General features: G+C 36.0%; 4 protein-coding genes and 2 long non-coding RNA genes across 8 annotated transcripts; 1 reads left to right on the top strand and 5 right to left on the bottom strand.

Moving 5' to 3' along the window:
• Positions 1–3,408: 3,408 nt before the first annotated feature.
• LOC125222734 (uncharacterized) lies at positions 3,409–6,453 on the bottom strand. Its single transcript, XM_048125507.2, has 4 exons — positions 5,956–6,453; positions 5,438–5,633; positions 4,140–4,271; positions 3,409–3,944 (listed from the first exon to the last, which is right to left on the bottom strand). The coding sequence occupies exons 1-4, from the start codon at positions 6,255–6,257 to the stop codon at positions 3,828–3,830; spliced, it is 747 nt and encodes a 248-aa protein (XP_047981464.1). The 5' UTR covers positions 6,258–6,453; the 3' UTR covers positions 3,409–3,827.
• A 249-nt stretch (positions 6,454–6,702) lies between these two features.
• On the bottom strand, positions 6,703–9,019 carry LOC125222736 (cold-regulated protein 27-like). 3 transcript variants are annotated; one of them, XM_048125509.2, is made up of 4 exons: positions 8,863–9,019; positions 7,703–7,891; positions 7,324–7,561; positions 6,703–7,220 (listed from the first exon to the last, which is right to left on the bottom strand). In XM_048125509.2, the coding sequence occupies exons 1-4, from the start codon at positions 8,923–8,925 to the stop codon at positions 7,132–7,134; spliced, it is 579 nt and encodes a 192-aa protein (XP_047981466.1). In that variant the 5' UTR covers positions 8,926–9,019; the 3' UTR covers positions 6,703–7,131. The 3 variants fall into 3 exon arrangements, with proteins under 3 accessions (XP_047981466.1, XP_047981465.1, XP_047981467.1); XM_048125508.2 differs by having other exon boundaries at positions 7,703–7,897; positions 8,863–9,017; XM_048125510.2 differs by having other exon boundaries at positions 7,703–7,906; positions 8,863–8,998.
• Positions 9,020–9,865: 846 nt separating this feature from the next.
• On the bottom strand, positions 9,866–14,266 carry LOC125223851 (uncharacterized). The gene is made up of 13 exons (XM_048127152.2): positions 14,037–14,266; positions 13,704–13,918; positions 13,331–13,505; positions 12,631–12,714; positions 12,297–12,538; positions 11,940–12,168; positions 11,655–11,819; positions 11,307–11,441; positions 11,071–11,184; positions 10,846–10,893; positions 10,546–10,624; positions 10,283–10,339; positions 9,866–10,203 (listed from the first exon to the last, which is right to left on the bottom strand). Exons 2-13 carry the CDS (start codon positions 13,892–13,894, stop codon positions 10,145–10,147), a joined length of 1,578 nt encoding a protein of 525 aa, XP_047983109.2. The 5' UTR covers positions 13,895–13,918; positions 14,037–14,266; the 3' UTR covers positions 9,866–10,144.
• A 3,844-nt stretch (positions 14,267–18,110) lies between these two features.
• Positions 18,111–21,305, top strand: LOC125218787 (protein DETOXIFICATION 33-like). The gene is made up of 9 exons (XM_048120554.2): positions 18,111–18,451; positions 18,985–19,180; positions 19,256–19,601; positions 19,691–19,777; positions 19,995–20,051; positions 20,117–20,355; positions 20,464–20,582; positions 20,832–20,918; positions 21,011–21,305. The coding sequence occupies exons 1-9, from the start codon at positions 18,209–18,211 to the stop codon at positions 21,068–21,070; spliced, it is 1,434 nt and encodes a 477-aa protein (XP_047976511.1). The 5' UTR covers positions 18,111–18,208; the 3' UTR covers positions 21,071–21,305.
• Positions 21,306–25,029: 3,724 nt separating this feature from the next.
• LOC148933670 (uncharacterized) lies at positions 25,030–27,484 on the bottom strand. Its single transcript, XR_016130497.1, has 2 exons — positions 26,640–27,484; positions 25,030–25,345 (listed from the first exon to the last, which is right to left on the bottom strand). It is a non-coding gene; the product is annotated as an uncharacterized LOC148933670 (long non-coding RNA).
• A 14,312-nt stretch (positions 27,485–41,796) lies between these two features.
• On the bottom strand, positions 41,797–43,961 carry LOC148933669 (uncharacterized). The gene is made up of 2 exons (XR_016134974.1): positions 43,740–43,961; positions 41,797–42,247 (listed from the first exon to the last, which is right to left on the bottom strand). It is a non-coding gene; the product is annotated as an uncharacterized LOC148933669 (long non-coding RNA).
• Between the last annotated feature and the right edge of the window lie 19,011 nt (positions 43,962–62,972).

Genomic DNA, 62,972 nt, shown 5'->3' with positions numbered 1-62,972 from the left:
ATAACCGTACCCACCAAATTCGTCCACGTACACAACTTGCTCCTCAACCGCACCAATATGGCGGTTTTGGTTTTGCTTATGATGACCCCGATGCTCAATCACAATTAGCCGACTTATACGGCTACGGCACAGGCTCAAGCTCAAGGCCCACCTCAATGGGATCGGTAAGCGGGTTAGATTTTTATTTGGAAGCACGCCACCATACTTTTAGTGATGAAGGTCCTACACCCGCCCAAATCGACGTCCTAGAGTGGTGGGGAACACATGAGAAAGATTATCCCATACTTGCGTCAATGGCTAAGGAGATCTTTGCAGTCCCGGCTTCCACCGTAGCCGTCGAGTCCGCTTTCAGTAGTGGAGCACGTGTCTTGGACGTGAGAAGATGAAAACTCTCCGCGAGAAATATGGAAGCTGTGGTGTTAATTGATGATTGGGGAAAAGCTGCAAAGAGAGCGCAAGAATCAGATTGTGATGCTCGTGAAGAGAGTGAGGAAACCTTCACCGACACCGAGGATGAAGGTGAAGAATGAAGGCCAACCGTCGTCAACCGCCAACCAAAAGGTAAGCAAGGTAAGAGAACTACGTGGACTTTGATTCCTCAATGCAATTGAGCATTAAGGATACGTAGGCACCTCAACTTAAATTTTAAATTTAAGTTAAGCTCAAGTACTTTTCCTTTTATTTCTTTTTTTTTTCTAATTGTTTCAACTTTACTTTTAATATGTTTTTTGTAAATTGTAATTTTTTATTTAAATTTTAAATTCAAGTGTATAGTTGTATTGTTGTATTTTGTAACTTGTAATTGTATTGTACTAGAAATTTACATTCAAAGTATCAAATCAATAAAATTGCAATTCTTTATCGTTATCAATTCTCTTTGGATTTTACTATAGAATTGCAATAAAAGTTATAACTCTAAGATTTAAATAAAAAAAAAAAGAACCGGAACCGGTGAAAAACCGGCGGTTAGTAACCGGAACCGGCGGTTAAACCAGAACCGGATAACCGATATCCGGGCCGGTTAAGGTTCAAGCTTTCGACGAACCGGAACCGGCGGTTTTCGAACCGTGGCCACCTCTAATCTCATCCCTTAACTATTCATTCAATTTCATTTTTTATTTTATTTCCAACAAATTCAATTAATAAAAACACACTTCATTAAATAAAATAAAAATTACAATTTAAAGGCCTAAAAATAAAAAAAAATACATAATTAAAATCCTAAAAAAAAATTAAAAATACATAATTAAAAATACAATAATTAAAATACTCTAAATTAAATTATAAAAACTACTCCGCTGGTGAATCATCCCTCGAAGTCGGCGGTGCACCCAAGTTAGATCGACCCTGAATACCAAGTTGAGCTTTCATATGCTCAATTCCGTCTATGTGGGCTTCAAATTGGCGAGGACTCATTTTTGAAGTGTCAGTCATCATGGCGAGCAGGTACATGGACATTAGGGTGTTTGAGCCCGTGCCGGAGCCCGAGCCCGCCTGGCTTGATTCGCCACGGCCCCTCCCCCTCGCTCTAGCCGCCTTCGTCGCCTTGGTCCCTTGGGGCCGACGTCGTGAACCGGAAGACCCCCTGCATCATCAGTTGGCGTGCCCTCTTGTGAGGTGTTGCCTTCGCCGCCATCACTAGACGAGTAGTGGCCACGCGCCGTGTGCTTCGTGCGTTTCGAGCCCGAGCCCGACTCGACACCGCCAGCCCACCTTTCAAGGTGGTGGACGTGGGACTAAACTTCGACATACTTGAAGACGTCATCTTTGAAGACCCGCAACGCCGCTCTCAGAATGTCGGCTCCACTAGCTCCGCTTTGGTAATTCGCCTCTTCTGCCCTGTATATCGCGCAAAAATTTTGACATCTTTGTCGCATCGGTCCCAATGACTGCGGAGCATCTTCACGTTGCGGGCAAAGGTCTTCTTCGGCCTTCGTGCATTGTAAACTTCGGTGACTTTTTTCCAGAAACACAAGTGGGTTTGTTGATTCCCGACGACAGGATCGTACGAGACGATGATCCAAGCGTCGTACAGAGCCAACGTCTCCTTTTGGCTGTATGGATGACGGCCGCCGTCCCCCACGACCTCGTGGTCGCCCTCTTCCTCCTCGGCATTGACGCCGATCCTGGCGGAGCCTCCACCTATCGGCCGGTATTCCAAAGTGCGTTCATCCGAAAAATTCTCCGGAATTTGGGATAATCCCGACGATTGCCCGTACCTTTGGAGGGGAGGGACGATAGTATGCATCCACATCAAAATGTGGTGTTTGGTACGCCGGCGGAGTCGTCGAGCCTTGGGTGCCCGGCGACGAACCGGGAGTACCCAAAACATTGTACATGCTTGCCCAATCGCCAAACGAGTTCAAGTCGAACCCGCCGGAGCGCCACGAGCCGCCACCGCCGCTAGAGTTTCCATTGCCGGACATTTTTTCAACAATTGGAGAGAAAAGAATAGATGAGTGTAGTGTTTGTGTGTAAAATGGAGAATGGAAGAGGAATGGAGTATTTATAGAATAATAAAAGAAAAAACAAAATTTGAAAAATTCGACCGTTTGCAATGGTCAAATGACAGTGTAAATTTATTTTTATTTTTTTTCAAAATTTTGATTTTTTTTAAAAAAAAATTATGACGTCATAATTCGACGCCCACTCGCGGGCCGGCGAGTGGGCGTCACGCCATACGCCAGCGCGCGCCACGTGGCCTGCGCGCATGGCGAGGCAGCTCGAGGCCGACCCCTTCCGCGCGCGATGCGCGACGAGATGTCTCATCTTGTCGAGATGAGTTCTCTCTTGCAACGCGGTCTCGCCGCCGTCTCGTCTCGCCGAGACGAGACCGAGACGGTGGCAAGCCGCGCTGCGGATGCTCTTATGAAAACAAAATATGTAAGAGTGAGTAAATAAGAGAGGAGAGAAAAATGTGTAGAGTCTGAGAAATAGTTTTTATTTTTAAAATAAGCCTATATTTTGATGGTCACTCTAAAATAACAAAATGAAACTATATTTATGGATAAATGAATAATATACTTATTATAAAACATAAAATTAATTAGAGTGGAAAGGCTTAGGTATAGCATTTAATTTTTTCGATTGATGAACTAGTTTCACAATATTCTATAAGAGATTAAAAATATTAATTTCTATTTAAAGATAAGAGTTATTGAATTATCAATAACTTTGGGACATCGTAAAAGAAAATATTCTATCGAATTTAATTTGAGATGAAAACAGGAGTACTAGTTTTTGAAATGTATGATTAATTTCATTGCATTTTCTTTACTCTCTTTAAGTATTAGTACTATAAAATTAATTTTGAATTAATTTACTAATTAATTTCTTTTGAATGCAAATCGTGTTAGGATTTTAATATCGTAGGTAGGATTTTTGTTCGGCATGAAAAGTTCCTTAACATATTATATAACAAGTTTAATATTAACATATTGGATTATAATCAGATCAACTCAATAACAATTCAATCCACTTAAACTCTAAGTATAAAGTTCCTATTTTATTTTCTCAAATACATATGGCCTATGGGCCTTAACCTAAGGTAAAAAAGAACTAGAAAAATACATGTTTCTACAAGGTAATGAAGCCTAATATCCCCTTTCACCATATACATGAATCATTTCACCTCTTCTCTCCATCGCCCGAAGAAAACAAAACGACATCGTTTCAAGAAATAGATCGAGACGACGTATCAGAAGAAAAAAATTTCAGGCAAGGGAGGGGTTGGTACCTTTCTCAGCATTTCAATAGTAAATGAGAGAACTCAGCTTATGTAAAAGACAGGGTTTTGACAAGATGATCAAAATGACTTTCTCTTATGTTCAGTGATTATAGCTATTTTCAAGAACTTGAACCCCAGGTCCATATATTAGTCTACATCGATCGTTGAACGAACCAACAAGCCGAGAAACCACTTCTTTGAAGAACATATTGGCAACCTGCAATACAATCATAAAGATTTACATTAAATCATAAAGATTTATAGAAATAACTAACAAATAATATTCGTGCTTGGTGTTTGGTGGTTCTTTTTTCCCTATGCAAGAAGTATCAAGAAATCATGCTATCTTTTAAGTTTCCAAAACAGGAACTCGTTCTAAAATTACAGTGTTAAAAGTACTGAGGAGGCTTACTTGTCGATAAAGTGGCGATTGAAACTTGAAGTCCACCATGAAATAGAGGCTGCAACTTCCAGGAACGGGTCCAGGGGAAAATTCCCAGACATTAATCAAATGTTCAAAAAGACTAGTTTGGGATGAAGTCGTCTGCAACAAAACAGACCTAATAAATGTTTTATAATAAGGAAAACTTCATTGGCGCATTACTTGCTGGAAGGAAAACAATAATGGCAACCTTACAGATTGAACTGTTGACTAAAGCTGGGCTTAACCAACCATACATCTACTTTCCATAAGATCATGGGTAAAACAAAAAAGCCAAAACTGAACATATTGGAGTTGCACTGGTATCAGTAATCAGATACGAAGGTGCAGTGTTATTATTTTTAGGCTCCTTGCCATCTGACAATCGGGAAATTATGATATACTGAGTACATTTTCGAGCAAACACTAGACGTGTGATGCCACATTCCTTTAGGCTTTAGTTAAGACTCCATTTCCTATTCTAAATTGTTTTCTTCATAATAAGACAACAAATATGAGAAGAAATGATAAAAATAAAATAAAAATTAGATAAACAGAAAGGTCCTCTGAATAAGATCAATGTTGAGGATAAGTTTCATTGACAATCTTCTTTTTTCCAAAGACAAGACTAAGATTGTTTGTTAAGTTATTGACATAAAAGAAAATAAGGAGAATAAAAAATACAGAATATAATATGGTCTAAGAAGTAAAAACATATGTGACGGCATCCAAAATAGATCAATCAACATTCTAAAATCCACCTCCAATGGAGGAGATTAAGATAGAGACATTTAGGTCTTGTTGAAACTCATTAACAACTCAACTTTACGAAATCTGAATAGAGTGTAGCAGTAACAAGTGAATCACTTTGGAGGAAACGAACTCATAGTAACAACTATAATTACCTTATATTATCACTACGTTTAGCAAACGACATATATAATTAGCCAAAATATTCATCTCTAATCCTAAAAACAGCTCCTTATTTCAAGCCTTGTATTTATAGCATTAAAACTCAGCACAATGTCTATATAAAGTCAATCAGTTTGATCCGGAAACAACCACAACCTTATATCTCTACCCTAACCCCAACATAAATTAACAGTTCAGTCCCAAAAATCTCTTTGGAGAAGCCATTCCTAATTTTAAGCAAATGATGAAGTGCTAGGTTAATATTAATAACAAGTGGAGTAGTAGTGATTGTGAATCCTATACTCCAACCAACCAGCAAAACAAGGAACAAACGAATATGACTATATGGATGGGGGACCAAGTTGCGTGATCTTCACCTTAATGGATTTTGGTTTTGTTAACTCCACATGCGATGTATAACTTTCAACAAGAAATTTAAAGCCAATTTCTAACTCCGCATCAAAACTTCCATCAGGGTTCTGGCATATTATCTGTGAGCGCTGACACCAAGGAAGAAAATCTTCATACATGTCAACCGCAGCAACCACATTGAACAACTGTTCAGGTGAATATCTAACATGAAAAAGATAAATCAGCAAATTGCAGATTTGTTAAGTTGTTAACTGAATCAAAAGCCACACTACTTTCTCCAAATAAATCACATTGACTGATCATTAGTTCAATACACAAATAGTTCGATATTGATAACGGAGTAAATTAATTCATGCTATCAGATATTCGCAGCAATTTTCACTAATTATCCATTTTTTTCATCATAATACTTCATTTTAACCTAGATCACATAATCCATCCCCAATTTCAAAATCTACACTTTCCACGCAGAGCCACAAAGAATCAAAACAGAAATTCGAAACAATAGCGAAACAAAGATTACCCCAACACACGCTTTTCCTGGTGCACTTTTGATAGCATACCGCCCTCTTCGCCATCACCGCATCCCAAAAACCCTCTCTTTTGTTGAACAAAATTACAAATACGCGACGAATTTGCAGAGCCTAGGAAACCATATTTCCCGTGACGCCGATTTTCCTCTGGAGAAAATGCATTGTTGCCAGCGATATTACTCGAAGGCCGAACCTGGCTGAAGCTAGGATAATCTCTCGTGCGCCGCCGCGACGGATTACGGAGCGCTACCAAACGCGCCAGCGCCCTCGGTGCGGAATTGAACGGAGGCATTTGTAGCAAAAAAAGATTAGGATTTTGAACTGTTGTCCGATTGAAACCTACCGAATTTGCCTGATGAGATCTTGAGATATGATTCTGCTGCGAATTTGAGGCCAAAATTATGGCTGATTTGCAAAAAGTTGCAATTTTCAATGCCCCAATTTCTTGTTTAGGAGTAGTTATACATCCAAAACCAGTAAAACAAAAATTATATTAAAAATAAATTAAATTAAATAGGATTTTTTTAAGCGGTGGAATATGTGATTATAATATATATCGTCCATTTTTATTTACAGGTATGCTTATTATCATTGAATGGTCACACAAATTGAATGTTCAACAGAAATTGCAATTGGGAGTATCTTACTAGCATATGTAAGCAGTACTAGTAACTATAAAGGGATGTTATGAGGCACAGTTTGGAGAAGTGTTTATGCTCAAAATACAATTTTGAGAGGGCCTAGAATGTTGTTTTCAATATAACAATAAGAAAATTTTGGAATTCTAATAATAAAGAATAAAATCTGGGATTGTTTCTAAACCCAAGTAATGGGATAGCTGCAGTCTGCCACTGCTTTGACAGCTTACAAAAATAATCTACTCCACATAACTAGTGCAGATTCCGGCACCCTTCTCCACATGTCAACTCTTTTTTCATGGAGTCATAGGTTTTAATTGTTTCAATCAGAATACTAGGATCCTCTGGTTTTGGGTCTATCTAAACTACATCAGCATTCTAGTCTTCGAGAGGTTTGTGCGGATGGCCTTCCACGATGTTGTTAGCTCGAATGGTAGTGCCATTGGGAACAACTAGAGGGAATGATTTGGAATTTGTGTTGCCAGAGTGTGTTTTATGCAGATGATAGGAGAGCAAGTAATTACTTGATCATGGCTTCTCATTGTCTTCGTATTCGACTATCTTGGCAGACAGCTCTTCTGTAACAGCTTCATCGTTGAAGTTCTGATCTGACATCTCTGTTAGAAAAGATATGAGTATGTTAAAGAAATCATCACAGGTTTTCCGGGAGCAAATGTGATGGTAGTGCACAAAAATATGTCCAAATGGGATGGAAAATACCTATATTATCGCCATTGTCATTTTCACGTGAAGGTGACAAGTTGCTCGTATGTGTTGTTGCTGAAGGAGCCTTAGCAGACGAAGATGGACACCTTTTGGTTGCCTGTATTTTTGAGTTCCGATAGCGCTGGATCCAGGGACTTGACAATGGAACTTTACCTTCCTCTCTTTGGTCATGTTCAGATTCATCCTTTTGGAAGTCGACTTTAGACCAAAATCCATCTCGGTGAACCTTAAACTACATTGGCGGAAGAGGTTGCAAATAGCACACAGTAACGTTTAGGGATGGTTTCTGAATTTGGAAACTTATACAGATAGCATAACAGTATAACACTACAAAAATTACTACTTGATGGACAAAGGTAATTAGAGGTTAAACCTGTCCAGTAGTTCGGGTGCTCGTCTGCTTTTGCTTGAGAGGTTTTGATCGCGATGAAGAGCTTGTATGAGACTGCAAGCCAAACATCTCTATTGACTTGTATAGCTGGCTGACAAATGTTGATTCCATAGATTTGAGAAACAAGCAGTGTTTCTCGTCTGTCCATTCCTTTGCCATCAGCTCTCTTTCCTGACACTACAAGAACTAAATTGAATAAACTAAAACCAGGAAATCCATATAATTGCAAGAACCAACATACGGTTCAGTGCATATCAAAGAACGAGCATCAATGCACGAGGGTAAGGAATGTCTGTCCTCTAGATTCACAACCCAGGGACATTCAGCATTCAGGCAAGATGGAATCCTTATACAACCCTAACTCAGTCTATGGTTTAAGATACCAACTTTCAGTAACAAATTATAAATAGATTCAAGAAGATTAGTAGTAATTCAAGAACCAGCAAACATCATCATTGCAGGGCGCAAGGACGACTATATATACACTAAATTCAATTGATACTAAATTCCTCAACACAGGCAGAGGCAATCAGGAAAAATTAAATGATTTATACAACCTTATAACCATTCCATCAAGCAAATATTAGCATTTTCCTTAATGGGAAAAACAAACAAATGTAGTTCAAAGTTTGAGCGAACTCTAAGACGATCCATTAAACACGGTGAAATCCATCAAAGAAATGTTGGGAAACAAATTGAGATGCTCAAAGCTAATTCACTCTGCTACTCAGATTCATCTCTTTCTTCATAACACAGCCAACTAAATCTTCAAAATTGAAACAGTATTGTCATAAATCAGCTGTGTACTCCAAAAATTTGTAAACTTCAGCCACTTTTCAACAATAACACATGATACAGAAGAAGGCAATTCTTCTCATCATCTCATCAACAAACAAACAGTGAAATCGGGGGAAGAAGATATTCCTATTAAGATCAGCACATCACATAATTCTCCTCTTTCGATTGAACAACTATCAAATATCTCAAACAGTTGCTCTTTCGTGATGCAAATTTCTGCACAATTTTGCACGAATCACGGCATAATTATAAAAAAAATGTCAGCTAAAAACAAAAATTCATCAAAACTACTCCTTTTCCCAACTATAAACCATAATTATTTGAGAGGGATAACAGCGATTTACCACTAATTTGGAAGTCTCTTCTTGCTCGACAGAATTTCTCGAGGGTAACTCAGATGAATCCATACAATTTCTCCTTTTCCTTTGTCCAAAACCTCGAATCCAGAGAAAAAATTGAGAATTTTAGTGAAGTTAAGAGATTAAATTTCGATATTGTAATTGGTTGAGATATTTGTTTGGGGTAACCCTTGTGGTGTGGCAAAATAGTAAAAAGTTCATGCCACGTGGTCTACTTTACACGTGTTTGCCATAAACGATATTTTCATACTTTTTCCGTAGTTTTAAGTTTGCACTATATGAATTGTAAAAATAATTATTTAATTAGGTTTTATTCTAACCAATATAACTAAATATTAATAGTAATATGGAGTATAAATATTAGCCTAGAAATACCTAAGATAATGTGCTGTTGTCATTTTTATAATAATTAAATGTAAACGTTGCTGTCAAAAAAATATCTGTTTAATGTTTATTTCTTTATACATTAATTTCATGAAGAGCCAGTATGAAATAAGTATTGACTGACGTCATGATTTGTTGCAAAAGCTTAAACTGACAGAGAAATGTCAGATACTCCATTTAATTGAGACTCCAACAAAAAAATCTATTCATTCAATGTATCCTACAAAATATCTATTTGGCTACTGTCGCAAGTTGAGTCATAAGATAAATATAGAAGTGTACTTATTTTTTAATTTTTTTTTATTTTTATAATATTGCTCTTTCTGCTTAATCCAATTAGCATCAAACTAAGATGAAATATCCAGATAATACTTACTAAATCTAATTTCTCAGTAGACTTACAATTTATATTCTATTGTCAAATTCACGCTTGATTGATATATTATCGAGTTAAATTTAATATAATAAATTTAAAAATTTGGAAGAACTCAAATTAATTCAAGTATTCATCATTCCTTTTAGTACAAAATCATTTTCTTTTTAGCATAATCTTGTCAAACTAATAAGATCAATTGGATATAGTATATAATTAAAAAGAAAATGATTTAGGGAGAAAATGCAGATATATTCAGCACCAAATTCGTTGCACAACAGCACAAACATTTAAATAATTTACATAAATGTTGTTATTTCCTGCAGATATTAACATTACTCCACCAACGTAGAAACAACAGATTTAGACAAAGAAGCAAAGAAAGAATTGAAAAATTATGCCCAAAATTGTTATCCAGAGTGATCTTGAGTTCTCTTCATATACATAAAGAACAAGCCGCTTACGCGCATTGAATCCGAATACGAGCATTGGTTTAAGCTTCAAACAACATCAAGCTTGGGGCTTTGGGTCGTCCTCAGCTATCACCGAGTCTTCTAGCCCTACGTGACCTGCATTAGGAGTCAAGTTCGCCTTTTCAGTCGAGTAGAAATAACGATGCCTCATTGTGTAGTCGAAGATTTAACATACCAAATAATGACACCAGAGAAGGAGGCCTTGAAGATGGATTTGAGCTCACATCTATACCTGCGCAACAACAACATATATAGGTTAATAGACTTCAAGAAAGGGCAAAGGGACGTCTTAAGTTTGGTATTCGAGTTCTATATCCGACAAAATCTTAGTTGCACGTAAGCATTAATATAATGCTACTCCCTATATTGCTTGAAGCATATGTTAAGCTGAGACCAATCGAAGCAATAACTGTCCGTGATCTTAGTGAAGGGCGATACCTGCGGTTCCAGCTGACTTAAGAAGATCTGATTTCTTGAAAGTGTACCCGATAAAATTTGCATCTTTCGATGTTAACATCTGTCATGCAAGAAAATCGACATGTTAGATCATCAGCAACTCGCCATGTGGTATCTAATCATCACAAGTAACAATTTTACAAAGAATTCCTTTCTTGAAAGCAAAAATTATCAACTTTATTAAATCAAAAACATGTATTTAACATTTCTTGTTTCTTGTTCAATATGCTCAAGTAAATGGCCTAATATTTAACCGAATTTGCAATCCTCTTCACAAGTTACCTTCCGCCATGGCCCTACTCTTGGTGTGCTAGATGGTGGATTTTCTCCCTGAGAAAGAGAGGCGAAAACATTAGAGAACATCGTCAAATGCTGCAAAATGGTATCGGTATAGTCTTACTCGATTATAAGAGAAAGAATTGATGGAAGATAATAGATGGAATGTCATACTTGCCTAGACTAACAAACATATTAAAACTAGTTTGAGACATATTAAAATGAACTCACTTCATCAAACTTTTCGAAATTCTGTGTATCCAAATCTCCATTCACGACGGGTTTGTAGGCAGCTTTCATTTCGTAGAGGCATTCCCATTTAACACCTCTAAACCATGGATGTCCCTGAAATCGAAATAAACTTAGAAATTATCAAATGATAGAAGAGGGAGAAAATCAGCCCTTCTCCGATACATGAAAATCAGCATTTTCAAATACATCCTTGAATAATGCAACATTTTACATACCTTTATTTCGTCCACGCCTCCTCTGGTCCCTAATCTCTTCTCAACGTCACATAACAAATGACAAATAAGATCCCTCGCCTCATCTGAGATTTTTGGTTCTTCGGGAAACTTTAGGCATGTTTTCCAATTTATTATCTGGTACAAAAGGAAAGATAGTTCAACGACAAAAGGTCACAGGAAAATTCAATACAATTAAATGCCAACGAAGTCTATATCAGAAAAGCTTCTAATGAAAAATGATCCAATAATTGTACAAATAAGAACCAGCTACAAAGAATTGATTTTTGGAAAGGTTAGCGAATAAAATTTTTAAGGTGGCATATTTGAGAGTCGATCGAGACTGTGTACCTTCCGACATGTCATTCTGGGATCATCAGAACAAAATGGAGGATAACCGATAAGCATTTCGTACATTATGGCACCTAAAGACCACCAGTCGCATTCCATCCCATATCCTTTCTTCAATAAGACCTCAGGTGCCATATAATCGAGAGTTCCAACAGTAGAGTACGCCTACAAGTAAGATTGTTGAGTGCATAACACTTTATATGTTATAGACATAATAGAGAAGAGAAAACAAAAGGAGACCTATGAACAAATTCATATAAAACCAAAGGAAAAAAGGAAATATACCAGGGCGCGACGGTTCCTTTTCCATTGTAGTAACTGCTCCTTTGCCATTAACCAGGGAGCAGTCAATTCATCAGCATTACCTTCAACGTCGGTTTTAGAATCTTGAGCCAAAAAATCGTCATCTTCCAACAATATTGACGAGTATTTCTCCAGTGTCTTACACAAGCCAAAATCAGAAAGTTTTAAATGTCCATTTTTGTCCAATATGAGGTTATCCGGTTTGATATCCCTACAGATTGCAAATTCGAACAAATGCCATATTCAATAAATCGATATTTAAAGGAACTTTATATTATATATGCACATGCTACATCATTTATATTAAAATGATACATAGAAGGATGAATATATATAAACCTATGTACATAGCCATGCTGGTGGATCGAGCTGATAGCTAGAATACTTTCCCCCATGTAAAACCGGGCAACGTCTTCAGAGAGGATATCCTCCCTCATCAATAAAGTCATGATATCACCACCAGGTAAATACTCCATGATGAGGTATAAAAAGTCAGAATCTTGGAAGGAATAAAAGAGCTTCACTATGCACCGACTATCAACCTCGACCATCAGGTTCCTCTCGGAACGAACATGCTCAACCTATAAGGAATCATCTCATCCAGTGAGTTTCAACAACAAAGTACATGGAAATATATTTTGTATCTTTCATTTTTCTATTTATATTTTCTCACCTGCCCACGGCTAAGCATATCCGACTTCTTCAATTTCTTCATGGCATATATTTCTCCTGTGCCTTTAGCTCGACATAGTCTAACCTGTATCACTTAACTAAGTCACGAACGAATCATAATAATCTACGTTTTCCATTTCTGGCCACACATAAGTACAAGTGAACGATAAATTTGCATTTGCTTCGGACCATATCACCCGCAGTAATTATTTTTGGATGACAAGGACAGGCTAAGATATAATGCCGTAGCATATCCAAGAATCATTTATACTTAATGAACTAACAATTCGGCCTAGTCACATTTAGTAGGAATTAGAGCAAATCCCTCTCTAAATTTATTAGGTAAATCGAGCAAATAGATCAGCTGAACTTGAGTTCACAAATACTAATGCCATATATATCTTCAATCAAGTGGCTCTTTATAGCACCAATCAAGACTTTTCCTTATAACCTTCTAAATAGATGAATCACATGATTCAAGTTAAGCTAGTCAACTGTGAAGTCTACTCTAGCTTAACTTTGGTAAATGATTCTAATAAACTCCTACAACTGATGAATCAAAGAGTGCCATCTCGTCGTTTCATCAATACTAAACCTATGAGAGTTCTTCTGCAAATCAGCTCATTGAACCAACAAGTAATCAGATCAAACAAATGCAAGTACAATGTGTGAAATCTAAAGCTGCAAACAAACCAACATACCTCACCAAATGCTCCTTTACCAATAATAGTCAATTGCTCGAAATCATCAATCCCTACTTTGTGCCTCTGCAACCTCATATACTCAGTCTCCCTCTTCTCCAAATTCCTCATCATCATCTCCTCCTCCTCGCTCGACACCTGAGCCTCCTGCGCCCTCCGCTGCAACGTCCTCCTCCTAATTAAACAAACCCCAAAAATAAAAACTTAAATCTCCAACAAAATGCACATGGATTCACCTAATTCATTCACATTTCTAGAATCCACACTAGTAAAATTCAAGTCAAATCCAATCAGCATCCCTTCAAAAGCAAAAACACAACAACTACAGATTCATCAAATCAAATTAAATCCAAAAGGCAATCAAGATTTTCACCTCTCCATGCGATCTTCCAACCCCTGCAGGTAATTCTTGTAGTGATTCTCAATAAACTGCTTCGCCGCCGCCGCCTTCTGCCGCGTCACCGGCGAAGAAACCGCCTCATCAGGCTCCAAGGTGAAGGCCCGATGGGCCTGCAGCTTCATCTGCGGGCTCTCCATTCTCACCGCGCTCCCTTCTCCCTCCATCAGACCCAGATCAAGAAACGGCAGCTACAGCAGCAAAAGGAGACAACAATTAGAAGCTTCCTCAATAAAGGTGCAGACTTTGATGTGAAATTCGACAGCTGAACCGTCTGCAGTGAGAATTACGAGGTGGAAAGCGAAGTACCTGAAAAAAGGGAGCAGGAAATGATGAAAAGAGACGAAGAAGCTGCTCGCAACCAACTCTTGTTTTGTTAACTTGTTGGGAGTTTCGATGCGAGATCGATCAATCATAAATTGCTTTTAAAATTGGTGGTGGGGTGTGTGCAAGCAGATTATTAGCTGTAATTTGTTCGGATTTTGAGTTAATCTAATTGGATTCGATGGATTGGAGATGTGGCAACGTGAATTTTTGGAAAGAACGAATTTTGTTATACTGTTAATTGAGGTTTCTTTTTTTAATAGGAAGAAACAGAGAAGCATAGTGTCAAAGAGTGGTGTCTTTTTGTGTTTTTCCTTTTTTTTTCTAAATTTGAGTTTATTATGGTTTAATTGCTAATTTTTTTTATAGTATATGACACGTTTTCTAAATTGTTAGTACAATAATAAAATTATAATATTGGCGCAACCTTCTATGCCTTTTATCGAATTATATGCGATATTTCAATTATTAATGTGGTACATAATATTATAGGATGTCTCAAACTAAAAATTGCCAATAGAATTTAAACATTTTGACTGTGTCGTCATGTATTTCACTGTCCTCTCAAAAAAAGTTCTATTTACAAACATTTTTAAGTGAAAATTTTGATTAAGATGACCTCACAAAAACAGCAAAAGGATGAAACGAAAACGCAATATTATCCCTTTTTTCTCATTTAAAATGAGGCATATTAAAACATAAATGAAAACATGAATTATATATAACTATGAATTTTAGGAGCGACAAAAAATTATTTTTGCAAATCGATACATGGGAAGTAATAAATTTAATACGAATGGTACCATAATTAAATAGGTGGGCATGTAATTTTGGACCCCATAACCCATATTATATATAGGTCTACAGATATAGATTTTTTCCAAAAAAATACTGTAATATATATGCAATAAAGAACTACAGTATATAGAAGAAGCCTCTAAATTGACAGAACACCAACTAATTATTTTACTTTTCTTTATGTTATTTAAAATTTAGATATATTTATATATAACTTATTTTACTTTTCATTAAATTTCGAATACACCCTCAAGTTACCAAGTACAGTATGTTGTAGTAGTAATTTTTTGTAAATGTGATTATTTTAATTAGGCGCCTTTGTCCCATTAATATAAATTGAGAGGATACTTTATTAATTAGTACATCGAAAAGACGTTTTAGAGTCTCATGTTCCTGTATTTATTAATTAATGTTAAAGCTCATTTGCCTGAAATATTTTGTTACGTCGGTGCCAAAATATTAGACCTAATTATTAATATTCTATTTTTAGTACACTAGCATTAGACAAAATTTGAGATAATTGTGGATAGTGGAAATTAAAAATGGCTGTCAAAATCATTTGTATAAATTTTGACCAAATTTCTGAAATTCGAACAAAATTGCGTTACAGTGAATTTAATCAGTTTGACCATGTTACCAGTTTGATCACATTTCGCACCATTATATTAACTCAAGAAAAATATTTTTGTATTGGTATTTTTGGATAAAAAATTAATTAGCATGTGTGATGTGTTGCATATTCTACTAATTCAGCTTTTCAACAAAAATGAGATAAATATATAGTAGTATTAAGGATAAAACTGTCATTTTACAATTTAATTTTAAAAATAATTTAGCTTATCAAACACATCTTACTAAAATTATTTTATTTTTAATCTTATATACCAAACATCAACATAAAAATCAATGTCATTTAAAATTTCATTTCATCTTTTAGGTTTGGTCTTATAGTCTTGGTCTTACAATGCTTTTTTTGACAAATTTATCATGGACTGGGCTCCGAGTTTACATTCAATAAAATTGGCCCAATCACAATTTTTTAAAAGTCGCTCAAAATTTGCTTCAAGAAGCCCAAGTTGGAATTTTTTTGATTATGATAATGTAACATAAAAAAAGATTGAAATGTAAAAAAAGAAAAGGCTTCCTTTGGGTTCATAATCTATATCTTAGTCTTGCTTCGTTTGTTTAATTAATTTTGTTCTGGCATATTTATACATATGAAATTCATGAATTGCCTATAAATATAGGAAATATACGATTTAAGGGTGTGTTATGGGTGATTTTGATACTGATGATCTCAATTCCCAACCTATTTCTTCACAGTTGGTGAGCTCATTAATCATGGAATTAGCTCCCGATTTAGGATGGTGATGCAGGAAAATATGTCGATTTCAATTCTATTTTAGAATATTGGTATAGGAAATTGTATGAGCTCATTAATCATATGTCTAGAATTGAAGGTCAAATTGCTTATAATATCTTCAATGAAGAATCCATGAACGAAATTCCGGAGGACTTTAATGAGCTATGTCTTGATCATATTTTTTATTTAGTAAAGTACTATCTATCGATTGTAGCTTTCTAGTGTTGTCTATTTATGTTGGGTTTTGGTCACTCAAAAAACATAGAAATTCATTGCCACGACCTCTAATTTTAAATTTTATAGTTGAAATTTGAATTTCACACCACCAAGTATCGCTTTTCAATAGTATATTGAATTTCACATCTGAATCTAAAAAATTAAGTTATTGGCCAATGCAATTTGGACTAATGCCAAATTACTAAAAACTGAAAATTCGATTATAAAATAGAGTTAGTTATAAACCAAACTTGGAAATCTCTTCTATATTTATAGGAAATTAATACGTAAAAATAGGACTTTTTAGACATTTCCAAAAGAAATTTATCTTGTGAGTTTAACGTATATTTTGATTTCAAGAGAAACTTTATAAAAAAAGCTACTCCTACTTCATGAAATAGCTTCTCGTGTCTATCTTATTTTTCTTCAATTGTCCTTTCTAATCTCTGACACTATACTATAGTCTTCCACTATTTTCTGCAATTGCCAATTTGGACTAATGCCAAAGTACTCAAAATTTGATAAAAATTTAGAGTTAGTTATAAATCAAAGCTGGATATCTCTTCTATAAAAGTAAGACTTCTAGACATCCTCAATGAATTTGACACGAGTTAGTTATACAGCTATAATATTAAAACTACAAGTTGTAAAAAAATTATGTCGTTTTCGTAAGGAATTAATTTTATGTTTATCCCAACTCCAAAAAAAAGCAATAAATTTGTTTATATATATTTGAATCACGGGTTGTTAAGCCATTGGAGATTATTCCATCCTATTTTCAGCGACGTCATTTTTATTTTGCAAAAGTATATTTAAACACTCATTAGAGATATCAAAATTACTCTGTCTATATATATTTCATTTCATATGCCCCATTTATTTTACACGGTTGATTGCGGATAAGACTGTTAAAAGATTAATCGATTATCGAAACAAATAAAAATATTTCCATGCACTTAAAAACATAGAAAAAAAAAACAACTAAATCATAGGAATAAATTGTTGTAGTCGACAATTTTTGACGAGAAAATTTAAAAGCGAATTTTTTTTAACTAATTTACTAGAGCAATGACTAAGAGCAAAGTTTCTTAAGTACTTGATGGTGTGAAGATTATACAGAACAAATCTCCGATATAAAGGTATGGGCAGGTGGTTCATATGCCACTCTCAAATTTCTCCACATTCATTCATTAATCTATAAATAAATGCTCCTTCTCAAATCTTTCACACTTTGTTCTACCATGTACAAAAAATAGTGATCATTTTGTACCAATTAGTGAAGCCGTATTCCATTTCAGTTGTTCTAAATAAATAAATTATTTTTTATGACAAAAAACAATACTTCATACATCTTAATTTTTAAAATTTAGTAGGAGTATCTTTTATCTTTCCTACCCTACTCATTTTGTCTCACAATCAAGAATATGTACTCTTTCTTTTTTAGTCCGTCCCCATAAGAATATACATTTTCTAATTTTAGAAATTCTCATCTCTTATAAGGTGGGACTCATTTTCCATTAATAATACTTTAATTATTTTTTTCTTTATAAATTTTTATTTTATTAAATTTGCATTAAAACTCGTGTCAAATTCATTGAGGATGTATTATTTTATTCTAATTTATTTTCTCATTGGTCAGTAGTACTAAATGAAAGCATAAATATAGCATAGTTGATCCCTGATCCCTCCTTCACAATCACTGCTGTAGTAGTAATATCAGGTCACATTTGTAACGACCTGTTTCAAACTCACTACTCCCATCCCATCGAATATTCCGGCCATGGACGGCGCCGGAAAGCAGCCGCTTCTCGAGAAGCGCGTTGGCGGCGGCGGATTCTTGGAGAATTTCGGCGTGGAGTCGAAGACGCTGTGGGGGATTTCTGGGCCGGCGATATTCACCTACATCTGTCAGTACTCGCTCGGCGCCCTCACGCAGATCTTCGCCGGCCAACTCGGTGAGCTCGAGCTCGCCGCCGTCTCCGTCGAGAACTCTGTCATTGCAAATCTTGTTTTTGGCGCCATGGTAAAAATTCAATCTTGCTTCTTCTTTTCTCCTTTTCTTTTTGTGTTTTTATGAAGAATCGTGGTGTGGTTTTTTTTTGTGGGTTTTTATTTATTTCATGTTCTAATTCGATTTTGGAAATGAGAAGGTGGTGTGTACTGTGTAGATATGATGTAACACTGTGTTTCATTGCATATTTGGAAAATGGGAAAGATGCAATTTTTAATGCTTGTGTGTGTGTGTGTGTGTGGATATTTGATCAAACAGACTGTTAATTTTTTGAAAGAGCTTACTTTAATGAAAAACAGGGGAAATGGAAATTTTTTCACCTTTAATGATGTTGGAAGATGCAATTTGATATGAATGTTTTATTGGAAAGTAAGGAAGATACTGTGTGTGTGTTGATATCTTATCATTAAATATTTGTAAAGAGTTCAATTCATATTAATGTATGTTGGTTTATGATTAAGAAAACACCTAAGTTTCTAGAAATGTAAGATATGAACAAGGCATTTTGCTGTGAAATGTAACAAGAAATATGGTGTTGATTGCAGTTGGGAATGGGAAGTGCTTTAGAGACATTGTGTGGGCAAGCTTTTGGTGCAGGGCAGATCAGGATGCTTGGTGTTTATATGCAAAGATCATGGATCATCTTGCTCGCCACGTCGTTCTTGCTCCTTCCCATCTACCTCTTTGCTGCTCCTATCCTCACATTCTTCGGGGAGTCTGATGAGATCTCTCAAGCTGCAGGTTCATTTCATTCAATCTTTGAATATAAAACTTTAATGTAGTTTGGTGTTTGAACAAAGTATGTTTTTGGTGCAGGTAGGTTTGCGATTTTGATGATACCACAGATGTTTGCGTATGCGGTGAATTTCCCTATACAGAAGTTCTTGCAATCGCAGAGGAAGCTCATGGTAATGGCATGGATCTCCCTCTTCGTTCTGATTCTGCACACGTTCTTCAGCTGGTATCTAATCACGTACCTCGGGTGGGGGCTCGCTGGAGCTGCAATCACTCTCAACGTGTCGTGGTGGCTCATTGTGATCTTGCAGTTGGTGTACATCTTCTACACCAAGTCTGATGGCGCGTGGAGTGGCTTCTCTTGGCTGGCCTTTCGTGACTTGTATGACTTTGTGAAGCTCTCTCTGGCCTCTGCTGTCATGTTATGGTAAAATGATTTTGTCGTTTACGCCTTTTTCCTATTGAGGTTTGCATGGATCTTGGTTGATGTTGGTGTGACTTTGCTTCGATGTGCAGCTTGGAGGTATGGTATTTGATGGGGTTGCTAGTGATAGCAGGGTATTTGGACAACCCTGTGATACCGGTCGACGCCCTTTCAATTTGGTACGTGGCTCGTCTCGTTGCACTGTCCTTTTCTTCTTTTTCATGTCTTGATTGAGAGGAAACAAGATTCTTAATCTAGTTAGGTTTTGACAAGATTCTTGATATTGATCATGGATGGATGGCTACATAATTGAGAAAACAAGATTCTTGATTTTGTATTTTGATGATGGCTACATTGAGTTAGGATTTAAGACCTTGTGTAAATGTGTGTTTGCAGCATGAATATCAATGGATGGGATGCAATGATCTCAGTTGGATTCAATGCTGCCATAAGGTGCTCCTTCTTTCACTCGTTTATAAACGGAAATCCAACTCGTCTAAAACCCACGTTCGTTGCAGTGTGAGAGTCGCCAACGAGCTCGGGGCAGGCAATGCAAGGGCTGCAAAGTTCTCGGTGGTGGTGGTGTCGATCACCACCATCTTGATCGGGGTGGTTTGTATGGTTACTGTGTTAGCCACGAAGGATTTCTTCCCTTACCTCTTCACAAATAGTGATGCGGTGGCAAAGGAGACGACAAGGCTATCTACTCTCCTCGCACTCACTGTCTTACTCAACGGCCTTCAGCCCGTCTTATCCGGTACTACCTAGCCTATAATGCCAACGAGAGTGCACATAATTTCATCAATTTCGTAATTTCGACATTACTTTTGAAACATTGCAATAATGACTCGTGGTGGCTTGTTAGGGGTTGCCGTGGGAGCTGGATGGCAATCGATTGTGGCATACATCAACATTGGGTGTTATTACCTTGTGGGACTACCACTCGGGATACTCTTAGGCTTTATTTTCGACTTTGGCTCTGTGGTAAGAAATTCCTCATCTTACAATTTCATTATAGTTGTGCTATTTATTATGTTAAATTCGCTTATTTTTTTTGGTTTATTCCAATAAAGATAATATATGTATTATATGTACCGTTGATATTTTGAGATATCTACACAATTTTAACAATGAAAATACCTATTATCTATTTTATTTTTTTCATTAACACTCTAAATAAAATTTTATTCCGAAAAAGAAATATGTTCTGAACCACATGGTGAATATGTGCAGGGAATTTGGGGTGGAATGATTGGAGGAATTTGTCTGCAGACTGTGATCTTGATAGGCATCGTATCAACTAGAAATTGGGAAAAAGAGGTTTGTTTGTTCATTTATAATGGTGATAAATCGATAATGATGAAGTGTGTGGAAGAGTTTGATTCAAATTTCTCAACTTGTGTTATATATAGGCCAATGAGGCAGAGAGCCGTGTCAAGAAATGGGGTGGAAATCATGCCAACCAATACTGATGATGCAGTTTTTTTCTTCAGATTTTCAATTTTTAAAAAATATTTGGAAAATTTTGGGATTTTCTGTTATGATTGGGATTTAATTATAAAATTTTGGATTTCCAAAGTCAGTTTTTATATAATTTTAGTTGGTGTGTATTAATACCTATCAAATTTTCAGAATTTCATATCGGTCCAAACACTCATATATGTAAATTTCAACTATAGCTTATTTATTTATGTTTTTGTATGAGAATAGTAATGTAATGCTATGGTGCATGATATTAAAATTATTTGATAATTATAAATATCAAATGGTGCATGGTAGACGAACTAATTAGGCTAATAAAACTCATTTTATTTATTGGGTTTGTACATATTTAATGCTACTACTATGTATTGTAGTCCGGAAGGGTCTTAAAATCATTTTTGGAAAAAGTTATTATGGCCTGGGCTTAGAGTTTAGTTTGTTGAATATATCCAATATTCATACTTAGTTGAGTTCTTCAAGCTTTAAGCAGATTTCAAATAAATTGGCCCAATCGCAATTTTTTGAAAAGTCACTCAAAAATTTCATTTTAGAATTGCATATGTCAAGAAGCTCAAGTTCGAATTTTGTTGATTATGAAATTTTGTTGATTATGGAATAAGTTGGCCCAATCATAATTTTTAAAAAAGTCACTCAAAAATTTCATTTTAGAATTGCATGTCCACAAGCCCAAGTTGGAATTTTGTTGATTATGAAATGCTGCACGATCCAAAAGCAAGGCTTTATTTGGGTTATCATAATATAATTCTCAATCTTGCTTCATTTGTTTATTTAATTTTGTTCAGTCATACTTATATGAATTAATAGCCTATAAATATAGGAAATAAATAATTTAGGGGTGTGTTTATGGGTGGTTTTAATGTTATTCATCTTAATCCCTACCTATTTCTTCACTCTTTGTGGATTTCAAAATAAGTAATGAAAAATGGACGAGGAAAGAGTGGTCAATTTAACTTCTTTATTTAGATTGGTTCGATGAAGATTTTGTATAGGAAATTGTATGAGCACATAGAAATTTATGTGAGCTCATCAATCATGAAATTATCACCTTATTTGTTGGGACAACTCGATATAAAAAAGTTGATTATTTGAGATGGGATATCGTCTAAGAGTTTTTGAAAAACTAAGTTAGTAACTGTTACAACCGCACTTTGCTAAGGATAGCAAACACAGTTTATAGCGACTAGGGGAGGATTAAAGAAGCGGGGAAGAAAAGGGAATCTCGGCAAAACTGATATGAATGAAATTAAATTGGAATAACTGGCATGATACAAAGGAACAAAAGTTCGTTATTTACATTCCGGCGGAAGAGTCAAGAGAAAATGACACCGTGTATGGAGACACGATGCATCCAAGCATTTATCAAACTGAAACACATTCGCCATCTCTGCTACATCGCTCCTCGTCGTCAAGAGAAAATGACAACGTGTATGGAGACACGATGCATCCAAGTATTTATCAAGCTGAAACACATTCGCCATCTCTGCTCAACATTGCCCCTCCTCGTCACCGCTTAACTTGCATATTTAGAAATATATGCAGGGCTGAAGACAAGGTACTTAGTGAACACATTGCAGAAAATACACATATACATTTGAAAATATTGTCAAGCCATCATCACAGTAACACTCAGAGGTTTTATTGAAAAGACCTGAGCTTACTAAAAATATTCACATTAGGCTGCAGCCCCTTTTTCCTGTACTTGGCCCTTGGCCATATCTAAACATCTTGTGTCGTAGAGATGGTGTTCTCTACGGTCACCTTCTCTGCCAAATATGTCAGATATTAGGGCTGGCAAATCGTGCGGATTAGGTCGTTATCGGGTCAACCCGATAACGACCCAACCCAATAAGGCCAAACCCGAACCCAACCTGTTAAGGAAACCCCAAATCCGAACACGAACCCAACCCGCCACCTTCAAACCCGGACACGACCTGGACACGACCCGAACACGATAACAACACGAACCACTTTGGGTTGACCCGACACGATAAGAACACGATATCGACCTGGACACGATAAGAACACGATATCGACCTGAACACGATACCAACACGAACCACTTTGGGTTGACCCGACACGATAACAACACGACAACAACCTAAGCACGATAACAACACGATTACATATTGCTTCAAAAAATGATCAAGACTTTAAAAAGCCATATAGCATGAAGATGTTCCATTTTAAACAACAAAACTCCAACAAAATCCAAAAAAACCCAACAAAATACATAACTTTTGTTCCAAATACATAACTTTTGTTCCAAAACCCAACAAAAAAATTTGAAACAAGATAAAAGAACTAAAGAAGTAAAAAGAACAAAACAAAAAAGAGTGAAAATACTAAAAATTAAATTAAATTTATTGAATCAAAATAAAAAGAATATAATAGTAAAATAAATTATATTATAAAATTATTTGTTGATTAGTTTTGCTAGTACATAATATCTGAATTAACGTTTTGTATCTATAAGTATAAACTTATTTTTCATAAATTTATTCAAATTATCCTTTTATTCTAAACACTAATTGATTTATTTTTATTTTTCACTTGGATCTCTCACGTACATTGTATTATTTCATTTCTTTCGACTACTTTAATTTTTGTAATTTGAAATATAATTTGAAGCTTGTAATTTCAAATATTTTCTATATATTATAACACATGAAGAAATATGCAAAGTAGGGTCATTACATGGTCATTTAATATTATTATCCAAAATCACATGAATGAAGACATAATTATATATTTTGAATGTATTAACTAATATACTTGAAGTGTCACACGCCTAGACGTTGATAGCAACAACCTTCTATCGTCGAACTAGCTCTTATGTATCATTTGATGCACTATAATATATAACAGATTATTAATCATAAATTAATTTTATAATATGAGTCTAAAATTTGTTGTGGTTTATCATAATATTTAAATATATCAATTTACATAGCAGTCATATAATTAAAGGATATGTTACAACTTACATGTTGGGTTCCACATGTTATCATCATACCATCTCTATTATGATATTATTACGCACTATGAAAATAATTATAAAAGTAATATTAAAATAATTCAGTAAATGAAATATTGAAAATATTGTGATTTATCAATTTTTGGAGCAAGTGCTATACATTTGAGCAAGTGCTATACAATAATACTAATAATTTTTCATGATCTTATCAATTTTTGGAGCAAGTGCTATACATTTGAATGTTGTATTACTATTATATGTGTTGAGTCCAACAATGTCTCATCATTGAATGACCCATATTATAATGTTAATAATTTTAGATAGAATAATCAACCAATATGTATAATATTATTTTCAAAATTAAAAATTAGAAATTAATGATAAAATATCAATGGTTTCAAAAATAATATGAGAGAATTTCCTAACAAAAGAGTGTTTTCCTAATTTATACTTTGTAAAAAAAAGCAATTTATTTATCTTTATATCATTGTGATAGTTTAAATAAAATGAATAAAAAATTATTCCATTATTATTCCATTAAAATACTATGGATGGTTATTCTCTCTAAAATTTTATCTTTTAATAAGGGTCTTGGTACATATTGTACAACAATACAAATGAAAAATTATAAATAAGGTCAAATTAGTCACAAAAATATGTAATTAATGATGCTATCTAATCAAAATAAATTAATATTATCCTTTTTAAAATTTGAAGGGCATTTTGTGTATACAATTTTTGCAAATTTATCTTTACTCAAAATAAAAATAATAATATTAATTTTTAACGGGTTACCCGACCCGACCCGCATCCAACCCGCATCCGACCCGTTTTTTTCGTGTTCTTAGTGGGTCGACCCAATAATGACCCGCATCCAATAAGACTTGATCCAAACCCAATAATTTCGTGCGGATTCGTGTCGGATTATCGTGTCGTGTCAAAAATTGCCAGCCCTCAGAAAATATACATATACATTTGAAAATATTGTCAAGCCATCATCACAGTAACACTCAGGGGTTTTATTGAAAAGACCTGAGCTTACTAAAAATATTCACATTAGGCTGCATCCCCTTTTTCCTGTACTTGGCCCTTGGCCATATCTAAACATCTTGTGTCGTAGAGATGGTGTTCTCTACGGTCACCTTCTCTGCCAAATATGTCAGATATATCCTTGTGCCGGGAAGGTGGCCACCTTCCACGGCCACCTTCTATGCCGTTCACGGTCAGAGATATCACGTGTACACTAGTCCGAGCGGGGACACCACCCTCACTGAGATCCGAATTCAACTTATATATCATCATTCATAATTCACTTGGCCTTAGCCAACAGATAGGCATCATACACAAAACATTTATGGCAAGACAACATCTTTAAAAATCACGAACATGTGTTCGAGTTTTCATAAAATATAATTTGTATTTTTAGTATAAGAAAGCTCACCTTGATCATTTAGTTCCTTTAACTTGAACCTTTCGTTCCGACTTTACTTGCGAATGTACCATTTTGAAAATATCACAATAGAAAAGTACTAATTTATTTTTGGGATATTGACATCTAATATCACGAAACTTTCAAAAAGTTGGGTTTTTCCCAAGAACTTTAAAATTGACAAATAATATCACAAACTTTACCCCGGGTTTATTTTTTCCCACGAATGAAAAAATTCATGTTATTTTAATAGATTAAAGAACAATTTTGGAGGGTGTGCTTTTAGAAAAACTATCATCAAAAATTGAAAAACTTAAAACTTTCAAAATTGTTGTCGAGATAATTCGAAAAAAAATCGGTATCATAATATTATTTGTGGGAATTTTTTCATTCGTGGGAAAAAACAAACATGGGGTAAAGTTCGTGATATTATTTGCTAATTTTAAAGTTCGTGGGAAAAACCCAACTTTTTAAAAGTTTCGTGATATTAGATGCCAATATCCCTTAATTTTTTAACAAAAGTTAATCTAATTAAATTAGAAGGAATGTCTCAAGCTTAAACCCTATTATTAATATTATAACTGTTATAATTATCATTACTATTATTATTGTCCATAAGAATTTTTCTTAAAAAAAAGCTTATGTTATTTAAAACCACTTCCTTTGCTATTCTCGTGCTCCAACAGAATTGGTATTCTATACCTTACTAAAATTTTCATAAAACTATAGCAATTTATTTATCTTACTAAATCATTTACTTCCACTATGCAGTGCAGCCCCAAATGTTTAGTTGGGTTCGAGTTTAGTGTTTACATAGCCCAAATAATTTATTCATGAGCCCAACTAAAAGACCCACAATCAAATACCCTAACTTTATCTTCCTCCCTCATTTCACCTAAAACAAAATGAACTCCCCACCATCACACCGCCGCCGCCTCCGACGGCATCCCCCCCCTTCCTTATCTTCTCTTTCTCGTTCTTCTAATTTTCCCCAATTTCAAAAATAGCTCTCCAGCATATTCATACTTGTAATCTAGATAAGTCCTAGTATCTCGTGAAGAAGTTGTTATTTCATGTTTTTGGATTGTTATGTGTACTATGTTAATTGAGAAAGAGAGGTGTGTTTGGAAATTACCTCTATGATGTGAAAAGAGCGTTGTCGGATTGTGTGACTTGTAATTATCTGCAGATCCTCCTCCTTCCTTTGTTGGAATTTTTGTTGAGTATGTTGTGTGGGTCTTATGTGGGGTGTGTGACAGTTTAAGGATTGTATGTATATGTTGAAAAAGGCAAGTGGTCCTGATACTATACTCAAATATTCTGTCACACTTTTGATTATTTTATTTATTTTATTAATATAATTATTTTTGTATTTATTTGGTGCAGGTAAAACCCAGTTTAAGATCGTGGCTTGGTTTAGAGAAGCTTCAAGTATTTCCAGATGATAAGACTTGAGATGGTTGGTCACAAATGGGTTTAAAAAGAATAGGAAAAGCAAAAAATTGTTATTTGCAACAACAGTGTGATAGATGTTGTCAACAAAATTTTCAAAGTTTATAAAATTAACTCATCGAAGGAAACAAGAGGAAACTAGTCAAAAGAGAAGCAAATTACTTGCCTTAAATATGGAGATGCAGGCTCATATCAAGAGACAATTATCATATAGGAATTTAAGAGGTGGGAGTACTTATATAGAATAAAGAGCTTGTTAAAAGGTATGTCAAGAAACATAAAGGGTCAAATTAAAAAGTTTAACGTCTCACCAGATGGTTGTTCCAATATAGTAAGACTAGAAATGATAGGTGAATTTGAGAAAGAAGAATAACAAGGAATTGTCGATTTGATCAATAACATCATGATACAAGGTCACGTTAACGAATACACAAGGTTTATAAGCAATTCAAGGAAACTAACTAATAGTGAATAATTGAGAGGACAAGCATAGCAAATTAGTTCGGGGGGAAAGCAAATTGCTAGCTTTAGACTTGGAGTTGCGGAAGAGGTCAAAGCATGATGCAATGATTATAGTGGAATTAAGAAGAGGAGACTACTTGCATAAAATAAAGAGCTTGTCAGCAAACACTTTTGAAAACACGAAAGGTTTGCTAATGATATTTGAAGAATATATTATTATTGAAAAGACAATTGCTTAAGAAACATGATCATTCTAAATATCATAACTAAAACAACTTCGAACATAAGAGTTTGGTGGAGCGAATTTAGAGAGTTGAAATATTGCGTTCATACAGAACGAGCAAAAAAGGATTGTGGTCACTAAAGGTTATTTGAAAACACGAGAGAGTAGGCTCATTTTATGTAAACTGAAAGTGGTTCCTAACTTTGATGTAGAAGACAAGAAATAGAGGCACATTAAAAAGTAGTCATTTAAGGCCTTAATCCAATAAAATAATATTTGATCAAGGAGGGCTTCGAGAAAAATGAATTTCATGGAACCCAGGTAAGTGTTGCTGATGAATTTTCCTGGTCAACTATAATGATGATACTTTTTCGTTTAACTCTTTACATGGAATGGTAAATGAATTATCGAAAACGTTGGTCCCATCTTACAATTTAAACCTAGTTGTGTTATTCATTATTAAAATAACTCTTCTATCTGAACGAAAATAACATACTTTCATTTTTGGTTTATTACAACGAAGATACCACATTTTTTAAAACAAAAACACTAATATATCTACTTAATAAAAATTAGTGTATAAAATATTTTGTATTATTGGTAAGGAGCAATGGCGGATCCAGAAAATGAAATTCGTGGGGTCGAATATAGTAAAAAATATTTTTGTTATTTTTCGACTGTGATGGTATCCTTTTTTCCTTGACTTTGACCCTTTTTGCTGCTTCCTCCTCCGTCGTCATCTTCATAAATCTTACTCCACTAAAGTAATCATATTTACAAATACATGGATTAGAAATAGCACCTCGCTTTCCATAACATTTGTATTCTTTTTTTAGTTCATTGTTAATGTAAAATCATAAACTTGATAAGAAGACTTTTGAATAAAGAGTAGTATGTTGTCTTTCATAACTAATTAAAATTTTATGAAATTATTAAACATAACCTTTAAATATAATGAAATCTAGTATTTTATTGTTTTTAATAAATGAGATACATATGTATAAATAATTATCAATCCATTATATGAAAAATAGTGGTAGTAATTAAATTTTCGTGGTATTAGTTAGATTCTAGAGGCCATCACAGTTAATTAATTAGTAATAAAACGTTAATTAGAGTGAATTATTTGAAATATTAAAACTATTTTGTTAATATTGAATACGTTAATTCACATTTAACAAAAGAGATAAAAGTGCCTTATTAACAAGTCTGGTCCCACAATGAGTATTTTCCTTTTCATCGTATTCTTTCCCAATTCTCACCATTTCCGTCTTCTCACCAGTAACTCCATTTTCACGGTGCAACTCAATTTTTAAAAATTCGTCTCAAATTATTCAAATAACTCCTCTATGTCTATGAGTATCTCGTCTCACACACATATGACCACCAAGAATCGTGACTACTCTATTTCCCATTCCAGCGCACCGCGGGGTCGGCGGAGACTTCAAATGCCGGAACTAATGGAGTTCCCCATGCCTTAGTTGGTCGGCGGTGGGGTCGGCCGACCCCGCCCGATCCGACCTGGATCCGCCGCTGGTAAGGAGAGAGTATTATATGGAGTATATGTGTAATGTGTGTGGTTGATAGCATAGCAGGGGATATTGTATCACATACCCAATTATTTTTTTTTCTAAATTATAATTTTAAATATTACTTTCTCCGAATCCTGAAAGTTTGTCCCATTTTACTATTTTCGTCCGTACCACAAAATTTGTCTCATTTCGCTTTTTACCATTTTTTTATGATGGACCTCAAATTCCACAAACTCATTCTTAGTCTCATTTTATTATAAAACTATGTTGAATTTTGGTGGACTTTCTACTGGGCTGGTTATTTATTTGGCCCATGTGTTATTGTTTTGGGCTAAGCCCAAATGTCTTACCTCTTGCCCAGATGCTGCCACGTGGTCACTCACCCGGATTATGGCTCTGAGCCGTTGGATTGTGGAGTGTGTTAGTTATGTGAGTGGAGAGACTCTTGAGTCTCTCATTCAATCTCTCTCTCTCTCTCTCTCATCTCTCGCTAGACCTAAATCTCTCTCTCTGATTTCCCTTTCTTCTCCGATGGATCTTCCACTGTTCTTGGGTAATCTCTCACGGTATCTTCAGTGAGTGGTGGTGAAGGCAACTGCTTCGGTTGCTGAGTGTTGTGAAGGACTAGGGTTTCTGTGTGAGGTTTTTCTGTGTGAGTTGGTGTTCGGTGCTTCCAGATCCTGTGTGGTTGAGTTGTGTGGTGTTGACTTCTGCGGTGAGAGGTTGATCTCTAGTCAGATTCAACGGTGCTCCCTTGGATTGGTTTCTGGTTGAATGGATCTAGTTATTGGCGGGTTTTTGAGCCATCTTTTGATCTATTCAGTTTCTCTCTTGTTTCTTGTGTTAACCGGATTGTGCATAACTCTTTTGATCCGAGATGATCTTGTTTGTTATCACTAATCCGTGTATTCAATGTGCAGGCTTCATAGGAGAACTTTGTTGATACTTCAAGAACCTTAGCTTAGCATATTGACTACAGTTGTAATAGTTGATAGTTCTTTGGTTGTAATCTTGATAACTCAACAAAATCAGTCGCGTGGTTAGAGTTTGACTGAGCTCTCCTAATGAAGAACAAAGAGGTCTTGGCAAATAGTGAATCCGCACCTAATCTGATCCCTACAGTGGTATCAGAGCCACGGGGGGATTAGGGCGGCACGCCAAGTCGCAAAAGGAGGTGGGCAAGTGGAATCCTCCTTCGAGAGGGGATTCGCTCTGGTAAATTGGCTGCATCTTCTGGTTTTAGTTTTTTCCTTTTTTTGTGTTTAGTGCCAAATATAGGCTTGGGCTCTTGTTTTCTGGTAGACAGTCTCTGCCAAAGACTTAGGACTTCTGTGCTTTCTGTTCTGTGTTGCTTCCGTTGGTTCTTGTTTCTCTGTGATCTTGTGATCTCATCTTACTTGACCACCAAGCATCTTGCACTGCCCAAGTGACCCCCTGCGCCCTCCAGTAGTGAGTGATTGCGAGCTGGGATAGCCTTGGCCAGTCTTGCTCGTGACAGTCAAGGATTGAGGTCCTCTCTGTTGTGTGAAAGCTGTGTTTCTGTCCTTGTGTTGCTTGTGTGTGTCTCTGTGTTCCCAGGTGTGTAAGGCTCTGTGTTTCTGTATTGTTTCCTGTGTTCTTGCTAAAATGGCTCAACCTGTTGGTTTGGTTCCCTATAATGGTAAAAATGATTTTGCTAATTGGAAACAGAAGATGAAATGTGTTTTGATTCAACAAAAAGTTTTCAAAGTTGTTGATGGTTCTTTACCTGAGGATACTGCTCAGGATAAAATTGATGAGATGAATGAGTTGGCTAGGGCCACTATTGTGTTAAATCTATCTGATTCTGTGATTAGGAAAGTTGATCATGAGGAATCTGCTGCTGAAATGTGGAAATTGCTTGATACTCTGTTTACTGAAACCTCTATGTCTTCCAGAATGTATTTACTTGAAAAATTGTTCAAATTTAAGCTGGACCTTGCTAAAGGTATAGATGATAATGTGGATAGGTTTCAGAAGCTGGTTCAGGACATTACGAGATCAGGTGATAAAACCATAGATGAATACACTAGTATAGCCCTAATGAATGCCATACCTGATTCCTATAGTGATGTTAAGGCTGCCATTAAGTATGGTAGAGATTCTGCTCCTCTAGACCTTATTATTAGCTCCCTGAACTCTAAAGAACTTGAGCTTAGGGAGAGAGCTACTGATAAGAATGCTTATAATAAAGTGTTGAATGTCAGAGGAAGATCTAAATCTAGAGGGGGCAATGAGCCCAGTAGTGGTTCTGGTAATATCTCAAACTCTAGGAAAAAGTTTAGGTCCAAGTCTAGAAGTAAGGATCCTAAAACCTATAGGAAATATTTCAACTGTGGTGAAGTTGGGCGCTATAAGAAAGATTGCACTAAGCCCAAGAAGAATAAGTTTCCCAACAACAATGCCCAGGTTGAAACCCTTGTGAATGTGGCTACTTATGATAATGTGAATGATACTGTCTTCATGGTGCATGATCTGCAATTTGTGAATGCCTCTCCTACATGTCCCTTTACATCTAATGTTTGGCTGTGTGATTATGGATGTACTTATCATGTGAGTCCTTTTAAGGAAGTTTTTTCTGAGCTGAAACCTGTAACTAAAACTTTTGTGTCAATGGCTGATGACAAGAAGTGTGAAATTCTTGGTATTAGCACTGTGTGTTTGAAGTTTGAAAATGGTTATGTGCTCAACTTGAAGGATGTCAGATATGTTCCTGATCTGTGCTATAACTTGATGTCTTGTACTGCTCTTGAAAATGAGGGTATGGGGGGAAGATGGGGGGAAGGCTGCATGAAAATTTGCAAAGGATCTATGTGTCTGTTCAAAGCTAAGAAGAAATGTGGTTTATATGTCTGCACTGCTGTGCCTCTCTCATGTGAAAAAGCTTATTCTAATGTTGTTAAAACTAATAGAACTATGTTATGGCATAATAGACTAGGTCACATGAGTGCTAAAGGCCTGAGTATTCTAAAAAAGCATGCCATCATGTCTGATGATGATGTTCAAACTGAGTTGCCTTTCTGTGATTCTTGTGTGCTGGGTAAACATCATAGAGTTTCTTTTCCTAGTACTCCTACTCTTGCTAATGTGAGTAAATGTATTTTGGAATACTTACATATGGATGTCTGGGGTCCTACTTATGTGTCTTCTCACTCTGGATGTGTATACTTCTTGTCTGTGATTGATGACTTTTCAAGAAAAGTTTGGTGTTTTTTGATGAGACATAAGTATGATATTTTTGAAAAACTTAAAACTTGAAAAACCTTGATTGAGACTCAAACTGGTAAGAAGATTAGGCTATTAGAACTGATAATGGCCTGGAGTTTTGCAATAATCAGATGGATGATTTATGTGATAGTTTTGGAATCAAAAGACATAGAACTGTGCCTTATACCCCACAGCAAAATGGGGTTGCTGAGAGAATGAACAGAACTTTACTTGAAAAAGTAAGATGCATGCTTTCTAAGTCTGGATTGTAAAAAAAAGTTTTGAGGTGAGGCTTTATTAACTGCTACTTATTTGGTAAATAAGTCTCCTTCTGTGACTTTGGTTGGTCAGTGTCCTGAATATGTGTTCTATAGCAAGCCTCTTGATTTTTCCCATCTAAGGGTTTTTGGCTGTACTGCTTTTGTGCATAATAAGTCTGATAAACTTGAGCCTAGATCTAGGAAAGATGTTTTTCTAAGTTACCCTCAGGGTGTCAAAGGGTATAGAGTCTGGCTAAGTGATGAACCTGGGTTCAAGGTCATTATAAGTAGGGATGTAGTCTTCAATGAAGATGAATTCCCCTGCTTAAGATTGACAAGTAGCCCAGATCCTATAGATGCGGACAATGAGCCCCTCAATGAGGTGGAGTCCATATATACACTCACTGGAGTGGAGCATCCTGTGACATCCCTAACCCGAAACCTGCATTATTTTGCATATTATTATATTATATTGTCATTGCATATTAAATTGTCATTTTTATTACAGAGATATTAAGTGTGTCATAGAGAATATTTATTGTTATGTCGACTCAATATAGTCGAATATATGGATAATTTTGATTTGCGAGAATTGTTAAAATGGAAGTGTATATATTATTTTTATTATATAAATTAGCGTATATATATAGTTACGAAATGTGCGTGCATGTGTTACTAATACTTAATACGTACATATATATAAATAGTACAATATATATATATATATATATATATATATATATATATAAATATATTTTATGCATGTATTTGGAGATTAGAGTTGTATATAAATTGATTTGTGTGCGTGTGTATGTGTTGATAGTATATAGTATGTATTATATATTTGTGTAATTTTGACCGTGTTGCATTCTTAACGAAGGATATGACACTTGTTCTCATAATATTCATTTTGATTGGTTCGAGGGGTTAAAGTGGCCGACGTACATAATTATGCATAAATATATATACGTATATTGAGAGAGAAAAAAGAAAGGGAGTTGGAAAAGAAAAGAAAATGAAGATGCCTCAACGAATAAGCAGATGCAAAATAAATTTGGGATTTATGAGTTGTAGAACGAGAAGACGGATTTGGAGTTCCAGTTAAATTATCATCAGGTGTGTATAAATCTCACTTTTAATTTTACATGCTTTATGTGGTTAATTGCTATGTGTTGAATCAAAGTGAATAATTAAATTATACGATGCTATACTGATATGATATGTGTTTAATTGTGATGATGGAGATATATGCTTGGTGCAATATATGTATTAATAGTATATAAATTGAAATTATTTAGTGGAATGTGATATGGATATGTGATTGGTGCAATAGATATGTTTTGCATATGATATTGGAATTAGCTGAATCATTTGATTAAAGAGAATCTGTGATAGTCATGTCTTGGATCTGAAATCATAGTGGACAATTGGGACCTTCGGATCAATTATAGTGGGACCTTCGGGTCAAATCATATTGGGACCTACGGGTCAAATCATAGTGGGACCTTCGGGTCAAATCATATTGGCATATTGAAAATCCCGGGCAGATACCAGACTTGAACTATCACAGAATAATAAACCGAACAAAGTGGCATGTGCATATGTGTATGGAATTATTTTTAATATTTGTTGATAATTGTTATATATATTGGTTAAAGAATATAATTGATTGTTTGGGCTGTGGAATTAAAGGTAAGATTTATATACACTGAGTTGTGGCTCATATAAACCACTAATATTTTTCAGGAATAAGATATGAGTGAAGTATTTGGTTGAGATGATTTGTAGGAATTGCACATGTTATCAGGGTCGGCGGCTGACGCGTTTTGGCAACCTTCTCCTCTTAATCATTTCTGCATGTAAGTAAGTGTATTGTATATAGAGTGGTGAGAGGGTCCCACTATAGTTTTAGAATGTTTGAAATATGTATTTGATAAAGGTTAAGTTTTGAAATTATATAATGTGTGTTTTATTTACTTGACATGTGGATTATTCAAATTAAATTTTGAATTTATTTATAGTAAGTAGTTACGCCATAAGGGTCGAGGTGTGACAATCCCAGTGATGCTCCAAGTGAGGTGGAGCAGCCATTTTGGAACACTTATCCAGTCTATACTCCTAATGAGACACCTGATGAAGGAAATCCAAATGTGATGCATGATAATCTGCCCAAAATGTTGCTGACAATGTGCCTAATTTGCATAATAGTCCTGTTAGAAACTCTCCTCCTGTTCCTGCCCAGAATGTGATACATAGCCCTAGTGGCATTCAAAATGCTATTGATACTACTAATTTGCAGGATTATGTGTTATCCAGAGATAGAACTAGAAGGGTAAATGTTAATAGACCTTCTAGGTTTGATGGCTTTGTTGGTTTTTATTGCTCTTATAAATTTGGCTTTCAATGTGTATGAAACTGATGGGGATGAGCCCCAAACTTATAAGCAGGCTACTAAGTCTAAATTCTGGAGTCAGTGGGATAAAGCCATGTTGGAGGAGATGCACTCTTTGAAAATTAATCTCACTTGGATGCTTGTACCTTTGCCTCCTGGTGCATCTGTGGTTGATTGCAGATGGCTTTATAAACTGAAAAATGAGGTGGAGGGCCTTAGGCTCAAGGCTAGATTAGTGGCAAAGGGCTTTACTCAACAAGAGGGGGAGGATTACACAGAAATTTTTGCCCCTGTTGTTAAATTCACTACTGTCAGGATGATGTTGGCTTTGTGTGCTCATTTTAATTGGGAATTAAAGCAAATGGATGTTAAAACTGCTTTCTTACATGGTGATCTTGATAAGCCCATTTTTATGAAACAGCCTGAGGGCTTTGTTGATCCCAAGTTTTCCAATCATGTATGCTTGTTAAAAAAGGCCTTATATGGTTTAAAACAGTCCCCTAGGCAGTGGAATATCAAGTTTAACACATGTATGCAGAAGTTAGGTTTTGTCAAAAGTACCTTTGATGCATGCTTATATGTTAAGAATCTTGATACAGTGCCTGTGTTCTTGCTTCTATATGTTGATGATATGCTTATAATGGGTCCTTGTTTGAAAACCATTAAGGGTGTGCAAGCTGCCTTGAGTGAGAATTTTGACATGAAGGATCTGGGTGATGCTCAGAAAATCTTAGGGATTAATATCTATAGAGATAGAAAGACATCCACCCTTGTGTTGCATCAAGAACCTTATGTGTACAAAATTCTGAAAAAGTTTAACATGTTTGATGCTAAGCCTGCTTCTGTGCCTTTAGCTGCTCATTTTATGTTGAGTAAAGACATGCGCCCTAGGTCTCAGTCTGAAGTTGATGCTATGAAGAGAATTCCCTATGCTAATGCTATTGGATCTGTTATGTACTTGATGGTTAGCACTAGGTCTGATATTGCTTATGCTGTGTCATGTCTTAGTAGATATATGTCAAATCTTGGTCCTGTTCATTGGGAAGCTCTGAAATGGCTTTTGAGATATTTGAAATTAACTGCCAAGTATGGGTTGTGCTATTCTAAGTGTGATGAAGGTGTTTCACTAACTGGTTTTGTGGATTCCAATTATGCTAATGACAGGGATAAGAGGAAGTCTACTACTTCCTATGTGTTTACAGTTTGTAAGTCTTGCATAAGTTGGAAATCCCAGCTGCAACACATTGTGGCTTTGTCTACTACTGAGTCAGAGTACATTGCCATCACTGAGGCAATGAAAGAGACTGTTTGGTTAAAGGGAGTACTCTCTGAACTTAAGTTTGTGAAGTCTTCTCCTGTTGTGTTCTCTGATTCTCAATCTGCTATTCAGTTGTATAAAAATCATGTTTTCCATGATAGGACAAAGCATATAGATGTAAGGTTTCATTACATCAGAGATATTGTAGAAAAATGTGAAGTGTTTCTTCAAAAGGTGCATACAGATAAAAACCCAGCTGACATGGGAACTAAGCCCTTACCATTAAAAAAACTTCTTTTCTGCATTAAGTTTTTGCACTTTGATCTAGGATAGGTTGCATGTCCCAGGGGAAAGACCTCAGCCACCTTATCAGCTGTGGTAAGGGTGGTAGGTGGCTGGAGGCATGAAGTCCTTTTAGACTAATGGGTGTCAGTCCCTCTGGTGTCTAAAGGCAACCTGGTGGTTCCCAAAATGCTTGTGGACTTTAGTCCTTTGGTGCTGAGGGATCTGCCTTGTAGGCTGTGATGATCTTGACCTTAACTTATAATCAGATTGGTTTCCTATAATAAAGTCCAAGGTGGAGTATGTTGAATTTTGGTGGACTTTCTATTGGGTTAATTATTTATTTGGCCCATGTGTTATTGTTTTGGGCTAAGCCCAAATGTCTTACCTCTTGCCCAGATGCTGCCACGTGGTCACTCACCCGGATTATGGCTCTGAGCCGTTGGATTGTGGAGTGTGTTAGTTATGTGAGTGGAGAGACTCTTGAGTCTCTCATTCAATCTCTCTCTCTCTCTCTCATCTCTCGCTAGACCTAAATCTCTCTCTCTCCGATTTCCCTTTCTTCTCCGATGGATCTTCCACTGTTCTTGGGTAATCTCTCACGGTTTCTTCAGTGAGTGGACAAGTGTGAGTGGTGGTGAAGGCAATTGCTTCGGTTGTTGAGTGTTGTGAAGGACTAGGGTTTCTGTGTGAGTTGGTGTTCGGTGCTTCCAGATCCTGTGTGGTTGAGTTGTGTGGTGTTGACTTCTGCGGTAAGAGGTTGATCTCTAGTCAGATTCAACGGTGCTCCCTTGGATTGGTTTCTGGTTGAATAGATCTGGTTATTGGCGGGTTTCTGAGCCATCTTTTGATCTATTCAGTTTCTTTCTTGTTTCTTGTGTTAACCGGATTGTGCATATCTCTTTTGATCCGAGAGGATCTTGTTTGTTATCACTAATCCGTGTATTCAGTGTGCAGGCTTCATAGGAGAACTTTGTTGATACTTCAAGAACCCTAGCTTAACATATTGACTACACTTGTAATAGTTGATAGTTCTTTGGTTGTAATCTTGATAACTCAACAAAACTAGTCGCGTGGTTAGAGTTTGACTGAGCTCTCCTAATGAAGAACAAATAAGTCTTGATAAATAGTGAATCCGCACCTAATCTGATCCTACAAACTATTTAATATATAAGAGTAGGATCAACATTTCACTCACTTTTTCAACTCACTTTTTCAGCTCACTTTTAATTACATTTCTTAAAATTCGTACTGAGTCAAAGTAAGACAATATTTAAATAACGAAGGAAGTAATTTTTTCGCATCTACTATTGTACTATCGGGCAATAATAGCATTGGATCCAAATTCCAAACCACCCACCATTCAGTGGCGGAGCCAGGAATTTTGCGGTGGGGGGTCTAAGAAGAAGAAAAATTTTAGCACTCACTGTTAATAAATATAGGTATCTCGATGATTTTGTTATCGAAATTAGTCGTAGGAAGACCCTTTTATGTTTTGTCTTTTTTCATCGTTTAGAATTAGAATATCTTAAAAATAAATGAATGTTTTCAGATATTTAGTACACAAGAAATAAATGGATATCAAGAAAATTTAACCTAATCGAGAATAATTGATATAATAACTTTGTGAGGATCTTAAAAAAAAATTACCTACTAAGAAAATTAAGATTTTCATAAGTAAAGCAATTGTTTAAGTGTATATATAAATTTTTTTTGATAAAACTATTAATTATATTACAATACTAATAAAAAAGTAGTTTAAAAATGTATATTACAATATTGACAAGTTATTGAACAAATAATATCCTTTCAAACAAATCTCTAATAAATGAATTGATAGTAATTGAATATATATAGCACATCTCTAAATTATAATTTGACAAAAAAAGATAGAATATATCATTAGATAAAAATAGTCTTTCATAGTGATTAGGTGAATATTGCGATTTATTTGACAAGAAATGGCTTACTAAACACATTGGGCAAATATTCAAAAAAAGTGAAGGCAGGCGTGGCTGAGAATCGAACTCAGCACCTCCACCTCAACTATGATATATACCCAGCATCAATTGCCAACTACACTAATAAATTATATGAGTAATGATTCTGAATATATATAATATAGTAAAAACTCAAATGGCTGGGGGCCCAAGAGCCCCCCATGCCCCAGCGTGGCTCCGCCCATGCCACCATTCATCTGTTTTGTTTCTCTGGACGTCCAATCAATTGTTATCCATGTTTTACGTAAATATGACTCGACACCTATTAAGCTTTTGCATGTGGTCTGGTTGGTGTGAGATTTATTTTATGATTGGTAAAAATGATACTCAACAATCCACGTGTGTTATCCTAGTCCATTTATTATTCTCTATATCATATTTTAATTACTATTGTTAGAATAAAATGATGGTGATATGCTGATAATGATGAAAGTGTGTGGAAGAGTTTGATTCAAATTTCTCAACTTGTATTATGTACAGGCCAATGAAGCAGAGAGCCGTGTCAAGAATTGGGGTGGAAATCATGCCAATCAATACTGATGATGCAGCTTTTTTTCTTTAGATTTTCAATTTTTTAAAAATATTTGGAAAGTTTTGGGATTTTTCGTTATGATTGGGATTTAATTATAAAATTTTGGATTCCAAAGTAAGTTTTTATATAGTTTAGGTTCGTGTGGATTCATGGCTAATTTTCAGATTTTCATATCGCTCTAGACACTCGTATATGTAAATTTTAACTATGGCTTATTTATTTATATTTTTTGTATGAGATTGCCAAAATAATGAAACCTTCATAGTTTATGTGAGCCACAACTGAATATTATATTAAATAATAAAAATTAATAATTTTAATATTTATAGTGTCCATGAATTAATAGTTTTAATTAAAAAAAATTATTGATATTTAAAAATTGATATTTAAAATTTAATTTTATAAAATTAAATCTAATATTAAACTAAAGAAACAAAGTGAAGGATGATAAAAGGGAAGAAGAATGACAATTTTGAAATAATATCAGATTTAGTACATCACTGAAATAATATCAGATATAAAGTGTAAAAAGACCAAATTGCCCAAACCCTCCAAAACCCCCTAAAAGGGTATTTTCGTCACGAAACAGTGAAAAATGACCAATTTTGAAATAAACGCTTAGTTCAGGGTTGTTTGGGGATATTTTGATAGTCCAAGGTTTAATTGCGAGATAAACACATAGTCCATGGACTATTTTTGTAGTTCACTCAATTTTATTTGCTGGGACAATTCAACATGAAAAGTTGATTACTTGAGATGAGATACAAGGAGTACCATATACTTTTATGAAAGTATCGTCTAGATTTTTTTAAAAACTGACAGTCGCCCTTTCCGCTCTCGTCTCCTTCTTCTTGAAATCTGTGTGTGTCGTCGCAAACTGCTTAAGTTGGGCAGTCGACCTGATCAAGCCAACCTATTTCTGCCTGTTTAACCTACAAAATTGCGAGTGAGTGGATCCGATAAAGCTCGGGCTGATCAAGTTGAGGGGCTTCGATTCGAGTGAGAAGAAATGAGAGGCTGAAGGGGATACGACATCAAAAACCTTAACCCAATAATACTAACTAATTAGCATGAGGAAGTAAGGATCGATCCCACAGAGATGAAGCGTTTTGAATTGTTTGTATGATACGGCTTGGGGCTTGGCTGCTGCCACGCTTTACTTTGGGGGGTGGGTTAAGTATCTACTGGTGCGGAAAAGAAAGAACTAACTAAGCTTAACAACTAAACTACCTAACTGATCAACTCAGAAAACATTTGTCACACCTCAACCCTTATGACTCTACACTTACAATAAATAAATTCAAAATTTTAAAATAAATAACCACACTTCAAATAAATAAAACACACATATTATAAAATTTCAAAAATCAATATTTATCAAGTACATATTTCAAAACATTATAAACCATAGTGGGACCCTCTCACCCCTCTATACATTATACATTTATCTACATGCAAAAATGATGAGGAGGAGAAGGTTGCCAAAACGCGTCAGCTGCCGAACCTGATAACACGTGCAGTTCCTACGTCATCCAAAAACGTTACTGAAATCTTAATCCTGAAAAATATTAGTGGTTTATGTGAGCCACAACTCAGTATATATAAACCTTCCCTTTAATTTCACACACAAATATCAAACACATTCTTTCACTAAAATATATCACCAGAAATAATAAATATCATAAACAATTTAATAGTCATATGCATATGCCTCTCCGTTCTTTTTACTATTCCGTGACACATCAAGTCTGGTGAAGAGCTGACTTAGAAGCTAATGATGGTTAGCGAAAGCGTGTTCTAAAAAAATAATGAACAAAACCCTCGGTCCAGGGAATCCGCTAGACATTGGGTCAAGGAACTCGGAGAACCTTGAGCTACATGTCGTTGGGCACACAATCACTACCTTAACTCCCTCTTCAAAACCCTCAACCCGCTTTAGTTAGGAAAACTAGTACATGGAAGTAGGGATCGAATCCACAGAGATGAATGCGCAAGTAAACATGTTCGAAGACTCGGGGACTATTTTTTTTGGCTGCTGCCACGCAACTTTTGGGGTTGAGCTTTAATTCCTAGACTTGGTAATTGAAATATTCTACTCTAACAGCTAGATCTAGGCAGAGACATAAAAGCATGCATATTAACCGAAATAGAGCGAGACAATTGGTAGATCGAACGAACAGTTTTCTAAATTAACCTAGACCTGGGAAAGAAACTAGACGTGGGGACCATTTTCTGAAAAGGTAGAGTACGACTAAAAAACTGCAAAATAACTAACTAAAGGACTAACTAATAGCGACATCATCTTCTCTAATATATTTCACGAAATAACCAGCTAAAACAGAGTAAAACGAAGATCGAAACAAAGTAAACGAAATTTAAACCGACAAATTGAAGAACAGTTCAAACTAAAGCAGATCTACGACTACTAGACGAAGTAAAACAAGAATGTATAATTTAAACAGCAAAATCAAGCGAAAGCAAGTAGATCCATCCGCAGGATGCTTCACCCACTCCGGATCCAAGCCATCCACAACAACCAAACATCATTTCCACCTCCGATTCTCACAAGTCTACGTGTATTCAACCGATCACAAACATATTTCTTACAAACCAACTCCAAACTCAGTTCAACCAACAATAATCAACAAATCAAACCCAAAACAACACGATAAGATAAACGAAACAGAAGCAGTGATATCCATAGCAAAACACGAAATATCCAACGATAGCAACAACACAAGGCCGAGCCTAGAACAGCGAGGGCTCGGCGAGTACCAAAAGTAGACAGAAAAATAAAGACAATTGTTTCTTCGCCTCCGTAGAGACGGTGTTGCACCCAAACTTCCGATGAAATGAGAACCCCCCAAAGATTTCCCCCAAGTGTGTGAGTGTGTAGAAAAAGTAGAAAACTAAGCTAGGAGCTGGAAAAGTGTATCTCATGTTGATTGCGTGCTCCTTTTTATAATGGATAGAACTTCTAGACTGTTCTTGTAATGCCCATTTTGCCCTTCGATTCGATGCTCTTTTGTCTAGCGCTCTTCCTTGTTCAACTTATTTTTCCTGTCAGTTTCCTCCACCAGGCGATTTTTGTCTTCTTCCTGAGGCTGGCGATTTTCTCTACACACCTGGCTCAAAAAGGTTTGTTAGACCCGGAAAATCACAGAATTTATCCCTATAACCAATGCACGAACTTAGCCTTATCAAACTGCTCACACTTAAAACATATTTGTCCTCAAATAACAAATAATCATTTAGATCTCGCATCATATAATTCAAATATTCACTCCAATTTAACACATAGCAATCAATCACATAAAATATGTAAAATTAAAAGTGTGATTTATACACCTCTTTTACGACAAAAGTCTAACCAACCTCTTATTCGGACTCTTAATTCACAACCCTCGGTCCTATTCATATGAATAACAAAATTATGAGTGATAAAATATATAGATATACATATGTACGTGATGTGTGTGAAGTTGTGAACCAAATATAGTACACATACCTAATTACAAAAGCTCAAACTATGTAACTATTATTTTTATCAAAATCTATGCGGTCTCCACTCCGTCTCCTCCCTCTTTTTTTCTTATTTTCTTAATTATAATTTCTCAAATATGAAGCTGTCGCATAAAGCTTAGTCATTGGGTCTAAATTTGTCCACCTAATCAATATACATGCATGGTTTCTCCATAAACTCCCACGCATTATCACATATATTTTTAGTAGGATAGTATGGCGGCTAAAGTTTGTCAAATTAAAACAATTTCCTAAATTGGGCGTACCCCATGTGTACATAAAATGTGTATAGTAATAAAAGAAGAAGAAGCCACCTATATTAATATTATAAATCACTATATATATAAGTACTCTTATAATTAAACTAACAAACATACGTATACTTATATATACACAATTATATTTAATTTATACATCATTGTTATCTAATTAACTATATTAACTAAGCACAACTATTAAATAATACTTATTTATAAAATCTACAATGTATATACTTCCATGCTCACCTTATACCATTTTAATATTTATGTAATATATATAAATATATAAATATCATATATATATTATTTGTTATATAACTAATAATATAAATATGCAAAGATAAAAATTTGTCAATATGCAAAATGATGCATGTTTTAGATTGGGGATGCCACAACATTACTATAAAAAGACAAACAGAATAAATGGGGTTGTCAGGCCCCTACAGAAAGGTACGAAAAGCAAAAAAAACTTTAACAGAATCGTCTTCCTCAACAGACCAGCATAAAGAAAATAAAGTAGCAACAGATTTGAAAAGCTGAAGAAGACGAAACAAAAGAAAACACGTAAAACTTAAAAATTACTCCTACGATCTAAGCTACAACAACGCAAGAAAAAGAACTACGGCTAAAGCATGCAAAGATGAAAAGGAAACACGTAGATCTAATCAGAAAACAGAGACTCAAACAGAAAACGAAAAATCTAAGATAAGACTCAAAAGAAAACATACAAGAGAAAACAGATCTAAGCATTAAACCAAAAATCAAGCACGTAACTAAGAAAACGAAAACAGAAACTAGATTAAACTAAAACAAAACAGGAAAGAGAGTCGATTACATGGAAAATAAAACGGAACTAAGCTAGGAAAGCAGGAAATTGTTTCACCCCTTCTCGGAGTGGCAAGGAATTGAAGAGAACTTTGATTTCAACTCTGGAAGAGAGCTAGAAATCCTACCTACTCTAAAGAGAACACCCCTAAACTACTCAGCAAGAAATGAAATGTGGGGGAACTCCTTTCTCTTAGTGTGCAAGACTCCTTTATATAGGGAGGCGTAGGGCTCTGATCCCTAGGGTACCACCCCCCTGAAATGACGCTTTTGCCCTTCACATCTTAGAGTGAAGTTCAAAGTCTTCTCTCCAGCGCAAGGTTGGCTGGCTCCGGTTGAATAATGACTTGATCAGTTCAAAAGCCGCCTCTTTTCTCCTCTTTTTCCAACTTTTGCTTTCGCCCTTTGGAATGATGTGATCTTCGGTTTCCGGCGAAATCTACACACACCTGGTTCAAAAGGGATTGTTAGTTTGCCGATTTCAGTGCAGTTTTACTATAAAAAACATGTATGAATCGAGCCTCATCAAAAACTAAGTTAGTAATCAATAGTAAAAAATTTAGATTAAAGATTTAATAGAATAAATTGAGTTAGTTAAAAACCAAAATTTGTTAATTGATAAAAGAGTTAAGGCCAAAAGTGGTCCTAAATATATGACCATTTTATGATTTTTGTCTCAAACATTACGTTTTGAATTATTGCATCCTATACATTTCAACTCGAGCCACAATCAATCCAAAATTGATGGATCCGTTAAATATTAACAGTCAACGGGTGTTTACCTGATTTAGAACCAATTAATCATTTTTAATTATTTCAAAAATAATATAATTATTATAAATAAAAATAACTTGTTTAATATTAACATATGGCCATTTTACCCAATTAATCATCCGACCCCTAATCCACCACTTCCGACTCAATCTCCACACACACACTCACTTCCACAATCAAAATCAAAGAGAACCGAGAGTGCAAATCTCAACATTAGATACTAGAGAGTTGTATCTTTGTCTTGTCGGCGAGCAAAAACTGCCGAGCCGGAACGACGGAGTCTCGCAGCAGCGCGATGGCCGAAGGCGATACTGATGCTGGATCCATCAAGCGACGGCAGCGGCGATGAGCCTGATGCAGAGGAGAGGAGAGGTGAGACGACGGTTTGGCGGAGAGCAGCAGCGGCAGAACACCGGGAGTCGGAGGAAAAATGAGGGCGTTGCAAAATCGATTCAATGAGGCAGAGGGAGACGGCTTCGGAAGACAAAGCGTTTCAATTTGGGACTTCTAATTGAGAAGAAAAGAGCGAGACAAGGACATGATAGAGACAGAAAGATGGAGGAGGACCGAAGGTGATGGTATAACGGAGCTCGTCGGCGGGTTGTAAAACGATATAAGAAGAAGAGGGGGTGGATCGATGGGAGAGAAATGGTTGAGATGAGGTGACGGGAATGAGAAATTGGGAAATTTTGGGGAATGATAAGGCTAATTTCATGCGTCGGTTATGTGGTGAAAAACACTTTATTTTACTGGGTCTAACGCAGTTTTTAAGCCATGTGTGTGAAGGAGACGCTCGATATAGGAAGAGCTGGAGGCAATGGACTAGCAATGGAAACGAAGGAAAGTGAGCAGAGTTGAAGAGAAAAAAATGGCTGGACGAAGGGAGTCAATAGCTGAGGGCAACAAAGACTATTCATACTTCGCTGGACCCACTTCTACGCCTATAAATAAAGGAGCATGCAACACACCCCATATACATGATTTTTGCTCTCAGCTCACACACTCACACACACACTTGGGAAAAATGGGAATTCTGGGGTAGTTAAGGGTTTCTAGGAGTTCATCTTCGGCGAAAGTCAGTGGTAACACCGTCCTCACGGAGGGCGAAGAAACAATCTGTTTACATTCAGCTTTTCGCACTTTTATTCCGTCGAGCTTCATCGATTTGGAAGTCGATTTGGTTGCTGGCTACTTATCGGTTATCTATGAATTTAGTTTATGTCATGTTGGTGTTTATCTTGTGTTGATTTACGTTGATTCTGTGTTTTTGAGGTTTAATTTCGGAAGTTGAATGTTATTCTCTGTTTTGAATAATTCTGTGCTTGATCTGGGAAAGAGGTTGTGGATCAGTGTTATTGTTGTTGATCGGTGGTTGTTTGGCGAATCTGTAGCTATGGGTATACTTTTGGTCGGAGTTTGTTTCGGATGCTTGGATCCGGAGTGGATTTAGCATCCGAGGTTGGATCTGAACAGGGGAATCAAGTTGTGCATGGATTTCGAACTTTTTGCTCTCTTTTCATTTTACTTCGTCTAGTAGTCGCAGATCTGCTTAGTTTTAAATTGTTCTTCGTTTAATTGCTTTAAATTCAGTCTGCTTCGTTTCCGATTCACGTTCCATCTCTGTTTCTACTGAAATTTTTATGCAAATTGATTGGAGAAGATGATGTCGCTGTTAGTTGGTACTTTAGTTCGTTTTTTTCAGCTTTTCATCCGTACTTTACCTTTTCAACAAATGGTCCCCACCATCAGTTCATTTTCCAGGTCTAGGTAATTTAGAAAATAGTTTCTTAGATCTAGTGATTGTCTCGTTTTCCAGTTTACATGCATGATTTCTGTTCTGCCTAGATCTAGTTGTTAGCGTAGCAGATTTCAACTCCAAGTTTAGTTTAATTTCCTCAACCCAAAATGCGTGGCAGCTACCAACCCAAAAATAGTCCCGAATCCTTGAGCATGTTTAATTGTGCATTCATCTATGTGAGATCGATCCCTACTTCCCTGTGCTAATTTTAGTATACGTGGTTTAGGGTTTTGAAGCGATATTCTGTGTGTCCGACGACCGAGATCTTCCAACGTTCCGTGAGTTCCTAGACCCTGTGATCTAGTGGATTCGCTGGACCTAGGAAACTTGTTATTCCTTTCTGTGCATGCAGTCTCTAAACTAAAGAAGAAAATATTCGAAGCTTCAGGGAACAAATTCAATTTTAAACTGTCACACCCCAACCCCTTTGACATATATACTTATAATAAATGAATACCAATTAAAGTAAATAAATCATGTATCAATTACATCACCACCATCCAAAGACTATAGTTACAGAATATTTAAAAATCAACGCAGATAACCATAAACACTGATTATCATGAACAGTTCCATATTCATATGCATATACCTCTTTGTTCAAATTATTATTATGTGACAAATCAAGTCTGATATCTGCCCGGGATTCCTCTATGACCCGAAGGTCCCTCTGTAATTGGACTCATAGGTCCTCTATATTTGACCCAAAGGTCCCTCTGTATTTGACCCATAGGTCCCTCTGTAATTCGACCTGAAGGTCCCTTTATATTTTCAGATCTAGGGCAAGACCGTCACAAATCTTCTTTAATCACATAATTCATGCCTTTGTACAGTCAGCTTGTGCATGTATACGAGAAACGCCACGTCCACTTGTTTACCTAATTATGAGAATAAATAATATAATATAATGGTTTATTATTGAAATATGTTAAACAAGTCTAAGGCTTTTTACTAAGTAGGTCAAGTAGGAAAATTCGATGAATCTCCTCATGAGTTTTCCAGTAGGGGACTTGGCCATATCTAGTAAGAAGAAAAACGTATTCACAACCTAGATAGGCTTTGGCTACCTATTGGTACGGTTGCGGTGTTTGTGATAATTCTCTCTTACCTAAGACGAGATTAGTAACAACGGTGTGGTAAAGCACTGAAAGGATCTAATATGAAATGTATTCTTTATTGCTATCTACTGTAAGAATATATTTCAGAAATTTTAGTATTTTCTAGTCTATGGAATTAATATCAATATTGTTTATTCAGTCATACACCACTTTGACTTATCAATATGCGAGAGTTTGTATGTAACTCAAGTTCATGATATCTTGGGTGGTAGTAATTGAATAACATGAAGGTATTGGAATATTATTTCATAGAATTCGTGTGCCCAGTGTGGTATGATTAAATCCCTAAGGGGTGATCCCCAGGAGGTGTTTGAAAAATGAATTTATTATTCAGAAAACTGCGCAGTTGGAATTTATTCCACGAATAATAAATAAAGTTTCAAACTAGAAAAACTTTTTGGAGAATTAATTTAATTCTAGTCACATAGCAGACAAAAGAATTAAATTGACGAATCAAGATAATCTTAAACGCGGGAAATATTATAAAATAAAATGGACCCAAGTTATTTGTAATTTGGTGATTTAGATGGGAGTGCAATATTATTCTTTAGTGGAACAAAATAATATTCCATTGATAATATATTAAATCATGGGTCATTTGATTTAATTATATATTATCTAATGGGTGAGCCCAACATCTATTTCACTCCATGGATCCTCATTCTAGCCCAATAAGTCTTTTATAAATAGTGGTGGGATGTGGAAACCCTAATATATACAATTGACACAATTCACAATTCACAACTCACACCCTAACCCTAGCCGCCGATCACTCAGCCTCTCTCTCTCCTTCTTGCCTCGATTTTCGAGCCATAGAACAAGGAGATCTAGGGTTTTGGTTTAGCCTGGTCTTGTTCATTCTAATCCATAGAATTGAGTCGAGATAGATTGTTTTGTGTGGTGTTCTTCCCAAATCTCACCAAAGCTATTGTTGATTATTCAAGATCCGCCCACACGGATGAATTATCAAGGACAAGGGAATAGATTGGAAGATACATGGTCGGTAAACCAGGGATCACCCGGAGGTGCAGCAAGCAACAGCAATCCGATGTCGGATTATGAGTTAACATTTTATTCACGTCGAATATGCATGTTTATGTGAATATTTGATGTGTGATCTATAGATCTATGTTTATTGCATGAAATTGGAATCGAATGCATAATCACCTAAATAGATCCGTTAAGGACCTGTTTATTTTCCATGTCTTCCGCTGCGGTAGTCCCATCACAACGTCACATGTAAAATATATCCATTGCACTAGTAACATACCCCTATCATATCCACCATCAATATCAAAATAACATACAACTATATCGGAGTAACATCACATACTCCAAAATACTCTCTCCAACTCAATACATAACAATCAACCATACAATCCATTTAAAATTAAAAGAGTGATTTATACCCACCTGAAAAGAACTTGAGTGTAGGAGAGTGCCGTGTAAAATAAAATCACACTTCTCAGATCCAGAGAATCCGCTAGATCACAGGGTCTAGGAACTCAAGGAACCCTCAAAACCTTGGTCGTTGGTGCACACAATCTTACCCCTTGCTTTTCAAAATCCTCAACCCGCTATGCTAAAAAAAATTAGTATAGGGAAGTAGGGATCGAATCCCACAGAGATGGAGGCATAAGTAAACATGTAAGGAGACCTGGACATTGTTTTTGGCTGCTGCCATGCATTTTCGGGGTTGAGATTTAACTACTAGACTGGTGAAACAAAAGGCTCTATCCTAACAGCTAGATCTAGGCAGGAATAACGGAACATGCATGATGAAAAACAAGACGTACTCGAATTTACCCAGAGCGGAATCAACTACTAGACCCGGTAAACGACTTCCTAAAACTAACCCAGACAGAGGAAAGATAAATCGTGGGGACCATTTTCCAAAATTAGCAAAGTACGAACGTAAAGCTGCAGATTAACTAACTAAAGGCTTAACTAACAATGACTTCATCTTCTCAAAAACCTTGATCACAAAATTGCAGAGGAAATATAGAGCAAAACACAAAACGAAACAAAGCAAGCTAGATTAAACTGATTACTACGATTAACTACTGAAATTTAAACAGATCTGCTATCCCTAGACGAAGTAAATAAGGAAACAAAATTTAAACATCAAGACCATGCAAACATGAACAGATCCAAACTCTGGACGCTTCATCCACTCCGGATCCAAGCCATCCACAACATACCAGAGCAAATTCCATCTCCGATCACACAGATTCAACCAGATTTAATCGATCTACTACAATCTCCACACAATTCAACTTCCAACTCAGATCAATCGCAAAAACATCCAAAGTAAATAGAAAATGCAGCGATAACATGAAACAAAACCATAACAGTAAATTCCATAGCAAAAGAGTGCAATATCCAACGGAAATTTAACAAGATACGACCGAGCTTCGAACAACAAAGTCTCAGAAAATTCAGAAACATAAACTGAAAACAGGAAATAGATTGTATCTTCGCCTCCCGTGGAGACGGTGTTACACAACTCCGATGAACTTTCTAACCGTGAACCCCCCAGACTAATTTCCCCCAAGTATGTGTGTGTAGAGAGTGAGAAAGCTAAGCTAAGAGCTAAAGGTGATGATGATCTTCTATAATGTGGGTCACGTGCTCTTATTTATATAGGACGAAGCTTCTAGATTCTTCCTTGTGCTTCCCATTCTGCCCTTGTCCAGAATGCTCCTCCGTGTAGTGAATTTCTTCCCTTTTCTGCTCGCTTCCTCTGTCAGCTCCCTTCTCCAGGCGATTCCTTCTTCTTCCTGGATCTGGCCTTTTCTCTACACACTTGGCTTTCAAAACCTTGTCAGACCCGGGAAATTATAGAATTTAACCCCATAACCAATGCATGAAATTAGCCTTATCACCACCTGATTACGAAATTAATCTAACTAAGTTCTTGGTTCTACTTTACTATATACGATTCATGATTCTTCTCTTCTTTTTCTTCTATTCTTGTTTTCTATTCTTTAAATTTCTCCATATTGAAACTAAACTTTCTATTTTCTTTTCCTCCTTCCCTCCTCTTTTTTCCCACTGTTTACTAACTCGACATATATAGGAATTGAAAAGTGATTAATATTAAATTAATGGTATGTTTGGCAGGGGTGATAACTCATCTAGGGATGGAAATCTATGAACAAAAATGACCATTTTTATGTTAGAAATAATGGGATAAAATTCCCAAGCCGTTACAGGCGGTACTCTAACTATTACAATCGAAGGAAGATAATAACAATAAGTGGAATGAAAATTTCAACAGATTTAATAAAACAAACCGAACTATAAGTCAAGTCGAGTGAAGCCCTCTTTCCGCAAGACAAATTACGCCCCGGCCAGTGCTCACGGAATGGCGTATTGTCCCCAAAGATAAAACGACTTCCTCCTAGCGTGTAGAAGCACCTCAAACCCGCTAGGCACCGGCGAACTTGATGGAGTTCCGAGAATCGAGCTATGCAATGCTTCTATGAATGCACACTATGATGTAGAGAGCTAGAAAAAGTAGAGAGTGTATGTTTTCGTTGTTGTATCCTCCACTCCAACATCAAGCCTATTTATAGGCTAGAGAAAGTACTTGAAAGGCCTTGCAATCAAGATTATCTCTTAATGCATTTGGGGGTTACCTAAGATGAAAGGCCATAGGTCTTGGCCACCTCAAAGGTCTCCCACATTTTTCATATGTTTTTTCCACAATCCCCCACATTGGTTAGAGCACTGCAAGCTCAAACCAACACAAGACGTGTATGCATGCATGCAACTCTTGCTCAATTCTCGAGAAACAATATTGCATTTGGAATAGTAGCTTGGGGCTTTGAACTTTCCATAATCAACACTATCGGGCATACCGGCGGCCTGGTGGACGTGATGCCTTGAACCATTCCTCCTTGGTGTATACCGAGACAATAATATTGACACAATACTATTTACAAATTCATCAGTTCTCACATTTGTGTCCTTTACTGGCCATGGAACAACACTTTGGATTCATAAGTGATTCACATGTTGAAGCGGCCCACACTTCTTCACTTACATAGGTGATTCTTTTCCAGGTATCCTGCAATACCCACCTCCTCGAGGCTTCTAAGAATCATTAAAAGTCAAAACTTAGCCTCTTACCACATGCAGGTTACAACACTCAATGCTTTCAAAAGAATGGGCGAAGATAAAATATCTTCCGAGTGTTACAACTAGAGTCATATAGCTTTGTTTTCCCATTAAACCAAGCCCACGAGATCTCCAATCGTATGGTTGGGTTACCACTATAATCATCTTTTAAAATGTGGTTTTCAGTCCCATTCCTTTTAGCAATTTATGCATTTGATCACAGTTTAAACTTTTCGTTATCGGATCCGCTAAGTTATCCACTGACCTTACATAGTCAACTGCGATAACGCCACTTGTGATCAACCGTCTCACGGTATTATGTCGCCGACGAATGTGTTGAGACTTACCATTGTATAAGCCACTATGTGCTCTCCCTATAGCCGCTTGGCTATCACAGTATATCACTACTGTCGGCACTGGCTTCTTCCAACATGGAATATCTTCTAGGAAGTTTCTAAGCCACTCGGCTTCTTCCCCTGCTTTGTCTAAGGCGATAAACTCAGATTGCATGGTGGATCGAGCTATACACGTCTGTTTCGTTGACTTCCACGAAACAGCTCCACCCCCCACAGTGAACACATACCCACTCGTCGAAAACGAGTCTTTTGAATCAGAGATCCAATTTGCATCACAACACCCTTCAAATACTTGGGGATATCTTGTGTATTGCAGCTCAAAGTTAAGAGTATACTTCATGTATCTCAAAACCCTAGGCAGAGCTTTCCAATGTTCCTTGCTTGGGTTGCTCGTATATCGGCTCAGCTTATTCACCGTACATGCAAGATCTGGTCGGGTGCAGTTTGTGATAAACATCAAACTCCCTATGATCCTTGTATATTCTTATTGAGCTACAGGTTCACTCGTGTGCTTACTCAAATGCACGTTGGGTTCCAATGGAGTCTTAGCTGGCTCACAGTTAAAGAAGTGAAACTTTTTAAGCACTTTCTCAATGTAATGAGATTGTGACAGTGCAATTCCCTCATGATTCCTTTTAATCTTGATTCCGAGAATCACATTAGCTAGACCCATGTTTTTCATGTCGAAATTTCTATTCAACATATTTTTGGTCTCGTTGATAATGGCACTATTGCTGCCCATAATCAACATATCATCTAAAGACACACAATAACGAACCCATTATTTGTGTTCTTAATGTATACACACTTATCACACTCGTTGATAGTGAACCCATTTGACAACATCACATTGTCAAACTTCAAGTGCCATTGCAAAGGCACTTGTTTTAATCCATATAGAGACCTCACTAGTTTGCATACCTTCCTTTCTTGGCCAGGTACTACAAACCCTTCAGGTTGCTCCATATAAATTTCTTCCTTCAATTCATCATTCAGAAATGCAGTTTTCACATCCATTTGGTGAATTTCAAGATTGTGCAAAGCAGCAATCGCAAGAAGCACCCGAATGGAAGTGATTCTTGTAACGGGTGAATACGTGTCGAAGAAGTCATATCCTTCTTGCTGCTTAAAGCCTTTTACAACTAGGCGAGCTTTCTACTTTTCAATAGCACCATCGCCTTTATATTTCCTTCTCAGGATCCACTTGCACCCTAAGGTCTTACAACCTTCTGGAAAGTCTACTAACACCCATGTGTTATTTCTCGTAATTGATTCAATTTCACTATTGATCGCTTCTTGCCAGAATGATGCATCTGCGCCAGACAAACGCTTCTGCCAACGACTTTGGTTCATCATCCAACATAAAGGTTATGAAGTTGGGACCAAAAGTCTTAGCAATTTTAACTCTTTCACCACGTCTTGGTTCTACATCCTCGGGACTTAACCTCGTCCTTTTTGGAGGATTAGAACTAATGGATTCATCCATCATTCTTTCACTAGAATGATCCTCCTACCTCTTGCAAGGGTAAACATTCTCAAAGAATATAGCATTCATTGACTCAATCGTTGTTCCTTCAGCCACGCCAGACACAACCGACTTATGGACTAGGAAACGATATGCACTACTATTAAGTGCATGGACAATAAAGATACAATCGACTGTTTTAGGGCCAATAGCAACTTGTTTCGGAGGCGGCACTTATACCTTTGCTAAACACCCCCACACTTTGAGGTATGAATACGAAGGTTTCTTGCCTTTCCACAACTCATAGGGAGTCACATCCCTACTTTTTAGTAGAATCTTATTCAAGATATAATTTGCCGTTAACAAAGCCTCCTCCCACATGTTCTGGGGTAAACCTGAATTAATCAACAGAGTATTCATCATCTCTTTCAGTGTTCGATTTTTGCGTTCAGCAACACCATTCGATTTAGGAGAATATGGAGCTGTGGTTTGGTGAATTATACCACTTGCATGACAAAACTCTGCAAACGGCGCTACATACTCGCCACCTCTATCACTTCGAACACACTTAATTTGACAATTAAGTTGATTTTCGACTTCATTTTTGAAGTCTTTAAACGCTTCAATGGCCTCATCTTTACTTCTTAATAAGTAAAGGTAACAATACCTTGTGCAGTCATCTATAAATGTGATGAAATACTTTTTACCACCTCTTGTTTGCACAAATTTCAAATCACATACGTCTGTATGGATTAACTCAAGAGGTTTTGTGCTTCGCTCTACCGAATGGAACAGAAGCTTAGCCATTTTGGCTTCAACACACACTTCACATCTTTCTTGTGAGTTAAACTTATCAACCTTTAGTAAATTAAGATTTACTAATCTTTTTATAGCATTTAGATTTATATGTCCCAATCTATTATGCCATAAATCAGAGCTCTCAAGCAAATAAGAGGATGTGCCATCTTCCTTATTGCAGATTCCTTTTCCACGGTGAATGACCGTAACATTCAGCTCAAAAAGCCCATTCACTAGGTGGCCTTCACCTGTGAATTTTCCATTCTTGGTCAATATAACCTTTTCACACTCAAATTCTAGTGAAAATCCATGATTAACTAGAAGTGAGCCTGACACCAAATTATTTCGGATGTCTGGGACATGCAGCACATCCTTAAGGGTAAGAACTTTTCCAGATCCTAGTTTTAGGAACACATTACCCACACCAACTACCTCAGAAGAGGCTTGGTTTCCCATGCGTACTTTTCTACCTCCAACAGATCTGTAAGTAGAAAAAATGCTTCTCTCGGAGCACACATGACATGTGGCACCCGTATCAATAAACCATTCACTTGGATTATTACCATGGTCCATGTCGGAGACCATTGCGACCACCTCGTGATCTTTGTTGTTTATAACAACACGTTCAAATAATTTGCACAATATTGTCTCCAACAATAAGTACACAATTATATTGAACCATATGTGCATTGGTATATTCAACACCACATGCATCCCAATTATTACTACCAAGTCTAAATTGGTCTTGCTTGTCAAATGACAAACGATAAACACAATTCTCAAGAAAATAGATCTCAAGGAATTAACCACTTCATTGCGCATTGACATTGCGACTGCTCGTTTCTTCATTCCAGCTTTGGAGCTCATGTTTCCTCCAACTTCGATTGGTATAATCCTGTCTTGAAAAGTACAATAGGTTGTCTTGCGATTGTTAGAAATAATGGGATAAAATTCCCAAGCCGTTACAGGCGGTACTCTAACTATTACAATCAAAGGAAGATAATAACAATAAGTGGAATGAAAATTACAACGGAAATAATAAAACAAACCGAACTATAAGTCGAGTCGAGTGAAGCCCTCTTTCCGCAAGACAAATTACGCCCCAGCTAGTGCTCACGGAATGGCATATTGTCCCCAAAGATAAAACGACTTCCTCCTAGCGTGTAGAAGCACCTCAAACCCGCTAGACACCGGCGAACTTGATGGAGTTCCGAGAATCGAGCTATGCAATGCTTCTATGAATGCACACTATGATGTAGAGAGCTAGAGAAAGTAGAGAGTGTATGTTTTCGTTGTTGTATCCTCCACTCCAACATCAAGCCTATTTATAGGCTAGAGAAAGCACTTGAAAGGCCTTGCAATCAAGATTATCTCTTAATGCATTTGGGGGTTACCTAAGATGAAATGCCATAGGTCTTGGCCACCTCAAAGGTCTCCCACATTTTTCATATGTTTTGAGAAAGCACTTGAAAGACCTTGCAATCAAGATTATCCTTTAATGCATTTGGGGGTTACCTAAGATGAAAAGCCATAGGTCTTGGCCACCTCAAAGATCTCCCACATTTTTCATATGTTTTTTCCATATTTTATCCCTAAATGAGTTATCACCCCTAAAAATATCATTTTTTTTCATAGATTTCTATCCCTAGATGAGTTATCACCTCTAAAAATATTAATATGAATCATAAATAATTTAAATAACTTAAATAAATGGCAACATGCGTGTCACATAGTTTATTTGCTTGACATTTGTCTCATCAGATTAGTGGCATTATTATATGGTGACAACGTGAATGCACCACATTTATTCTTTAAGTTATACTTTCAATTATTTATATAATAGTACTCATTTAGGAATAGGGGTAACTGTTTTTAAAGTCACCAACTTTCCCTGAATTCTGGTTTTTTCCACTGATAAGGCTAATCTCATGCATCGGTATGCGCAAAAAAATGTTATAATTTGCTGGGTCTAACACGTTTCCTAAGCCAGGTGTGTGAAGAAAAGCGCTAGATCAATGAAGTAAGGAAGGAGATGGTCTAGCGAGAGAAAGGAGTGAAAATGAGCAGAATTTACAAAGAAAAGTGGCGTGACAGAGGAGTCTACAGCTGAGGGCAACAAAGTCATTATCAATACCTCGCTGGGCCCACCTAAAACACCTATATATAGAGAAGAGCATGCAACGCAGAGCATACAGTTTTTCACTCTTCTTAGCTCATACAATTTTTACACACATTTGGGAATGGTTCTGGGGTAATCGTGATATGGGGGGTATTTTCTAAGATTTCTTGTTTGGCAACACCGTCCTAGTGAGGGCGAAGATACAATTACTTTTAATTTCGGCTGTTTTTGCTAGTTTCCACCGTCGAACTTCACTTTTGGGAGTCGACTTTGATGTTGATGATGTTTAACTGCTTACCGTTCATGGATCTGCGTTTATCCGTTTAATTTCAAGTTATTTTGCTTAGATCTCTCTGCTGTTAGCGTAATTCTTAAATTGCTATGTCGATCTCTGTTTATTTCGTTATTGAGGTGTTTGATGTGGAATTTGGTGACAGATCTGTGGTTGATTGAGTGTTCGTAGCTTAAATTTGTAAAATCTGACGTGATGGAGAATTTCTTCTGTTTGGAGTTCGTGTCGGACGCTTGGATCCAGAGTGGATTTAGCGTCTGAAGTTGGTTTTGGCGTGTGAAAGAAACAGTAGTTGATAGACTTGTTTTATTTCCTCTTGTTTTCTATTTCACTTCGTCTAGGTATGCAGATCTGTTAAGTTCTTCGTTATTTATGTATAGATTTGATTTCAAGTTAGTAGCCCTGTTTTTGATTTGCTTATGTGTTTTCTCAAGAAGTTTTATGCGAATTTGGTTGTAGAAGACGATGTTACTGTCAGTTAGTACGAGAGTTAGTTATTCTGTCACTTTTCAGTCGTACTTTGTTTTTTTTAGACATGGTCCCCACCGTAGAATTATCTCCTAGGTCTAGTTGTTAGGTTAAGTTTCTTTCTAAGGTTCCCAAGTCAAGTTAATTTTAATTTTCCTCAACCAACACCAAAAATACTCCCAAATCCTTGATTTCGAGTCTTACACATCCTTCGATGTGGGATCGGTCCCTACTTCCCTGTACTAGGTTTAGTAAAGTGGTTGAGGGTTTTTTTTGAAGAAGGGGAAGTACTTGTGTGTCCGACGACCGGGATTCTGCATGACCACGAGTTCCTAGACCAAGTGATCTAGTGGACTTGCTGGGAACCTGCTATTTCCTTGTTTGAATATTGCAACACACACTGCACACACTACACTTGTACCATTCCCGTAGCTTCACCCACGAACTTTAAAAAGTTCGTGTAGTATCACGAACTTTATTGTCGGTTGCCATTTTCCCATGTCAGGTTTTTCGTTCTGATTCAAACTGTTCGTTTCCTATTAAGACAATGTCCAAATTCTTTTTTCTTAAAATCGTTATCTTCGTCTTTGAAATAGCTTCACGTGGGTACCTTGTACGCCTCAATCGGAACTCGGATGAAGAAGTTATGGTCATTATGATGGTACAAGGTCGCACAAAGGTCGCAGCCTTCATCAAATGACCATAACTTCTTCATCCGAGTTCCGATTGAGGCGTACAAGGTACCCACGCGAAGCTATTTCAAAGACGAAGATAACGACAGTAAGAAAAAAGAATTTGGACATTTTCTTAATAGGAAACGAATAGTTTGAATCAGAACGGAAAACCTGACATGGGAAAATGGCAATCGACAATAAAGTTCGTGATATTACACGAACTTTTTAAAGTTCGTGGGAAAAACCGGAATTCATGGAAAGTTGGTGACTTTAAAAGCAGTTACCCCTTTAGGAATATCATTATATATATTTTTCCATGCACAAATTACTTCCTATCATTTCATGCATACACACGCATATTACTACACGTACACAAGCATGTTTGGAAATGTGATCAAATGAAAACTCTAAATATTGTGCGAATTCAAAACTATGATCTGGACCATTGAAAAATGTCAACAGATCAATAAAAAGCATCAACAGAAAAATGTCAACAGAATTTCAACGATAATCAATGATTGATGTTGTGTTGATATTATGTTGATACTGTGTTGACATTAAAATCTTGAAATTTTACACTGTGTTGATATTGTATTGAAACTGTGTTAAAGTTTTGTTGAAGAGTTTTGAGTTTGTACAATATATAAGTTTGCATTTTATCACTACCCAACATACTTGTGTATATATATGCAAACATATTATAAATTTTCATCTAATTAGTTAAATCGTTATTTTAATACTAATTTACTATTTTTATAATATAAAACACAATATAATACTCCCTCCATCCTATGTTACTCGCACTTTTCATTTTAAACCATAAATTTGGGATTGATTTTTAAGTGTTATTAAATTAGAATTTTAAGCGTAACGAGACATCATTTAATAAAGGAGCTCTTAACTTAATCTAACATATTAATTGAATGCATTAATTCTAACTTAAACTATAAATAGTGTAAGGAATTAGTGACGAGCCGAAAAGCAACAGTGCAAGTAATATGAGACGGAGGGAGTACACGATAAAATAGAAAACTTGATACAATTAGGTTAGAGATCTTACATAAACTACCAATTCAATCATCCCACTGCCTTGAATTCACAATGTCGTGCAGGAACAATAATCAGTACAAAATTGGTCATATGAACTCATTGAATTTGAGTACGTAATTCATGAATTGAATCGGCTAAACTTGAATTCACAATTCATTAAAATTTCTATTCCGAAAGAGACTTACAGAAACCAAATAAAGCGAAGACCAAATATACATAAACATGATTCTCAATTGACAATAATTTATTCAAATAAAAAAAAATAAAAAATTATGATTTTTCAATAACACAAAAATACATGAGTTCTCAACCTTGCTCTGATACCACGTGCTGGAAATTATTTATCATCATATATTCAAAAATACATAATTGAATATAAATAAAGCAAGATCTTTGAACAACATATATTTCACGTAAAACCATAAATATAATAGGATCAAAATATACCTTGATGATTCTTAGCGGAAGCGATTAAGGAAGGAGGAGACGTTTTCCTTGAACGAGGAAGGAGGAGACGATTTCCTTGAACTCTTTTCGGTGTAGGGGCGCAACTCCAACTCTAAGGATTTGTTTCTCTCTCTTTCCCTCGTTTATGTGTTCTCTGTAATGTGTGTGATTTGATAGGATTACCACACTTGCATATAATAAAATAATTAATGCACTTTCCATCAAAGCAGTGGCCGATGGAGGTGGGGTCGCGTGGGGTCAGCCGACCCCACCGCCGTCTTCAGAGAACCGCCAGGGAACTTCTCAAAACAGCCTCCGACCCCACGACGTTCGTAACTCCTCCCAGGGGCGGACCCAGTAAAGGAGAGGGAAGGGCTTAAGCCCTTACCCAAAAGGATTTTTTTCGGTTTTATACTTCTATTTGTTTAAAATTTTCAAAAAATTGTCTTAAGCCCTTACTGTATGAACATTGTTGAAGACTAAATTAGTGAAAACTGAATGATTAAAGGGACTGAACTTACCTGAAAGTAAAAAATTGCAGAGCAAAACGAAGAACCATGGCAGACGACAACTACGGGAAGAAGAAGATTAACTCATTAAACATGACTAATATAATATTATTATATTATAAAGTGCAGTTGTTTTGCGTTAAGAAGCGTGTCAAGATCTTTATTGTTTTAAAATACAACAAGTCTTCTTTATTGTTTTCATTTCTTTTTAAATTAATGATTTAAAATCTACTAAGTATTACTTCCCTCCGTCCGCCATTAGGAGTCTCATTCCTTGGCGGTACGGGTTTTAAAAAATGTTAAGAAATGTGAATAGAAAAAAGTTAGTGGAATAGGGGTCATACTTGTATATACTCCCCCGTCCCACAAAGATTGTCCCATTTTTCCATTTCCGTCCGTCCTACAAAGTTTATCCCATTTCACTTTTACCATTTTTGGTAGTGGACCTCATATTCCACCAACTCATTTCTATTCACATTTTATTATAAAACTTAATACATTAAAAGTAGGACTCACATCTCACCAACTTTTTCAACTCACTTTTCATTATATTTCTTAAAACCCGTATCGGGTCAAAGTGGGACTGTCTTTGTGGGACGGAGGGAGTATTAGTTTTAAATGAAATGTGAGTGGAATGAGTTAGGTGAAGGTGGGACCCTATTACTATTTATGGTAAAAGTGAACCGAGACTCCTATTTACAGGCGGACTAAAATTAAAAAATGGGACTTCTATTTGCGGACGAAGGGAATATTTTACAATTCGATTAGAAATTGAGTATGTAAAACAAAAATACACGCTGCATAGTTAAAATTTATATAGAATTTGTGATGTTTTAACAAAATGGTTGATTTTAAGATGATTGGATTAGAGAGTTGTTATGCTGAATTTGTGCTCGAATTGAATATTTTGAATTTGGTTTTTATCCTTTTTGAACGTCCTATTAATAAATTAGAAATAATGATTTGAAGATATGTTTGCAATTATTTCCAATGATAAAATTTTGGTCGGCTTCAAAATATAAATATTCGTAAAAATTAAAAATAAAAACTCGTAAAAGTCAACTATCGTGATAAAACAAAGATAATTTTATTTGTAATGTATTTTTGTTAATATATATATAGGGTCATATTCTAATGCTTATAGCACCCTAATCCAAAATTAAGACCAAATCTCTACCCTTAGATTTTAAAATGAGTGGATGAGATTAAATCTTACGAATCTCAATAAATAGTAGACAAAATATCAACAAGAGGGTAATATCGTCATTATGTTATCATATGATAATTTTCGTGAATGTTTTTTTATATCAACATAGTGTATTACAAATATCAACAATATGACATAAGAATATCAACACTAGTACAAGAAAATATCTAACACATATTTGTTGAGATTTTTACATGATTTTATTGAGATTTTTTATGCATTTGCTGATAAAAATCTGGTTATCAACATTTACAAAAACTAAAATAAAAAATATCAAATTTCATCATCTGAACGTCGTCGGAACATATGCAATTGACATCTCGTTGGAATCCTTATAAAATTATCTTTAATTTGATATATTTTTTGCGAAAAAATAATTTAAATCGAAAGAGTTACATAATTTAAAGTTTTAAGATGATTTTAATGAGAGGGAATTAACATTAATACCCTCTAATTTTATTTATTAATTTATATATATATAGGGGAGCATTAAACTCCTTTTACCCCTTTAGATACTATTTCCTTCTTAATATCATCCATTAGATTGATAAAATGGATGGATTAGATTAAAAGGGGAAAATTGATCCCGTGTTGCATTATTAGGTTCATTCTGTGCATTATATGGGTATAATAGTAAAACAAAAATGAATAAAAACGGAAAAAGCGAGAATTCAGCGTCATTTTCCATCTACTCACTCTATCTCTCACTCCAACCGCCTCACTTCTCAAACCCACGATTAAATTTCGTTTCCCCTAATTCCCCCCATTTCCAAACCCTAGCCGCTACTCCAAGCCATCGGAAATCAACACTACCGTCGACTTTTGCCGTTAAATCAAGCTTCTGCCGTCGTTTCACAGTCGAAACCTCACTCCCTTCGCGCGCGACCTTCCAGTTCAAGTCGACAACAAGGTAGGGTTTTAACGATTCAATCTTTTGTAATACCCATTCTTAATCACCCATTTTCACCGCCGACACACCACTTAATCGTCGATTCAATGTTTTCTCCCAAACAATATCACGTTTTCCCACTTGCTTTGGTCGAGATTTTCGTAAATCGTAAAATTGTGTTCATTTTTATAGGGTTCTGTCCATTATTGAAGTTTGTAGTGAATGACCGGTTTCCAATTGTGTATTGGGCGATTTGGTAGATAAAATCGTATCCGAGTTGATTTTTGGTTTGTCTTGCATTTTCCTTTATATTCATGCGTGCATTATTTGATGCAATGTGTACATTACTGCACGAAGTGGTATGCATTATGTTTTTGTTTGAAGCCACATCATTTGGTCTGATAAAAAAGCCTGTAAATGAGTGAATGTTATTATCATTTGTGCATTATTTGATGCCATTTGTACATTATTGTAGGGAGTGGTATACAAAATTTGTTATTGTTTTAATTTTCATTTGTCCATTATTTGCTGCCATATGTAAATTATTGTATGAACTGGTGTACATTATGGTTTTTGGTTGAAATTACATCACTCGGTTTCCTAGTAAGCCTGTAATTGAGTGAATATTATATCAGTCGGTTTTTGTTTGTAGTGGTGTGCATTACGTTTTTGTTTGAATCTACATCAGTCGGTTTGATAAAATGCCTGAAAATTGAGTGAAATTTGTATTCATATTTGCATCATTTGTTGCCATTTGTACATTATTGTAGGGAGTGGTGTAAATTATTGTATGGACTGGTATACAGTATGTTTTTTGTTTTACTTTAAATGCATCAGTTTTATAAAAGGTCAATGGTTGATAGAATGTAATATTCGTTGGTGCATTATTTGCTTACTTTTGTACATTATACTGTTTGTATTGTGCATTAATGCGATACATTATTGATTTTTGGGCAGTGGCGAAGCAGCCTAGGTTAGATATTGACAAAGCGGTGAATGATATTCTTCCACTTGCAATTGCGCAAAAGTTCAGGGAGAGATTGGTTGAGCAGCAAAGGTCCTATTGCCTCCCGTCTGATTTCCAAGAGGGAAAAGGCTATAAAGGAGGCTACTAGGCCTCTTAGACGGTGTAAGGCTTGCGATGAGATGGGACATCA

This window comes from Salvia hispanica, chromosome 1 (genome assembly GCF_029641045.1).
Source record: "Salvia hispanica isolate PSC_SH4W2 chromosome 1, Shi_PSC_v1, whole genome shotgun sequence".
NCBI classification, from domain to species: domain Eukaryota; kingdom Viridiplantae; phylum Streptophyta; class Magnoliopsida; order Lamiales; family Lamiaceae; genus Salvia; species Salvia hispanica.
This window is presented reverse-complemented; position numbering and strand designations above follow the sequence as displayed.

Bases quoted from the DNA above. Each gene is read 5' to 3' on its own strand.
- LOC125222734 (XM_048125507.2), bottom strand. From the start codon at position 6,257: ATGCCTCCGTTCAATTCCGCACCGAGGGCGCTGGCGCGTTTGGTAGCG. The intron at 5,634-5,955 runs GTAATCTTTGTT...TTTTCATGTTAG, and splicing joins CAGGAAAAGCGTGTGTTGGG to ATATTCACCTGAACAGTTGT. The intron at 3,945-4,139 runs GTAAGCCTCCTC...ATTGTATTGCAG, and splicing joins AATCGCCACTTTATCGACAA to GTTGCCAATATGTTCTTCAA.
- LOC125218787 (XM_048120554.2), top strand. From the start codon at position 18,209: ATGGACGGCGCCGGAAAGCAGCCGCTTCTCGAGAAGCGCGTTGGCGGC. The intron at 19,181-19,255 runs GTTCATTTCATT...TTTTTGGTGCAG, and splicing joins TGAGATCTCTCAAGCTGCAG to GTAGGTTTGCGATTTTGATG. The intron at 20,919-21,010 runs GTTTGTTTGTTC...TGTTATATATAG, and splicing joins CTAGAAATTGGGAAAAAGAG to GCCAATGAGGCAGAGAGCCG.
- LOC125222736 (XM_048125508.2), bottom strand. From the start codon at position 8,925: ATGGATTCATCTGAGTTACCCTCGAGAAATTCTGTCGAGCAAGAAGAG. The intron at 7,898-8,862 runs GTAAATCGCTGT...TAGTTCTTGTAG, and splicing joins AAGAGACTTCCAAATTAGTG to TGTCAGGAAAGAGAGCTGAT. The intron at 7,562-7,702 runs GTTTAACCTCTA...CCGCCAATGTAG, and splicing joins GCACCCGAACTACTGGACAG to TTTAAGGTTCACCGAGATGG.
- LOC125223851 (XM_048127152.2), bottom strand. From the start codon at position 13,894: ATGGAGGGAGAAGGGAGCGCGGTGAGAATGGAGAGCCCGCAGATGAAG. The intron at 11,442-11,654 runs GTACACAGTCTC...CTTTTGTACCAG, and splicing joins CCAGAATGACATGTCGGAAG to ATAATAAATTGGAAAACATG. The intron at 11,185-11,306 runs GTATGTAAAATG...TTTCGATTTCAG, and splicing joins GAGGCGTGGACGAAATAAAG to GGACATCCATGGTTTAGAGG.